The 72,089-nt window shown below is 37.3% G+C and overlaps 1 protein-coding gene and 1 long non-coding RNA gene across 5 annotated transcripts; both read right to left on the bottom strand.

Moving 5' to 3' along the window:
- Positions 1-17,822: 17,822 nt before the first annotated feature.
- LOC110789388 (uncharacterized) lies at positions 17,823-35,453 on the bottom strand. Of its 4 annotated transcripts, none has more exons than XR_008920523.1 (8): positions 35,088-35,453; positions 34,100-34,286; positions 33,816-33,922; positions 32,582-32,691; positions 32,384-32,506; positions 31,363-31,473; positions 20,902-31,177; positions 17,823-18,498 (listed from the first exon to the last, which is right to left on the bottom strand). It is a non-coding gene; the product is annotated as an uncharacterized lncRNA (long non-coding RNA). The 4 variants fall into 4 exon arrangements; XR_008920524.1 differs by having other exon boundaries at positions 31,095-31,177; positions 35,088-35,449; XR_008920525.1 differs by having other exon boundaries at positions 17,823-31,177; positions 34,100-34,283; positions 35,088-35,449.
- A 3,658-nt stretch (positions 35,454-39,111) lies between these two features.
- On the bottom strand, positions 39,112-39,899 carry LOC110789385 (uncharacterized). Its single transcript, XM_021994041.2, has 3 exons — positions 39,655-39,899; positions 39,466-39,573; positions 39,112-39,361 (listed from the first exon to the last, which is right to left on the bottom strand). Exons 1-3 carry the CDS (start codon positions 39,897-39,899, stop codon positions 39,112-39,114), a joined length of 603 nt encoding a protein of 200 aa, XP_021849733.2.
- Positions 39,900-72,089: the final 32,190 nt, after the last annotated feature.

Here is a 72,089-nt window from a genome sequence, read left to right as displayed (position 1 = left end):
AGTGGTGGAAAATAAGGACGTACCTAGCCCCTATATATAGCTGAACGCACCCAATAAACATCCTGATCCCATTCGGAAACGTGTTTAGAAATCCGAAAATAAAATATTACCAGGAAAGAACTTTCAGCGCCCACCTCTGGGCGCCGAAATTTTTAACGCCTGAGCTGGGGCGCTGAAAATGCAGCCCAAGGCCCAGATTTCACAAAAACACAGAATAGGAAAGGACTTAAGACCGTGTTGCTAAAACACGAGGCCCTATTACAAGTAAGATCAAGCCCAAAGCACCTTTAGCTCCCAAATAAGCAAAAAAATAATAATAACATTGAAACTTGGTCGAAACTTAGACTCATCTCAGAAAACGCTCATGTACACTTTCAAAAAAAAGCAAGTTAAATATCATGGTCATTCTTCGAAACACCAAAAATATGTGTCGTCAAGTCATTGGTTTTCCAAATAGAAAATGTCTGTCTGTCAAAGGGATAATCCGGGCCAAGCCAAAACCGGATGTCGCCTGAAAGCTAAAGTCGCACTCCACGGCTTCACTAAAATAGCACACTACTATAGGAGGTGGCTCGCACATACGAGCGTGACCCCAAACATGATTACAAGACGCGAAAAACAACCGACGAGCCCCAACACTTGGGGGCTCGTGAAAAGTGGACTCCAACAAAGAGCGCGCAATCAAAATCACATTCCCAGACTGCGCCACGCACCATATCATGTTTGGATATCTCAAAAAATGTATTGTTAAATATACACAGTGTGGACCCACTTATAGGACACATCTAAACAGGAAATATTACGACCCACCAACAGGTTGTAATCACCAAAAGCTCTTCTACATAGGCAAAATAAGAAATTCAAAATGGGCTCGCCCACCCTCAACGGGCGGGGTCTGCGTCACTAGCCGCGCAGGTCCTCAGTTTTTCGAAGAATAAAGTCTTCAAATTTAAAATAGGCTCGCCATCTTCAGCCGGCGGGGTCTACGGCGCAAACCGCATAGGTCCTTATTTTAAAAAAAAAAAAAAAAACAAAAATTTCAAAACAGATTCGTCCACTTCTATCGGACGGGGGGTCCACCCTCAGCGGACAGGTTCGCCATATTCAGCCGGCGGGGTCTACGTCACAAACCGCGTAGGTCCTTATTTTCAAAAACATCAAACAGATTCGTCCACTTCTATCGGACGGGGGGTCCACCCTCAGCGGACAGGTTCGCCATCTTCAGCCGGCGGGGTCTACGTCACAAACCGCGTAGGTCCTTATTTTCAAAAACATCAAACAGATTCGTCCACTTCTATAGGACGGGGGGTCCACCCTCAGCGGACAGGCTCGCCCACCTTCAGCGGGCGGGGTCTGCGTCACTAACAGCGCAGGTCCTTAGTCGCTGCAGCGATAACTTTTATTGGTTTTCCCTTTTTCCAAAAATTAAAGGATTGGATTTTCCTTCGTTTTACGTCCTATAAAAACAAGGGGGTTTTCTCGTTTAGCAAGCCCTGAAAATGAGAATCTTTAAAAACGTTTTACCTCGTGATTGGGCGTGGCCAGGCCCAATTACACTTTACAGCTTTAATTTCGAAAACATCTGTAGTTACTCCCAATGACAAAGTGAGGGAGTTTCTACGCATCTTTAGATCCTTCCAATGACAAAGTGAGGAAGTTTCTATACTATCAGTTGACAAATCCCAATGACACGTGAGGGATATGTCGACACTTCAAGTGATGACCCTTAAGTCAAATGTTATCACTCGGGGGCTCGTAAGACCCTCGCAAAACAGGTCACATACACCATGGCTTGTGCGACGCACTCTGTCTAATACTTTGACCATCGTCTTACTCCAAGACTCAGTCAAAGTGGGGGCTAACTGTAGACACCTACTTTTGTCCCCATTCCCGCAAGGGAAAGGTTCAATGATGAAAGCATAAAAACTCCACTTGACAACGCATCTCCTATTAAATAAACGAATCTCGATTCCCTATTTCATTTCACCCGAAACCTGCTATTTATGGAAACCTGCTAAAAATAGTAACTGCCGTAAAAGGTAGATTCTAAAAGTGGCAAATCATAAAAGATAGAAACCTGTCAGAATTAGGTGTTGCACTCCAACATAAATCCTAAAATGAGATAGAAAACTGCGAGAATCCTATTCCTATAGGATTCGGAAATAAGAGTTACGTATTAATTAAAATCCTAACGAACCTAGAGTTCGTAACGGGCCCAGACGCATTCCGTTATGAAATTGATACGCGCTAAAAGACTCGAATTAATATCAAACTCTACGGATTTTAGGAATCCGAATCTGACTAAACAAAGTTGCCCATACCCTATTTTCAACGCCTGGCTCTGGGCGCTGAAAATACCTGGGTACGTCTCTTTTCCTAATTCTTTGCGGATTAGAACTCTGCAATTCTATCTTTCCACGAACTCTTCCCTATAAATAGGCCCCTAGTTTTGACGTGAAACCAGACACAACAACACATAATATATTCTGAGTATTGACTCTAAACCCCTTAGCCTAAGCCTCTCGCTGCGAAACTGTTCACGCGTTCTGTCGCAATCGATCCATAAATCGAACAGAACGTATCCTGTCCCATAATCGAGATTCGTTAAATAAAAAGGAGAAATAGCAAAGTCAAAGTGGTTAGTTTTCTGAGAACCGTGACGCACCTCTCAAGGGTGCGTCGTAATGTGTCCCTTTTCGATGATTTAACTGCTTTCCTGGCCCTTTTTATGAACTGTTAAACTAACCTAATCTGATTGTTCTATCACGCCTAAAAAATATAATATTTTTGGGAAATCGGATTATCATGTTGGGTCCCTTAATGCTATTTAAATCAGATAATCACGATCGAATTAGTATTATATGTTGCATATTGCTAAAATCAACTCAGATTAGTTTAATAGTTAACGCATGTCCCTTCAATTATTTATGCTGAGCTAGTAAGGATATCCTGCCTCTGGAGTTATCGACGAGCGAAGTACTCCTCTCGGTAGTTACAGTCCCTCGAACCCTCAATCTCTACCTTGCGGGTGTATATTGAGAGATCCCCACGCCAGGGATCACAAGGGAACCTACGGCCATCGTGGTAAAACATAATTGCACTCCCTTTATGTCACGATAACCGGGTTTTGTCAGTTTTTCTCATTGTCGTTAAAAACAGAATGGCGACTCCGATATTACTAGTCAATTGGGTGTATACTCACAGGAAATCCAATTACACTTGATTGAATAAAAACAATCGTCACACCCACGAGGGACAAGGTCATGCATTAGCCTCGCGCTTTTTTCGACCCCCTCACATAAGGATACCCGTCGCCAACCGGGGGGTGCATATGCTTCGAATGTTGTCCACTCGGCACTTTTCGCTAGTAGTACACCCGTCCCAAACCCAATCGCTCGCCCACTAAGGTCCCTCTCATTGGTGCATGCCCCCTTGGCTTACATCGTGATTGGCCTCTTGGGACGAAATTCGTCTGTTGAATGCACTACCTCGACCGGGGCATGTGTTGGATCTACGATAGAAGCGGTACCAAGCCAGGCGCAAATATTACCTATAGAAGCCTATCATAAACTACGTAACATATTATTTTTGCTTCATGTTGTAATGTTAGTTACGTGTAGCGAATTACGTGATTATGTTGTGATTGTGTGTGACAAATAACGTTAGAAAACCAACGACCCTAAAAATTGCCCAAACATTCATAAACACCGATTGGCCAAAGAGTTATACCGAAATACGTGTTCCGCAACCCCGGGCGATCGCCACAAAAATAAGCGACGCCTAGGATGGCCCGTAACAGATCCCACAATGCTACACGACGCGTAAAGGACGTTATTAGGCAAGCACGCAAAATAAGTCGCATGTACAAAAAAATTAGATGAACAGAATACGAGTACCAGTCAGGGACGCATTTTCAGCGCCCCTGGTTGGGCGCCAATTATTTCAACGCCCTTGCTGCGCGCTGAAGTTGCTGCTTGGCCTTTTGGCCAGGCACCGCAGCCTCGGTGCCCGCGCACAAAATATACGTAGCAATAAAAAAAATTCGTAACAAATTTGCTAGGAAGACGTATGGAAAAGGCACTCAATTCTAAGAATGACTTATAAAACAAATAACTCTTTGCGTCGTCATTAGGCCTCCTATGACGACAATGTTCGACACCAAAACCGAGTATGCTAATTAAAATGACCTTGAATGTCACATGGGCAAAGTATTCAAAAAAATGATGTTCAAATAAAGTTTTCAAGGAAAAATAATGTTCGAATAAAAAATAAATAAATCCGAGTCTAGACTAGGCTATGCCAAATTACAATCTAAATCCTAAGTCTTAGTTGTCTTATCCATAGAATAGGTCCTAATGCTTGGTGTCGTTCTGCAAGTTAAATGGTTAACCCATATTGAGTCTCCCTTCCTAACATTTAAATAAGTAAGCACCCATATGTAATTGTCATCCCTTGCTAAGAATCTACGGCCTCAATACTCTCTCTCATCAATAAAAATAATATATTATGTAATTCAAGTATTTGCAAAATGGAAACAGTCACATTCTGAAAATCATTCCTCCATAATCGCACAACCCCCAAAGTGAACCTAAGGTGTCAATACCATTGGCAAAAAAAAACTTATTGTTAATGGCCTCAAGGCTTATGATCACATTGGGTCACGACTATCATAGTCCTCTCGAGCCACTCGCTCCTTGAAATACTCCTAAGTACGGACTAAAAGATTTTCCATGAATGCAACATGACGAACCATGAAAATACCCAGATCGGCATGCCATAAGGCTACCATTGGGGTACCAGGTATTGGATGAAAATACCCAGAATTGGATGAACCAGGTATTTAAACCTCTCCTTAGAAAGTGTGTTTTAGTCTTTTTTGATGATATTCTAGTGTATAGCAGGACACTTGAGGAACACTGGACTCACCTCGCCTTGGTGTTTGAGCTAATGAAGTCTAACCACATGTTTGCCAAGTTAAGCAAATCTGTGTTTGCAACTGACAAAGTAGAATACTTGGGGCACTATATTTCAGCTGCTGGTGTTCAAACTGATCCAAATAAAATTAATGTTGTTCAGAGTTGGCCTACTCCCACTACTGTCAAAGATTTAAGGGGTTTCTTGGGGTTAGCAGGGTATTACAGAAATTTTGTAAGAGGTTATGCAACCATCAACAAACCCGTAACTGATCTTCTCAAAAAGGGAGGTTTCTCATGGAGTGAACAAGCTCAAGTTGCATTTGAAAAACTCAAAGCTGCATTGGTGACAGCTCCAGTACTGGCTGTTCCAAACTTTGATAAGCAATTCATTGTAGAAACCGATGCCTCTAAAAAGGGGATTGGTGTTGTCTTAATGTAGGAGGGTCACCCTTTGGCCTTCATAAGAAGAACTTTAGGTCCAAAATGGCAACAGTTGTCAGTGTATGAAAAAGAGCTGTTAGCTATTGTGTTTGCTGTGCAAAAGTGGGAGCAATACCTTTTGGGAAGTCACTTTCTCATTAGGACTGATCAAAAAAGTCTGAAATGGCTTCTACAACAGAAGATCTCCACACCTTTTCAGCAGTTTTGGCTCTCTAAATTGATGGGATTTGACTATGAAATCCAATACAAAAGTGGCAAAGAAAATGTGGCTGCAGATGCTCTATCTAGAGTTAGTGGTACTGAGATTTTGTTGATGGCAATATCTGTTTTGGATTCGAATTTATCAGACTTGATTTTGGCCAGTTATCAGTTTGATGCTACACTGAAGGAAGTACTTCTGTCATTGACTGATGGCCAACTGGTGGAAGGGTTTTTGTTGTAGAATGGTCTCATCAAACAGAAGAATAGAATTCTGGTTGGTCCTGATATAGAGCTTCGAAAGAAGATCATTGAGTGGCAGCATGCTGCTCCTGAAAGTGGCCATGGTGGTAGAGAGTTGACTGTTTCTAGAGTCAAGTCCATTTTTACTTGGAAAGGGCTCACTAAGGATGTTAGACGCTTTGTTAGACATTGTGTCACCTGTCAATCCTCCAAGTATGATATTGCAGCAACTCCGGGTCTTCTTCAACCACTCCCTATTCCAGAAAAGGTGTGGGTGGATGTTTCTATGGATTTCATTTCTAGACTTCCTAAATCTGGTGGCAAGGAAGTTATTTTTGTAGTGGTTGACAGACTCAGCAAGTATGCTCACTTTATGGCTCTCTGTCACCCATACACAGCTATAACAGTTGCTCAAGGTTACCTAGATAATGTATTCAAGCGGCATGGATGGCCAAGAACAATAGTGAGTGATAGGGATTATGTTTTCCTGAGTAACTTTTGGAAGGGACTTTTTTCTCTTCATGGTACTGAATTTCTTTTTTCAAGTGCCTATCACCCTCAAACTGATGGTCAGACTTAAGTTGTTAATAGATGTGTGGAAAACTACCTTAGATGCATGACTGGTGAACATCCCAAAGATTGGCACATGGGGTTACCTTTGGCTGAGTGGTGGTACAGCACTCACTTCCACACTTCAAGTCAGATCACTCCCTATGAGGTGGTCTACAATCAACCACCCCCTCTTCATTTGCATGCCTTACTTACCACAGAAATCCAATAATGCAGAGGTGGACAGGAGTTTGCTAAGAAGAGAGGCTATGATAGATACTGTGAAGTTTCACTTAGCAAAAGTACAGGAGAGGATGAAGGTTCAAGCTGACAAGCATAGGTCAGAAAGGGTGTTTAATGTTGGCGATTGGGTCTGGCTGAAATTGCAAGCTTATAAACAGCATACAGTACACAAAAGGTCAAACCAGAAGCTGGCTCATCATTATTATGGTCCCTTTCAGATTTCAGCTACTATTGGCAAGGTTGCTTACAAATTGAAACTTCTAGTTGATGCAAGGATACATGATATTTTCCATATATCCCAACTGAAGAAGTTTAAGGGAACACTTCCTATTGATGCACATATTCCAGATTGGTTTCAAGGCATTGATCTTGCTCATCAATTTGCTACACCTGCACCTATCTTACAGAAACGTGTGGTTCAGTTCCAAAATGCTCCACAAGAACAGTACCTTGTGAGTTTGGTTGGTTTTGAGAATCATGAAGCAACATGGGAAGTAGCTGCTGATTTAGAGCTCAGTTTCCTTCTTTTTTTGTCTAGACTTAAGGACAAGTCTTTTTAAGGGGGAGAGTTATGATATGGGATGATCATTGTAATCATGATAATTGGCGGGAAAGTTAGTTGCAAAAGTTAGTTATTATAGTTAGCTAGCTTTTCGAATAATATCCCTTAAATTTAGGAAGTTTGTTAGAAGTTTGTTAGAAGTTTGTTAGCTGATTCCTTAGGATAGCTTATATAAACAAGCTTGCCTTATATTTGGACATTCATTGAATACAATAACAACTTCTACTCCCTCTCTCTCTCTCTCTCTCTCTCTCTCTCTCTCTCTCTCTCTCTCTCTCTCTCTCTCTCTCTCTCTCTCTCTCTCTCTCTCTTTCGAATTCGTCTCCTTCTTCTAAATTCCTCTCTCTCTCTCTCTATTCTATCTTCTTCTTCATTCTGAGATCATAGCTGATCTCCATTGAAGGGTAGCTTGCCAGCACCCTTATCAGGCAGTCAACCTAATCTTCTTAGAGACTTGCATAAAACTATGTGCGTATTATACTAGTGTTCATTCTATTTGTTAGTTTCATGTAGAAAGTTATGTGTTATGTGAAACTAATCAACCAACCCATAGTTTCGGGTCAACTGTGTCAATAAAAAAATTCTTAAAACGTGAAAAATAAGGAATAGCTACGAATCGAATCGATCAGAAAATTCCGTGCTGCGAAAAAATGAACAGGTGCCAGAAAATTATACTGCTGTCCAGGAATGTGCGACCTATTTCCAACGCTTCCCACCTGGGCGCAAGAAATTAGTTGCGCAAGAATGCTTATTTAAAGTCGTTTTGCCTCGAAATTACAAACGATAAAAGCCCTACATGCACCAGAAAATTCTTGCGCGTGCCTGGCCTGCCGCAGTTATTTCCAACATTAGTCCCTCCAGCGTAACAAATATCTAGCGCTCGTCAGCATATTTTAATAATATTCTGCGTATCCAAAGTCTTAAATAACTTACCTCGCTATTCGTTGATGAATTAAAAAGTGATACCGCAAGTGCACGACATCTGTTGTTAGCAGATACTTAGCAAATATGGGTCGATTCCATAGGAGACAAGTTACATTAGCCCTAGAAAATGACTACTCGCTCATAACTAAATTAACAAACATGAAATATTAAATAATGATGGAATTCATAATGAACAATAATAAGAAACAATAATTCAAAGCAAGAAGAATTCTGAAAAATACCTACATTGATCAATCGAAGGTAATGTAATAAGGCTCAAGAATATGAAGAGAGAAAAATAAAATTAAGCGTGAAAAAGGAATTCTAGGAAAATAAAACATGAGGGAAATAAATTAATTCCCTTCAAGTATTTATAGTTTCTATTTCTAAAATAAAATAAATAAATAAATAAGAAAATAAAAATAAAAGTCGTCAATGATTGGTTGATGGAACGATGACGTGGCAATAAAACCCGAGAACGACCGAACCGCCTAGGCCACCCACAAGGCGCAAGAGTTGGCGAGGCATGGGCAGCAAGGGATCTCGCGTGCCATCCCTCGCTGGCCTGTGAAGCGCTAACAAAGCAATCAAATGGGGCAGTGAGGGATCTAGTGAGCCATCCCTCGCTGGCCTGGTAAGACGCATAGCAATGCAAAAATGGAGCAGCGAGGAAGCGAAGGATCAAGCGAGCCATCCCTCGCTGGCCTGGTGATATGCAACAATGCACGATGAAGAAACAAGGCACAACGAGAGATACATCGAGCTAATCATCTGGATTGATATAATCGTTCCCAGAATGCTCAATTCTCCGATCAACACTTCGTCTATAACTCAAACCATCTGGTGATCACTCGATCCACCTCCAAACACTCCGAAAGCACCCAAATGATTGTAAAATCACCTAAAATATCAAGGAAAACACAAACGGAGCGTAATAAAGTACAATAACGACGACTTATGCAATTATTACTTTGAATGAAACTAATATGAGATAAATGCCTAGAAATGCAACCTAAATGAGCCTAAAATACCCTATACAAATATGATTCATCAAATTCCCCCAAGAAATACTAAGCCGAAGACAATGAAATAAGACACACATGACTTTCATTGAACCTGAACAAAACCTACTCAACTCTCGAGCAAATAATCAAACAAAGTTATTGAGATAGAAATCTAGCTCGGATACAAATAGAACTACAAAGCATTATGATCCACAATTGAAACGACCAAGATTAGCCAGAAACTGTTCTCAATCAAGCTAGTCGTCGCCGCATACCTTATAGAATATAAATATATGATGCAACATGGAGTAAGATGACAATTGCAAGAAACAACTTTCACTCAATCACAAAACAAACATGCAGATCAAGAGGTCTTTATAATACTCTTGTAATGGGGCTAGGTACAAAGGAAGGGTATGATATAATTTTGGGAAAAGTAAGAGTAAGGTCCTACTTGGGGAGCAAAGGTGAACTACATGTGTCGGCGTGATGATGCGGATAATCCAACTCCGTCGAACCATGAAACAGAACAATCAACCAAGTCATAACCATGGGGAAGAACATAATATAATGACAAATGGTCTTTCTTCAATCCCCTTTCCTTGCCTTCAAACTATATAAAAAATGAATAACATATTTTTTTTGAATCTTTTTATTTTTATTATTATTTTTATTTTTTTCTAATATGAAATAAAATGATGAAAAAGGAAGTACAAAAATAAATACTAATGCTAACTGTTACAAGCTTGGGTGCCAACAATAGTATACACCATTTTCGAACTACAAATCCAAACGTAGCCTCGAACCACGAACTATAGGCTTAGTGTGCCAATCAATCAACATCAATGAAACCATTACGAACACCGAAGCTCCTCCAAGCTAGAATCAGGACAAGTAACCAACGGGGCTAATAGGACTCAATTTTGTGGAGTTAAAAAATGAATGGACAAGGCCACAACATGGGTATGAAAGGCAGGAACCGATGTTTCCAAACTGGTCTAAAGGCTTCTTATGAGAATGGCGTCTCTCATATGCGGCATGCGTGAGTTTCAATTGAACTACTAATGACTCTCAACCCAAAATCATACGATAACAAGGTACATCAATCACACAAACACTTAGAAAGGTGACCTACAAGATAATTGACTAGGTATTCTTCACACGAGACCAACATCTTACCGCATACCATTCAATATGTAATACCCCATATTTGTAGGCATTTTATTAATCATTTTATGCATTTTTTTTAATATATATTTGATATTAAATTATTTTGGAGGGAAAAATGTTCAAATATTTTGGAGGGAAAATATTCAAATGTCTTAGAGGGAATATTATTTTCAAAACTGAATTTAAATTATTTTTTTCGTATTTCATTAATTCCTAATTCTATTAGGAATCAATTTTGGAGAAAAAAAGTTTTAATCAACTTAAAATTATTTATTAAACCCGAAAACTATGTTTAGTATTTTATAAAATCAGTTTTATATTATATGATATTTGTGAGAATATATTTTTGATTTATTTTGGGAAAATAAGATAAATTCTATTTAAAATTGGAATTTAAGAGTTTTACCAATTCAAAATCTTGCAGATAAATTCTGAAAATTTAAAGATGTCTTGTAAATAATTATTCAAGCCTCTGTTTAAAATTTCGTGATTTTATCTTTTGTATTTCTATTTTAAACAATTTTACTCTAAACCGAATATCACCAAAATCATGACTAGATTCAAAATCCTATCATAGCTTGCACACCAACTACGGCTATACCTATTAGGGTTTCATTCTAACCCTAAACCTAATCCTACACCTATAAATACCCCCTACTTTATTCATCATTCCCCACACCAAAAGTTGAGAGCTTTCCCAAGCGCGCTCTTAAACTTCTTCTCCCTCTTTGGCTCTAAACCTTCTTACCTAAAACCCTTATACAACCACCACGACACCCCCGTCGTGCACTCCTTGCCGACGACGTCTTCCTCTTGGGGTCGTGACTTCCACACCCCAATTGTTTTCAAAGCCTTCTCTTTTACGGTCAATTTTTACTATTTAAACTCTTCTAAATCAATGCCGTAATTTTTAAAAGTGTATTTTTGAACCATGGGTTCGAAATTTTGATTTATAATACTGTTATTATGCATTCATAACTCATGAATTAAATTGAAGTCCACTAGATTTATTTTTATTAATTTAATTGTTTAATCATGAATTAATTAGGGTTTTAGTAATTAATTGTTAGGAACTCGTGAGTGATCCGTAGCAGGATCAAACTAATCTTTGTGTGAGGTTTTATTTAATCAAGGTACGTGTATGTGGCTCGATAATTATGTGTTAAATCTATGTATGGTTTGAATTGTTATATTCTAATTGATTAATCGATTTCCAATTGAATTGTGAACTTATGATTTTATTCTTGAATTTATGGACAAATGATTTATGGATTTCGAATTTATATATTAATATAATAATTTTCAAGTGTTAATGATTCAATAAAAGGACACTTCGAAATTATTGATGAATTTTAATGATTTAATAATTAATCATTTATTTACACATGTATTTAATCAAAAAAATTTATGTTTGATTAAATAAAAGGAGGTTATTGGTTTATCATGTGGAATGGAATTGGAAAGTCGTTCACGACACTATTATACTTTTTTAAAGTGTCAAAATGTAATGGATCCCATGAAACATTAAAGTTCATACGCATCACTTGTTGTGTAAGTCGAGGGTCACTTGTTGATTATTATTTGGTTAGTACCCCAATGCATAGATTTTTGATGGAATACTAGATTGGGGGTGTGCACATTTAGGAAGGAAGGGGAGATAAGAAGAGGTGTTTTGATTTCCATATTCTAATTGGAATCTATTTTTGGAAAGTTTCTAATTTTGGAATATTGTTATATTTGGAAAGTTTATATATTTGGAATATTTCTTTTCATAGAATGTTTCTACTTTTGGAAAGTTTCTATTTTGAAAATCTTAATTCTTGAAATGTTTATACTTTTGAAAAGTTACTATTTATGGAAAGTTTCTATTTATGGAAAGTTTCTAATTTTAGAAAAACGAATCTTCTATGATTTCAATTAAGCAAGTTTGAATTAAATGGTTAGAAAGTATGTTCAACTATATATAAATGTTTTACATGTCTCCATTTGGAGGTAATACTCCTAAGTTTCTCTCCATGTTGGTTTTATTCAAATAAATGTTGGTTTTAAAAAGAGAGAAATTTGCGGGTGGCACAAAATGGTATCAGTTTAGCCATGAAAGAACCTAGGATTAAAACTTAAACAAATTTGAGAGTAAGGGTAGAATTTAAGGGGCATATGATAGAATTTCGCATTCTAAGGATGAAAATCTATTTTCAAAGAAATTATGTTTTCATTAAAAACTATTTTCCTATCTTTTGAGAAAAGATGTTTGGTGTGAATCCATCACTCGTAATGTCTTCTGTCTAGGTTGAATAAGAGGAGCTCATACCGACGCTGTGTATAATTCTCTAACTACCTAGGAATATGTTGTTTTGGTGTATTCACACTAAAAATCAAGTACTTGAACTTATACAAATTTTAGAAAAAGATCAAAAGAATTCGTTTAAAGTCTATTTAATAAATTAATTTATGCATTTACTAGAATTACATGATAAAATTCGTGCATTAAGTGATAGGTCCGGAATTTTTCCTTCAAAAGAATAAATAAATAAAACATTTCGTGAATTTAGTCACGATTTATGTGAATTTTGTGCATAAATATTTACTTAATTGATTATGCATACCTGGGAATTTTGATGGCAATTTGCTAACTTATGATGAATTTTCTCACATTTGGATTTGGTTAAATTATTTTCCTTTTATGGAATTTGGTGGAATTTATGATTTATTGTGATTTATGGTGAATTGTGTCAATTCTTATATGGTGAAGTACTTTGCAGATGCTTGAAATCGTACGAAAACGTTTCTATAGTCTTGATTATGTTAAGAGGGAAGACCAATTGGCTGAAGACTACACTATGAAAATACATGAACTTCTTGGGAAAATTAGAGCTGATAATCAACCCAGATGTCATCAACTTTATTATACTCACGGTTTCACTGTTCTACTTATGGTTGCTCATCTACCTCAAAATCCAAAATATGAACCAATCATTGCCAAGTATGGGGAAATTATGTTAAATGAATACCATTATAACGAAAACTTTTTTTGTATGAATGCATTCTTGATTGGGACCCCAAATTTTTTTACTTGACCTAATTCTGCTAGATAATATATGGAAGAACAAGGGTGGGGGCAATGATCATTTTAAAGTACTTGTGATGAACGACTCTAACCCAAAAAGTCCTAGTTATAACCCATCTCCCTATGACCTCCCATTTGCTTCTCCTAAGATGTCCACTGCTGATTCTAACTCCAAAATTTTTTCCATGGATACTTCAATTCCATCCCGACCAGATTCCTCAAGAAACTATTTCTCTAATGTTGTTCCTTCTCCAGAAAAATCTAAATCTTCTAAGGGTTCTTCTACTTCAGGAAGCTCAAGATAAACACCATGTTTAAAGCGTAAAAAGTGTGATTCAGATTCTGAGTATGATCCCAATGAAGAGTATTATTCGGATGATAGCATGGGCAAAAGGAAGAAGTCTTAGATTGTCTTTTAAATTTCAGTGTTTGTTTAAGGAGTGTTTGTTTTTTAATAAAGCCATTTTTGTGTGGCAAAGTCATGTAATAGTTAGAACCTTTTGTTGAATTTCTCAATTTATTTAATGAAATTTGGTTTGATTTAATAAAGTGTTGCAATTTTAGTAATTGCATTATTTGTTGAATTTACATCTAGTTGCAATTCCTTTTTTTAGTACATTTTCCTTATTCAGGCAAGATGATGAGAGGACGACTTCATAACCGGGGAAAGAATAGATCAGGGAAAGTTGGAACGGCGATTAGACGCCTAACTGACATAGCTCATAACTTGACTCGGGCTATGACAACTCAGGCAACTCGCCATAGTGATCTTGAAAACTTTGGTGACATTGTTAAGAAGGTGGCGGCTAGTAAGCCACCTACCTATGTTGGAAAGGAAGACCCTACAAGCCTAGAAAATTGGATTAGAGAGTTTGACAAACTGTTTAATGCCATCAACTGCCCGGAAGACCTAAAAATCAATAATGCGGTGTACTATCTAAGGGAAGAAGCTGACTTATGGTGGTCACAACGAAAGAAAGATTTAATGACCAAACCTGATTGTGATTGGGAAATCATGAAAGAAGCCTTAAGAGCCAAGTTTTACCCTCCCTATCTAAAGAAGCAAAAATGCCTAGAGTTTACAAACCTTAGAATGGGGACCATTATTACAACAAGTTTATAGAGCTAATGAGGTTTGCACCTGAAATAGTCCCAACGGAAGCCATGAAAGATCAAAGGTTTGAACAAGGGTTAACTTTGACCTTGCAAGGGAAGCTCGGGGGAGTTAACTTTGAATCCCTAGATGATGTTTATGGGCGTGCATCGCACTTGTATGGGATTAAGGGAAGGGAAGTTGAGGTAAACTTTGCTGAAAAGAGGAAGGTGAATGGGAATGGAAACTTCCAAGGGGGTGAGAAGAAACCTAAGTTATATGGAGACTTGAACCATGGAAAGAATGGAAACTACAACCAAAATAGGGGAGAGAACCGTGACTTCAACCGAAACGGGAAAGGAAACTTCGGGAATGGAACTGCTAGGAATGGAAATTTTGGGAATTCAAATGGGGATAAGCCTAAGAGAAACTATTTCTAAAAAAAGTGCCAGAAGAATCACCCGGGGAAAGACTGTGAGGGGAACCTGGTTACTTGCTATTTCTGTAAGAAGCAAGGACATCGGGAATTTCAGTGCTACAAGAAGGCATCTGGAGGACCATCATCTAATTCCGGCCAGAACGGGAAAGGTCCTTATTCAAGCCAACGACCACCAAGCCAACAGGCAGGAACCAGTGGTACTAAGACAGGAGGTGGGAGCAGTACCACCCAACCCAAAGGAATGTTGTTCGTGATGAATCATCGTGAACATGAAAATGTGTCTGAAGTAGTAACTGGTACTTTTTCTATTTGCGATCTACCTGCTAAAGTATTATTTGATAGTGGAGCATCTCATTCTTTCATTTCTAGCACGTCCAGTACATGTTTGCTTAGATATTTCCATACCTAGCGGGGAAGTTTTGAATTGTTCTAAGTTGCATCGTAATATTCCTTTAGTCATTTCGGGGTCAGAATTTATGTCAGATTTCATAGAATTTGGGATGGAAGACTTAGACGTAATTTTGGGTATGGATTGGTTGGGAAGATACCAAGCCCAAATTGATTGTGAAGCCCAAAAAGTGACCTTGGTAGGCCCAGGAGGAACAAGAATTTCGTATAGGAAGTTGGGGAAGAAGAAAAATGGGTTCAAAATAGTGTAAGATTTGCAACTCCAAGCTTGTGTGAGAAAGGGGCATCCATTGTTCATGTGTAGCGTTCAACATTTGGGTGGGGTAGAAGAAGATGGGATGATGAATATTCCAGTAGTGAATGAGTTTTCGGACGTATTTCCGAAAGAAATTCCAGGAATGCCTCCACTAAGGGATGTGGAATTTACTATTGACCTAGTACCTGGAACTGGCCCAATCTCAAAGGCACCATATAGGATGGCCCCAGCAGAGTTAGAAGAGTTAAAGAAGCAGGTGGAGGATTTGTTGGAAAAAGGCTATATTCGGCCTAGTGCATCTCCATGGGGTGCACATGTTCTCTTTGTCAAGAAGAAGGATGGGAGTATGAGGTTGTGCATAGATTATCGTGAGCTAAATAATGTCACAATCAAGAATAAGTATCCACTTCCGAGAATCGATGACTTGTTTGATCAGCTAAAAGGGGCAGGAATATTTTCAAAGATTGATTTGAGGTCAGGGTATCACCAGTTGAGGATTACAGATAAAGATATTGCTAAAACTGCATTTAGGACGCGTTATGGTCATTATGAATTCACAGTGATGCCATTCGGATTGAGTAACGCACCTGCGGTATTTATGGATTTGATGCATAGCATTTTCAGACCGTTTTTGGATAAGTCAGTAGTTGTCTTTATTGATAATATCTTGATATATTCGAAAAATAAGGAGGACCATGAGGAGCATTTGAGGAAAGTTTTGGTGACCTTAAGGGAAAATCAATTGTATGCAAAACTATCAAAGTGCGAGTTTTGGTTGGAGAAGGTTGCCTTTTTAGGACATGTGATAACTAAGGAAAGGGTATCTGTAGATCCAGCAAAGATTCAAGCAGTCAGTGAATGGCCAACCCCAAAAAGTGTGTCAGATATAAGGAGTTTTCTGGGTTTGGTAGGTTACTATAGAAGATTTGTGAAGGACTTCTCAAGGATTTCAAGGCCTATGACGAGTTTGATGAAAAAGGAAAGTAAGTTTGAATGGACTTGGGAGTGTGGTGAGGCGTTTGCAACATTGAAGGAAAGGTTGACTTCTGCACCATTTTTAGCATTACCGGATGGGAGAGAAGTTTATGAGGTGTTTAGTGATGCTTCGAAGTATGGTTTGGGTTGTGTTTTGCAACATAATAGGATGGTTATAGCTTATGCATCTAGGCAATTGAAACCGTATGAAGTAAATTATCCAACACATGATCTAGAGTTGGTAGCTATCGTGTTTGCATTGAAAATTTGGAGACACTACTTGTATGGGGTGACAGTGAAGATTTTTACGGATCATAAGAGTTTGAAATACATATTCACCCAAAAAGATCTGAATATGAGGCAGTGATAGGGTGTTTTTCCGTCGTTGAAAGATCAACACCTCACCAAACAAAATTTATAAAACACCTAAATAACCGGCTATATGGACTATAGCGGCAAGTATAAAGATCGTCCCATGGGAATGGATATGTTTAACTATTCAATCTATGCGTTCACAAGCTAGTTCGAACAAGAATTGAGTTTTTGAACTAATCTAATGAAATCTAGAAAACCAAACAAATAAAGAGATTCTAGAGATTTCAGGAATCGGCAATGGAAATCGAATCAAAGGAAGCACAAGGTCAAAACATTCGTGAATATGCAACGACATAGCACATAGGGGAATGAAACCAAATGACGTGCTCGCCACCTCGCGGATGGAGCACGCGAAGCAACCTAGCCTATGGAAGAGCTTTCGCCTAATCCTAAACTAGATAAGCTTGCATATAATAGGAACAATCATTCACTTGCACAAATTAGGCTCACAATGTCTTGCCAAACCTAATCATACATTCCAATCTAATCCACTCAAATAGCATTCACGACTACTACTCAATTAGTCATGGATGTACTATCACTAAATCACATTTAATCACAACATCAATCATGAATTTTCCCTAAAATTCCCCAAATTCAATGCCAAAGCTTCATCCCTAACCTGTAGACTAAACTAATCAATTAGCATGATTAACATCAACATTAAACTAACATTAATCCTAATAATGAAACTAAATGAATTAATGAAGCTAATTGAAACAACAAAATTCAGAAAATTCAAACCACAAAATTGGGGAAAAATCAAGAACATTCAAAATGAGAAACTAATTCTAGAATTCAAGCATGAAATCAAAGAATAAATGAAATTAATGAAGAAATTAAAGAATTAAAGAACTAATCAAAAGAAGAATTAGAACTATACCTTGAAATGAAGAAATTGCATCAAACTTTGAAGAACAAAATGAAGAACAAAGCTCAAAAGAAATAGAAAAGAAATCTGAAAATTAAATGATTAAATTGAATTTAGAATCAAGAATTTGAGGCTAAGAATCCTTAATCCTAATCTCTAATCTAATCCCTAAACTAATTCTGGAGAGAGAATTCTAAGCTAAGCCTAAGAAAACTGAACATTACGTAATGAAAGCCTAATTACAAATGCTGCGATTTCTCGTACTTATAGCCTACGCGCAGCTGTGCGATCGCACGAGGGGGTCTGTACGCTCGCACAAAACTCCACTGAGTTCCTGCATTAATTTTGGCAATTCGTGTGCTCGCACTAAACTTCAGTGTGCTCGCACTAAACTGTGTGGTCGCACTGGCACAGCTGTGCGCCCGCACTGACTGGAGTTGTAGCTGCGTGTTGCTGTTCTGCTATGATCTTGCTGCGATTGCTTTGCTTCTGCTGTGCTATATGGTTTCTACACTGCCTGGTCTATGATGTGGTGCTGCTGTAAGGTATGAATCATGGCACTCAAGGGGCTGTACAGCAGCCTAAGGATTGCTACAAAGCGTGTGCAATGTTGTTGTTTCGAGCTGCTGTTGTCATGGCTTGTTGTTGCTCGTGAGGCTGCTACTGTGGTTGTCCCTTGCGTGTGCTGCCAGCTCTGTGTTGGCTCTTGGTCATTGCGAATGCATAGCTGCTGTCCACTCAAATGCTCTTAACTCGCTTCGTCGCTGCACAAATAAATCGTAGAGCACATTATTAAAATCGAAAATCAAAATATTAATTCGTTTAACATTTTTACCAATTGTAAAACATATAACTCGTCGACAAGAATATTGACAAATTATTAACACGTTAAGACTCAAAATGACTCTTACGCAATGAGAATGCGCATAAAAGACACATTTAGAGCAAAAACGACTAAAATATACGCAAGACGAGAAAATGTTACGATTAATGCAAAAATGCGATAAACGAACTAAAAACGATAAAATTAAGCTAGCAAAAATAATAATAAAATGCTAATAAAATGAAATAAAATCCTAAGCTAAAAGCGACATAAATGTCGCTCATCAAACTCCCCCAAGCTAACCCTTTTCTTGTCCTCCAGCAAAGCTAGAATGACAAACGGGGAGGAGAATGAGCTTATTTATTTAAAAATCGAAATTACGAAAATAAGAACTACAAGAATGCACACTAACTCACTTTCGTAGGAATCACGATGGCATTTAAGCGCATGCAACAAGCTCTTTGAACCCCACAATCGGTCATGAGGGCGAGTGGGATCTCGCAAGGGTTTCCAAAGAGAAACACCCATAACTCTTCCAAAAATTTGAATCAAGGCAAGAGATAAAATGAAAAACAAACCAAGAAAAGAAAAGAAAAGAAAAGAAAGAAGAAAAGAAGGGAAAAGAAAAGAAAAGAAAGAAAAAGAAAAAAAAATGAAACTACAAAACTCGAGATAAGGGCCTTTATTATGGAACAAGTATGAGAGAATGCTAATATTACTAACCAAATAAACAAATGCACGCTGACCAATGTCCTAAGTCGAGGGAAAGATTCAAATGCCAAGCAAAGAGAACTAAGGGCAAGCACTTATCAATTCCCCTTCAACCAAGCATACCGCGTCAAATCTCTAGATCCTATCCACCCTTGAGAATAGCGTCTCGAGACACCGCGAAGGCGCCGGAAAACAAGGTTTGGCTACCCGACATCTTAGCATGACAATCCCATTCCATAAACTTGACCAAATCCTCCCTCCACCGACAATGACTCAACTCAAAAGGGTCAAGAGGACTTTTAGGGTGTAAAGTAGGCTAGGGGTAAGGTGCGCAACAAATTTGGTAATTGGTGCTCAAACCTAAAGTGAAGCGCAATGAATGAACTCAACTCAAGCAAATCGAACCATAAACAAACTCATACCACTTATTTGGGGTACCCCCAAGCTTATTTAACAACTACACTAAACTAAAACTCTTTTTTTTGAACTTTTTCTTGATTTTTTTTTTTTTTTTGTGTGTTTCAAATGAAACTTTTCTCATTGCCTTCTTTTCTCTCTATTTTTGGCTTTTTCAAAACTTTCCTTTCTCTTTTTGCTTTTGCTTATTTATTCACTATGTACATCAAGATTCCCAAAACTTGTCATTCATACCAATAACAATCATTCCTCAACTTAGCATAATCATTTAAAACCATCAAGCATCATAAATCAAAGCTTCACTATCACTTTTAAGGGTGAAAACAAAACAAAGGCTATTAGGCTTGTACTCTGCTCATAAGAAATGAAGGGGAAAGGCTCAAATGGATAGCAAGGGGGCAAATGCAAACAAAAACATATGAGAAAAATAGAAAATAAAGTCCTAAACTAAAAAGAACGATAGTCACCGAAATAAATGCCTCTATTGTCCCCTAAAGTAGTTCGCTCGTGGTCTCGGGAAGGAAATAGTCAAATTTGGGAGATAAGAAAGTCAATGCTAAGGATCAATGCCACTCAATATATGTATATTTGTTTGGGCTAATTTGAACATGAACCTCACATGGGAGCAAATACCACTCTCTCCGGTTTCAAGTCACTAGAGATATCGACACCATCTTACCACAAGCCAAGGGTTCAAGACGCATGCTACCCAAAGTTCAACAAACTTTCTTAACACCTAAATCCTAGATTCGACCCTAGACATTGAAAACCGTGCAAACATCTACCAATTAGGAATAAAAGCATTCTAGCCTTCAAGTTCCAATTTTATTTGCCCAAATGGAGAATAATGCCTAAAAATCTAGAAAAGCTTGCCTTAACAAAGATCGAAAAGGAAAAAAGAAATAAAGAGAAAAGAGAAAGAAAATAAGGAAAAGAAAATGAAGTAAAAAAAAGGAAAATAAAGAAAATATTCACAAAATCAATGAAACTAATCAAGAAATATGCACAAAATCCAAAATATTCACAAAATCAAGCAATCCATCACACGGAGATCAAAGTAGCAAAGAATAGAATCCCCCCCCCCCCCAAGCTCAAATTAGGCCATGTCCTCAAGGCCTAAAATGAAACTAGGAGTGGGCATAGCTACCCATCCAACCAATGCACCGCATATATGAGGCCCGACCCAAAGAATGCAAGAAAGTTAGAATGATATTACCAGAACCGTCGTGGGAGCAAGTCCCGCAAAGAACCGTAATAACGAACGAACTCTCCAATAAGAATAGCCGGACATGGCAAAGATGGATGCAAAGATTTCCACATCAATAAAGCTTGAGCCACAAAAAACTTCAAAAATCAAGAAAAATTAGTATACATGGCCCAAGTGGCCAACACCCACGGGTTGCCTCCCGAGAAGCGCTCTTTTTACGTCATTAGCTTGACCCTCTTACCTCTAGTAAGTACCCCGACAACGATCGCAATAGTTTGTCATATGAAATGGCAAGCATATCAAATAGTAACAAGTAGGCAAGAGTAAAATGAGATGCAAGCACAAAGTAGAATGCAACTCTATGCCTACAAGGGGTAGGGAACCAAAAATAAGAAAAATCAAAAAGAAAAACAAAAGAAATACTCCCTTCTTAATGCTTCTTTGGTGAAGGAGAATCATTAGGATCAATAGAGGAAAAAGAATCCTCAAGCGGTGGGAGTCTTGACAAAAAGGCAAAAGAAATGGAAAATGAAGGATAAATGTTGAGTTTCTTCTTTCCAAATTGGGAATGAGGGAAGGGAGTGGGAACAAAAGATTCACAAACAACTTTACTCACATCACATAAAGCACAAGAAATCTCAACATAAGATCCTTAATTAACTTTTAAAAGTTTTTGGTAGGCACACTCACTTTTTTCCTCCATTTGAATCGACTTAAGCACTTCAAAGCAAAATGGAGCAAATAAATTTTCATCACCATCATCGATGAATTCACTCAAAGAGGAATGAGTAGGAAGAAACTCTCCGATACTTAATTTCTCAATGTCATGCATCATAGGTGGCAATGCAGCCTCAAACTCTTCTCTTCTCCATGAAACTTCCTTAATAGACTCTTGCATTAGGTTAGAAATTCCCAAAAACCCTTTTACAACTTGTTGGGACATGAATTCAAATGCATTCAAACAAGAATCTATTCTTTGCTCTTCTTGAATTTCAAGATATTTTATGAAAAGGAACCTCTCCAACAATGATTTTGGAGGTTCAAAATTCAAAGAGCTTAGGAAATTATCATGGAGAAAGAGAAGATCATCAAGTGTAATCGATTCGTCATTTTAAGAAACAAAGGAATTTGCCATTTTTTTGGTTTTTAAAGAAAAAGAAAATGAAAAATGAACTAGATTAGAGAACTAGAAAGAAAAATCAAACAATGATGTCATTCCCCGACAACGGCGCCATTTTGATAGGGTGTTTTTCCGTCGTTGAAAGATCAACACCTCACCAAACAAAATTTATAAAACACCTAACTAACCGGCTATATGGACTATAGCGGCAAGTATAGGGATTGTCCCATAGGAATGGATATGTTTGATTATTCAATCTATGCGTTCACAAGCTAGTTCGAACAAGAATTGAGTTTTTGAACTAATCTAATGAAATCTAGAAAAGCAAACAAATAAAGAGATTCTAGAGATTTCGGGAATCGGCAGTGGAAATCGAATCAAAGGAAGCACAAGGTCAAAACATTCATGAATATGCAATGACATAGCACATAGGGGAATGAAACCAAATGACGTGCTCGCCACCTCTCGGATGGAGCACTCGAAGCAGCCTAGCCTATGGAAGAGCTTTCGCCTAATCCTAAACTAGATAAGCTTGCATATAATAGGAACAATCATTCACTTGCATAAATTAGGCTCACAATGTCTTACCAAACCTAATCATACATTCCAATCTAATCCAATCAAATAGCATTCACGACTACTACTCAATTAGTCATGGATGTCCTATCACTAAATCACATTTAATCCCTAAAATTCCCCAAATTCAATGCCAAAGTTTCATCCCTAACCTCTAGACTAAACTACTCAATTAGCATGATTAACATCAACACCAAACTAACATTAATCCTAATCATGAAACTAATTGAATTAATGAAGCTAATTGAAACAACAAAATTCAGAAAATTCAAACTACAAAAATTGGGGAAAAATCAAGAACATTCAAAATGAGAAACTAATTCTAGAATTCAAGCATGAAACCAAAGCATAAACGAAATTAATGAATCAATTAAAGAATTAAAGAACTGATCAAAAGAAGAATTAGAATTATACCTTGAAATGAAGAAATTGCATCAAACTTTGAAGAACAAAATGAAGAACAAAGCTCAAAAGAAATAGAAAAGAAATCTGAACATTTGATGATTAAATTGAATTTAGAATCAAGAATTTGAGGCTAAGAATCCTTAATCCTAATCTCTAATCTAATCCCTAAACTAATTCTAGAGAGAGAATTCTAAGATAAGCCTAAGAAAAAATGAAAATTACGTAATGAAAGCCTAATTACAAGGATGTGAAATGTCTAATGCTCGCCACCATGAGTGCAGATCTGCAGAAAACGTTCATCAACTCAGATGCTTTCACAATCATCAGTGAGTTGAAGAACATGTTCCAAGATCTGGCTCGAGTCGAAAGATTCGAGACTCATAGGCAAATTCTTGAGACCAAGCTTAAGAAAGGCGAGCCCGTAAGTCCACATGTTCTCAAAATGATTGGACTCATTGAGAATATGAGTCGGCTGGATCAGCAATTTTCTCAGGAAATGGCTATAGACACCATCCTCCATTCTCTTCATAGCGGGTATGATCAGTTCAAACTGAACTACAGTATGAATAGTCTGGACAAAACGCTCACTGAGCTTCACGGTATGCTGAAAACCGCTGAAAAGACGCTCAAAAGTGATAAGCAGGATGTGCTTATGGTGCGTGGGAGCAAGTTCAAGAAATCTGGAAAGAAGAGGAATGCTAAGAAAGGTGGCAACAAGGCCAGCCCAACTAAGCAAACTGGCGCCAAATCTGTAAAGAGGAAGGTCAGTCAACCCACTTTTGAATCCGAATGCTTCTACTGCAAGAAGAAGGGGCATTGGAAGAGAGATTGCTTGAAGCTAAAGGAAGATCAGAAGAACGGAACAGTCGTTCCATCTTCAGGTATTTTCGTTATAGATTGTATACTTGATAATTCAACTTCTTGGGTATTAGATACAGGTTGTGGCTCACACTTATGTTCCAATCCACAGGGACTAAGAAAAAGTAGAAAGTTGAGCAAGGGTGAAGTCGACCTACGAGTGGGAAATGGAGCACGGATTGCTGCATTAGCTGTAGGAACTTATTATTTGTCGTTGCCCTCCGGGCTAGTTTTGGAACTGGAAGAATGTTTCCATGTTCCAAATCTTACTAAAAACATCATTTCAGTTTCTTGCTTAGATGCTAAGGGATTTTTCTTTTTAATAAAAGACAATAGTTGTTCGTTTTATTTTAAAGAGATGTTTTATGGATCTTCTAGATTAGTCAATGGACTTTATTTATTAGATCACGACAAACAAGTATATAACATAAATACCAAAAAGGCCAAAAAGGATGATTCAGATCTCACCTATCTGTGGCATTGTCGATTAGGCCATATAAACTTGAAACGCTTAGAAAGACTTCAAAAGGAAGAAATTCTAGAACCATTTGACTTAGAGGATTATGGTAAATGTGAATCATGTTTACTTGGCAAAATGACAAAGCAACCTTTCTCTAAAGTTGGAGAAAGAGCAAATGAACTATTGGGTTTAATCCATACAGATGTATGTGGACCAATGAGTACAAATGCTAGAGGTGGTTTCAGCTACTTTATCACTTTCACTGATGACTTCAGTAGATATGGTTATGTCTACCTAATGAAGCATAAGTCTGAATCCTTTGACAAATTCATGGAATTTCAGAGTGAAGTAGACAATCAATTAGGCAAGAAGATTAAGGCACTGCGATCTGATAGAGGCGGTGAATATCTGAGCTATGAATTTGATGACCATCTGAAAGAATGTGGAATTCTATCAGAATTGACTCCTCCTGGAACACCACAATGGAACGGTGTGTCGGAACGGAGGAACAGAACCTTGCTAGACATGGTCAGGTCAATGATGGGTCAGGCCAAACTTCCATTAGAATTTTGGGGACATGCACTAAATACAGCTGCACTCACTATAAATAGAGCTCCGTCTAAAGCTGTCGAAAAGACTCCGTATGAATTATGGTTTGGAAAGCCTCCAAATGTGTCTTTTCTTAAGATTTGGGGATGTGAAGTATACGTCAAACGATTAATTTCAGACAAACTTCATCCAAAATCTGACAAATGTATCCTTGTGGGCTATCCAAAGGAAACAAAGGGGTATTACTTCTACAATACATCTGAAAACAAGGTGTTTGTTGCTCGAGATGGTGTCTTTTTGGAGAAAGATCACATTTCCCAAATGACAAGTGGGAGAAAAGTAGACCTCGAAGAAATTCGAGTCGAACAACAAACTCTAGAGAATGCTCAAGATGACATTCAGGATGAAACTCAGAGATCTTTAGAAGAATCTGGTGAGAATCATGGTCAATCTAGAAATGTTACCCCGCGTAGATCGCAAAGATATAGATCTCAACCGGAAAGGTACTTAGGTATTTTGACGAACGAGAGCTATGACGTTCTATTACTTGAAAGTGATGAACCTGCGACTTACAAACAAGCTATGACGAGCCCTAGCTCCAAGCAATGGCAAGAAGCCATGCAATCTGAATTAGACTCCATGTCTGAAAACCAAGTATGGGATTTGGTCGATTTGCCAGATGGCTACCAAGCCATTGGAAGCAAATGGGTTTTCAAATTGAAAAAAGACAAGGATGGGAAACTTGAAGTTTTCAAAGCTAGATTGGTTGCAAAAGGTTACAGGCAAGTCCACGGTGTGGATTACGATGAAACCTTTTCACCAGTTGCAATGCTAAAGTCTATTCGGATAATGTTAGCAATCGCTGCATATTACAATTACGAAATATGGCAGAAGGATGTCAAAACTGCTTTCTTAAACGGCGTTTTAACAGAAACTGTGTTTATGACACAGCCTGAAGGTTTTGAGGATCCAAAGAATGCTAAAAAGGTATGCAAGCTAAAGAAGTCAATCTACGGATTGAAGCAGGCATCCAGGAGCTGGAATATACGTTTTGATGAAGCAGTAAGTGACTTTAGTTTCATCAAGAACGCAGACGAATCTTGTGTATACAAGAAGGTCAGTGGGAGCAAAATTGCTTTCCTAGTATTATATAACGACGACATATTACTTATCGGAAATGACATTCCTATGTTGAACTCTGTCAAGATTTGGCTTGGGAAATGTTTTTCGATGAAAGATCTAGGAGAAGCACAGTACATATTGGGCATCAAGATTTACAGAGATAGATCTAAAAGGATGATTGGACTTAGTCAAAGCACTTATATCAATAAGGTGCTTGATAGGTTCAAGATGGCGGACTCCAAGCGAGGCTACCTACCCATGTCTCATGGAATAACTCTAAGCAAGACTCAGTGCCCAAAAACACTTGATGAGCGTAGACGAATGAATGGGATTCCATATGCATCATTGATTGGTTCAATAATGTATGCTATGATATGTACACGCCCGGATGTTGCGTATGCACTCAGTGCTACGAGCAGATACCAGTCAGACCCAGGAGAGGCGCATTGGACTGCTGCCAAGAATATTCTGAAGTACTTGAAAAGGCACAAAGATGACTTCCTGGTCTATGGTGGAGATGATGAATTAATTGTTAAAGGCTATACGGACGCAAGTTTCCAAACCGACAAAGATGATTTCAGATCACAGTCTGGGTTTGTCTTCTGCCTCAACGGGGGTGCAGTAAGCTGGAAAAGTGCTAAGCAAAGCACCATTGCGGATTTTACAACTGAAGCGGAGTACATTGCTGCACATGAAGCAGCAAAGGAAGCTATATGGCTAAGGAAGTTCATAGGTGAACTTGGTGTAGTCCCCTCCATTAAAGGACCAATAGCCCTGTATTGTGATAATAACGGAGCTATTGCACAGGCAAAGGAGCCTAGACACCACCAGAGAGTCAAGCATGTACTTCGTAGATTTCACCTTCTACGAGAGTTCGTTGAAAGAAAAAAAGTCGAGATAAACAAGATTGGAACTGATGACAACATATCAGATCCATTGACTAAACCTCTGCCGCAGGCGAAGCACAACTCGCACACTGCAGCTATGGGAATCAAGCATATTGGAGAATGGCTTTGATATCCCTGTTTAATGTTTTAAAGTTTTAGAGTTTAAATCTTTGTAAAACATTATTGGTTAATCATTCACAATAAATGAAGAGAATTCATTTTTCCATTTAATTTGTGGTTTATTAAATGATGAGTCCCTTCAATTTGGCGATATATTCAAGATAGACTGTCAGGACCAGTCCTGTGACTAAGAAATGTCTATCAAGTGAACTTGAATGTCAAAGGTTGAAAATGGTCCCTAGTCGGAGTTTTCTATAAAATTGGACGCATAGAAAACGTTAGACGACTAGAATGCAAGATGACTAGTAGTTCTGTTTCTTGAACTATGTGGACATGGCAATGTCATAATCATTTGCATAGATACTTACTTTGGGAAGACTAGTATCGGACAAGACCTATGAAACTTTACTGTAAGAGATGAAAATCTGTCATAAGTAATTTCATTAAAATTATTAGACACTAAATCCTCAATACCTGAGTGATTTGAGATTACTTGTTTGAGAACTGGTTGCTTTGACGTTGACCAACCGTCGCACCGTAAAAGGAGGCTATAAGGGCAACGCTCAGGTAATCACCTATCAAACGAAGTCTAATCTCAAGATCGCAAGATTGGGATTGTCCTCCCATAAATCGGGATGAGATGCTTAAAAGTTGTACAAGGCCACTCGGAGAGCTAGAAACTGTGAAATGCATGGCCGTGCTCGGATGAATCATAGGCTATGATTATCTGTTTATTTGATCAGTTGAACTCTGAAACCGAGGAACACCTCTGGACATAATAAGGATGACAACTCTTACCTTATGTTCAAGAGCAAGCATCGAGCGACAAAGGAATTAGGAAATGCACACTTGTCCCTAAGGACAAGTGGGAGACTGAAGGAAATGATGCCCTTGGTCCAAGTATGCATTCAATGTTAAGTCTAATAAATGCGCTTCAGTATTAATTAACAAGTTAATAATTCAGTGAGATCAAGTGAGCTGAATGCCTAGCTAGAGGCCGCTTCAGTTCAAGTGGAATTAATGATATTAATCCACATCTTACTCTTGACTGAACCCGTAGGGTCACACAAATAGTACGTAAACGGATCAAGTATTTAATGGCATTAAATACTCCATCTATGGATATTCGAAATCAACGGATCTTGGTTTCAGTGGGAGCTGAGATCGTCACAAGCAAGAAATGAATACTCCGGAAACGATGATATTGCCGGAAACGGAAATATGGATCGTATCGGAAATATAAATATTATCCAAGTCGTAGATGTTGCCGGAAACGGAAACATGGTACGTATCGGAAAATATTATCGGAAATGGAAATATTGCCGGAATCGGAAATATTGCCGAAAACGGAAATATTGTCAGAATCGGAAATATTATCGGAATCGGAAAATAATTCCGGAAAAGGAAATATTAAATATTTGTTCGAAACGGAAATTTATTCCGGAATCGGAAATATTAAATATTGTTCGGAAATGAATTCCGGAACCGGGAATTTAATCGGAAGCGTATCGTACGAATAAACATCGGACGAGCTTGCTAGACGCAAGGCCTAGCACGAAGCTAGGCCCAACGCCTAGCAAAGCCCGCGCGCGACCAAAGCAAGCAAAGCCCAAACGCGAGAGCAAGGCCAGTAGGCGCACGCCCCTTGTGGGCTGCGAGCACCTGCTGGGCCTGGGCTCAGCGCCCGCGCACGCAAGGCGCCCCTCGTGGGCTGCTGCGCCTGCGTGTGTGTTTGTGCTTGCGTACGAAACCTTGATCGGTTAGGATTCGTATAAGATTGATTCCTAAGTCTACTAGATAAATTAAGTGATTGAATTTTAGATTAATTCAGATTCAATAAATCGTTTCCTAGTAGGATTCTAATATCCGATACCCATGCCTTATAAATAGGTGATCAATGCTCACAATTTATATCGAGTATTCAAGTATTCAAAGTGATTTTTGAGAGCAAAAATTCAGTCACACAATTGCCTATAAGTGCCGAAAATTCTAAGTACCTTAAGGGCGATCCTAGTTGGTCAAGCTTAAGGCGGATCCGGACGTGCTGTGGACTATCTACGGAGGGAAGACACTTGGATTCCTAAAGACTTGTTCTTGTTCGGTTCGGGCGCAGCTAGGGAAGGCACGCAACAAAGAGTATGCATCTAAACTATGCTAAATGATTATGTGTAAATAATATGCTTTCCTGGCTTTATGGTTTTTCCGCATGATTTATGAATTGTCATATGTATCATAACCTAACAAACACCTCTCCCTAACGTTGGCATACTCAACAACAACAAGAGCCCACTCGGCTCTTGTCACATCTCTCTCGACCAACCAGAGAATTTCGACCCCACGGTGTATATTACACCTCAAGGTGCACCACTCGCTGTGGTACCTATGGATCGAATCGAGGGGGAACTGTGCGGTGTGTGGAACGATGATGCTGAAGATATTTACCTATCTCAAGTCTCGGGCCAGGACCTCTTCACTGAAACTTGGCCCGAGTATGCTCTCATTGACACCACCCCTCAGGAGCCCGAGGTCGACAACCTCACCCGATCCGGAAGGATATACCAACCGGATATTCACCCACCTCCTATGGACGACATCCCGGTTAGGCAAACTCCTGAGAACGGGCGGCACGCCACCGTCGCGGAAGTCATTGAAAATTCTCTCCTGAAACAACTGAAAAGAACCAAGGCTGAGATTACCATCTGGGATCTTATGTGTACTTCAAAGGAACATCGCGAAAAGCTTATTCTCTCACTTGACCTCATCTCAGTACCCACAGATATCACACCTGACTCATTGGTTAGCCATGTCACGAGAGATGCCGGAGAAAAGGCCATAGTTTTCACTGATAAAGACTTACCCAAAGAGGGGGGTGCTCACAATAAAGCCCTTTACTTAGTGGTTGGATGCAAAGGACAAAACATCCCCCTAGCGCTCGTAGAACATTTGGACTAAAATAGCTTATTTCGGTCCCAACTTTCAACTAATGAGCCTAAATGAATATTTTAAAACTTTTACATGTTTAATATACTTATTTTGATGTTTCAAAGACTCATTCTCACCTACTTTGGTCAAGTTATGCACATATAAGGCTTGTTTGAACATTATACGTCCCATTTCGACTAAAATGTCTTATTTCGCTCGTAACTTTCAACTAATGAACTTAAATAAGTATTTTAAACTCTTTACATGTTTAATACACTTAACATATTGTTTCAAAGACTCATTATCACCCACTTTTGTCAACTTATGCGTATTTAAGACTCGTTTGATCATTATAGGGCACATTTTGACTAAAATTGCTTATTTTGGTCCCAACTTTTAATAATGAACTTAAATAAGTATTTTAAAGACTTTCCATGTATACACTTAGTTTTATGTTTCAAATACTCATTATCACCCATTTTGGCCAAGTTATGCACATTTAAGACTCGTTTGATCATTACAGGTCACATTTTGACTAAAATGGCTTATTTCGGTCCCGAATTTCAACTAATGAACCTAAATGAGTATTTTAAATCTTTTACATGTTTAATATACTTAGTTTTATTTTTCTAAGACTCATTCTCACCTACGTTGGTCAAGTTATGCACATTTAAGGATAGTTTTATCATTATAGGTCATATTTTGATTAAAATGGATCATTTCACTCCCAACTTTTAACTCAATGTCACCTAGTTAGGTCTAGTTAAGAACATTTAAGGTTTATTGGATCAATACAGGTGATTTTTTTCTTTCACCAAAGTATGTTTTGAGCTAACCCATTTGTTCATTATTAAGTTGTAACAAAGTTGACTTAGGTTCACTAGAAAGTCAACCTAAGTCAACTTATGTCAAATGCAGCAATGCAGCAGAAAGAAGGTCTTTACAGATGTACAGATCAGACATAAAAGACCAAGCAGATCATTAAGCATTAGTGCAGATCAGCAAGCTAGCATCAATGAAGATTAGAAAGGCAAAATATGACCATATCAAGATGCAGCACAGAAACACAGAACATGTTCATATCAGTATGCAGCACAAAAAAAATGGAACATGTGAAGAAATTAAATTAAGTAAACCATATTCTTGCAAATAGTCTCAACTTTTATTGATAAAAAACATTAACCTATTTGTGAGGCAGCAGATTGTGTAAGATGGATAACGCTTTCGCACAAAAGAAATATGAACCATGTCAACCAGCTTGTTACCCTAAACAGAAAAATGCAGACAGATTTTAGCATAGCTGAACTAGATAAGATTAATGGCTAATTGAAATTTATATATATATATATATATATATAAATATATAAATATATATCCAATAGCTCATGTAAAATGTGTACAGGTAGGGGATACTACATCAGCAAGGAAAACATTTAGTATTGTACACATACTTGAGCCGTATCTCCTTCAAAGCCAAAAGATATGTGCGAGCATCTGGAATACCCCGGGTTCGGGTTTGGATTGTTTATTGAATCCTCTGAGACTCCGAAAAGAGATCTGACCTGTTTGTCAAATGGTTCAAAAAGTGAATAATAAAAACTTAATGCATCATGTCACCAAAAGACAACAATATTACCATGAAATCCAATCATTAAAAAAGGACAGAGATTAGGCATCCAGCCTCAATAAGTGACAATCAATGCTACGACTTTCGTTCACCATCCCAGAATATAGTTAACAGAAGTTAAAGAAAACAGTTCACTGGAGAAGGAAAATGAACAAGAAAGATATGCATCAATGCTTTTTTTCAAGTAGTGTAAGAGATGCTATTGATGAAAAAAGAGAAGACAAAGGGTGAACAATGCCCCACCTCCACAGACTATAAGAAAATGCCAGGAAGTAAGCTACAATAAGTTGCAAACAGCCTCGCACGCGAATACATAAGCCTCTTCCTCCTATTAAACTATAATAAACTACAACAAAGGATTCTATTAATTCTCATCCCACATACCTATTATGTCTAAGTTTAACTATTCCTTCTCACATGCTATTACATGTTTAGAAAATACTAGTAGGAAGTTTGATGTGATACCGTGCTTAGTAGATACCTCATAACAAAGACCTTAAGCAACAAAATGCATTGAACCTAAAATACTTAAATCTATGCTTGAAGAGGTAATAGGCCGAGGTCTTAAATTACTAATAAAGACTGATCTACCAAAGGCAAGACTTGCAATAGTCTGATAGACAACGAACTTCTGGTTTGATGACATAACCAATCAAGCATCAGAAAACAAAACTAGTCATCACCAAGGAATAAACTTGAGCAATGCACAACAAATTAAATATATTCTAAACAATCTAAACTAAACTTTAACAAACAAATCCCATAGTCACATACTCCTTTCACATGAAACCCTTGCATAATCTGATGTTCGAAACTTGAATATAATAGGGGGAAAGAAATACTACCTAAAAATGGAACCATCTGAAGCAGCGGAGACAACAACAGGCTCACTCTGGAAACAACAATCAAGAACTGCAGCTTCCGTTTGAACTTTTAATCTAAGCTTACCGCTTTCCACATCCACCAATCTGATACTCTAATTGTTTTTAAAACGAAAAAAAGAATAATAGAAAAGACAGAGAACAAGTATAAGAAGTACTCACTTAAACCCAACACTAGTGTGTTTGGAAGAGGACGTGTGCTTTGGAATTGCAAGTGAAAGTGTTAATATAAAAAATAAAGCTTCTACTTGGAGACCAAACTTGCTTCGGATCTGTGATAAATAAAAATAAAAAGGTATGGCACACTGTAGGTTATAGGCAGAATGATGATGTTGAACAAAAACTGAAATTCATTGAGTTTAGCTAATAATCAAAGCGTAAAGCATAAGTGGGCTAACACAATGAATATCTCCTCATACAGTAAGTGTTTCAGAAATAAACATTGCACCTTATTTAGCATTCAAAATTTTCTCCTTATGTTAAGCTCTAATCAAGTTTACAAGTACCTGACTTACATATATTTCTCCACCTTCTCCAGACAATTGAAATGATAAAATTGCCAAACTAACTAGCAAATTAAATAACTAAATTAATTAACGAGAAAGAGATTTAGTAGAGTGAGTCAGTGAGCAACAACTTTTGGCTCGAACAACAGATTGGAAGTAGAAGATCAGATTCACAACTTCTGATCTGATCTGCTCGCAACAGATCTGCAGGATCAGATCAGAAGCAGCAGCAGACTAGTTTCACAACTGCTGTTCTGATCTGCTGTTGCTTCTGATCTGCACGCAACAAATCTGCAGCATCAGTTCACAACAAATCTGCAGCATCAGTTCACAGCAGATCAGTTCACAACTGCTGTTCTGATCTGGTGAACTGATCAGTACAGCAGATCAGTACAAGAAATGATCAGTATGTAATAGTCTATAGTTCAGTACAAGAAGCATCATTTCAGTTGTGAGTGTTCTTATCTTCTAGCAACAGAAATGAAAGAACAGATTAGAAGCAGCAACAGAGTTTGTGAAATGAAAGATCAGATCCGAAGCAGATCAGTTCACAAGCATGCTTCTGATCTGATGCTTCGAATCTGATCTTTCATTTCACAAACTCAGTTCACTAGATCAGAAAAACAATTGTGAACTGAGCTTTTTTGTACTAGCTACCAAACATTGTAGTTACGGGGAAAAAAACTTGAAAGTTACAAAGCTCCATCCATCTAATAGGATACTCTAAGAAATAAAGACCAACTTTTAAACCAAGAAGCTCAAAGTTTTCCCAGCATGGGTTTTTAAAAGTAAATGTCAACTTATGGAACAATCTTAAACTATAAGAAAGAGAACAAGTGACTGAAATCTTGGATAAAAAATGACAAGAAACAAATGCACAAATAACTAACCTCGTGAATCTTCTTAAAATCCACGTAAAGCAAGCTAATCTTTATGAATGTCAGCGCAATAATCATTTGGACAGCAGAGTTTGCAACAATCTGCTTCTGAATCGGCACTGCAACATATAAGATTTCAAGGATTTTAAAGGGTAGAAACAGAAACCCTAGAAGTAGAACAATAAATTGACTAGATGCACGCAGTAGAAAAGAAGATATGTATAACAAAACAGTGTAGATCAGACACAACAGACCAAACAACATATTAGAAAAAGTCAACTAAGGTCAATTCTTACCAAACCTCAACAATCAGCAGCTATGCGTTTGCGACATCTAACTTTAAAGACCCTTTTTCTGGTACTGCTGACCAGAACAAAGCACACTTCGGCCCTAAACACCCACATCATCTGCTGCAACACTGCATGGCTCTGTAGACTACCACGAGACAAGTACCATGGAACTAGTTGACCTAAACAGAACCTGCTGATATGAGACGTGCATCATTAAAGAAAGAAGCACCAATGTTAGTAACGCATAAAATGATGCACAAGAGCAGCAGCAGCTGTTCAGAATAGATGCAGACAGTATGCAGCAGCAGTAAACAACAACATCAGTAACCAGAGCAGTAAACAATAGCAGCAGTCCGGACATAAACTAGCGTAAAATAGTCAGAAGCGTCCCAAAATACAATTTGAAGACGCATATGGGTTTTGAATTGAAATATTCATCTTAAGTATCAAATCATGACAACTGAAAAGCATAATATGACACCAGAAAAAATGGACAAGTTCAGCTGGCAAGATGAAATTCCAAACTGATTTTGATTGGTGTCCCTTAACAATCACAATTAAGTTGTTGTCCTTAACAAATGAACTTTTTGCTTCCTAAGAATGAACCAATTCAATTAGGGAAGCCTGCTAGGAGTATGACACGGTCAATTAAGTTCAACGAGCATTTTAATTGCTACTCCATAAAGAATTATGCAAAATTTAATGTGAAGTCATCAGCTAATTTTCAAGAAAGAAAAGATAATTAAATTGAAACTCAACATAATTCTGCACAAATAATTATAAGAAAGTTTAAAAACAAAAACCCAATTCTTTCTATTTGGGACCGAATTAGTTCTTTAGCACAATAGAAATTCGTTTGATAATTTATTGAATAATTAAGCAGAAATTGGTGAATTTGATAACTGGGAAATCTACAGATGAATTGGAATTGAATTCTACAGAGGAATTGAAACTAAAACGTAGATTAAATCACAAAGAGGGAAAGAGGAATTACTTGGGCAACTTGAATTCAGCAGGATAGTTGAACGATTTCTTCAAATTAGGGCGACTCGAAGATTCTGATTCATTCTTCATCTCTTCCTAGTTGATATTGGATTCAGGACCACCGTTGGCGGCGGCGGTACAAACTGGAGACGAGGGAGAGCGCAGAGACAAGTGAGATGGAGGGTGGAGCTACTGCAACAATCAACCCTACAACATCAATGAACAACTACGCAGCGACGAAAAGGTTTGGCAGTGAGGAAGCGACGACGACGAGAAAACGAAGGTGAAGAGGGAGAAGAATCAGGGATAAAAAAATGAGGCTTCTTTAAATTTAGAATCGTCGTTTTTTTCGCAATTGTAATTTTAGAAAATTTTGTGCGGCACTTGTGAAATGAGCCCGCACTTGAGTTTCAAAGCCCGCACTTAAACTCAAGTACTGCCAATTTTCTATAATGATCGGCACTTGAGAAAATGTTTTTTTTTTTTTTAGAGATCTCAAGTGCTGCCAATTTACTAAATGACCCGCACTTGAAGGGAAGCACGTGTCGATTTTTCTACTAGTGATCCAAAAATAGAGTCATTTGCGGTCTTTCCAAACAAGACCTTAAATAAAGTTTGGTGGCGACTCCTTCGAGGTGCAAAAATTCAAACGGCTCTCTAAATGAGCCGGCCGACCTCCTAAAACCCCCCTTGTAGGAAACGGGAGAAACACACAAAAAACCCCCTACAATTAATAAGTTAAGGTTATTCACCTAATAGTGAAGAACATTGTATTCAAAGTTGCAAGCATGTTGAATCCTTGAATCTGTATCGTTTAGGTTTTGAATCTTCATATCCACTTGAGAAATACTTGATGTTGGTTTAGTAGAAGCCAAGACTCAGTTAGAGAGTCTAACTTAACTTCATTTCATTTAACTTAACTTTAACTGTGAATAACTTAACTTTAATTGGTAGAAGTCTAACTTTCACGTTTTTACCTTTCTTCAACTAAATTGAGTCTTTCAGTCTGTTTTATTTCACCGTTGTACTTTGATGGGTTAAAGTTTTAGTTTTGTATAATACAGTTATGGAAATTTCCCTAAAAGTTAAGACAGTTTTCAATCATTTAAGACCTAACTTTTTCTATTAATAATGTAACTTTAACAGCTAAAAGTATTACTTTTATATTTCCAAAATTTTCATCTAATGTGAGTTTAACTTTTGTAGTGATTTTTGACATCATTGAATCATGCCGAGAACTAAAACTACTAATAAGAGAGAGATTTTACAAGAAGAAGAGGAGATACAATATCCAGATTCAGATAATTATGAATATGATGATGATGATGACGATGATGCATATGTAGATGATGAGGATGAGGATGTAAATGATGATGAGGACGAGGATGTTAATGGTGATAAGGATGATGAGGCTGATGAGGCTATTGTTAAACCGGAAGGCAAAGGGAAGAAGAAGCCGGGAGTCATGGAGAAGAAAGTAAAGGTCAAGACTAAGATGCATGAAATAAAAGCCAAAGGGAAGAAGGCAAGGATTAAGGCTGAGATGGATGCTGATGTTCCTGTTGAATCTGATAATGATGTCCAGATGTGAGTTTTACAATTTGTTTTATTTCCCAAATTGACCTTTTCCGTGTTAAAGTTGTATTTGTGTACCTTAAAGTTATGGGAAATGATATAAAGTTAAGATAGAATTCATAATCTTAAACCTGACTTTAATAGTTAATAACTTAAATTTAACTGCCTAAAGTCTAACATTAAAGTTAAGGACTCTGAAGTTAAAGTTGAGAATTTTGAAGTTAAAGTTAAGGACTCTAAAGTTAAAGTTAAGGATTTTGAAGTTAAAGTTAAGGATCCTAAAGTTAAAGTTAAAGATTCAAAATTTAAAGTTTAGGATTCTAAAGTTAAAGTTAAGGATTCTAAATTTAAAGTTAAGGATTCTGAACTTAAAGTTAAGGATTTTGAAGTTAAAGTTAAGGACTCTGAACTTAAAGTTGAGGATTTTGAAGTTAAATTTAAAGATTTTGAAGTTAAAGTTAAGGATCCTAAAGTTAAAGTTAAGGATTTTGACTTTTTTCACCTAACTTTAACGGCTAAAAGTCAACTTTTCCCTTTTTAATATTAAAGTTGTAGTTATGTAGGTTAAAGTTATGGTATTTGTTGTAAATATTAAGAAAGTCTTCCATCATCTGAAACCTAACTTTTACTGTTAATAACCAAACTTTAACTACTAAAAGTCTAACTTTTACCTGTTTACCTTTTTTTCAGCTTGGATGGGGGTTGTAGTACTTCAAACATGACTACCTAGTTTAGACCAAATGTTCTGTCAACTGCCACGCAAAAATTCACTACAAATCAAATTAAGGCTGTTTCGGAAATTGGATTCGGATGGTTGTTATCTTTACCTAAACAAACTTCTAAGTTAGATATAACATAATTTCCCTGGTTGATTGATCATTTTCATCCGATTAGTTGGTTATTTAAAATAGAAGCTGGAAAGGAATTCATATTTACTTCATTTGATGTGCATGATGTGTTTCTTCTCCCATTACATTCTCACAAGACTATTTTAGACAGCAGCACTAGGACTAAGGATGTAGGTTTAAAAAATCAGTGGAGAGAATACTTTCAAGTTAAAAAAAAATGCAACCATTCCACTGCATCAGTTGGAGATTAAGATGGGTGAATTAGTGGATGGTGGAGAAATGTTCAAGCGAATATTTGTGATGTATGCATTCTATGTTTTCTTAGCTCCTATAGCTAATAGGACTGCTGATTTGGATTTAGTTAAAGTTCTTGAGGATGTAGATGAAATAAAGAATCTTGATTGGTGTGGATATGTCCATGAGAAACTTTGTCGAGCTATTAGGAAGTATAAAACTTCAGGCTGCCAGGGTAATATTGGTGGTTGTTTATGGGTTTTACAAGTTGTCTATTTTCATCGCCTTCAATTTAGGGGCATTGCAGAGAGTTGTAGTCTTCCGTTGATGAAGCATTGTTCTGGAACAAAAATCTACGAAAGGCTTGTTTTGGAAAAGGATTCAGCTTGCTTTGGTAGTGGTATATTAAATACTGTTACCTACCCTGTTTGTCAAAAGTTGGGTTTTGAAGATGGTTTTGCCAAGATTTGTGCTAGGGATATAGCTGGAACATGCGATAATGATGCTTCCAATGATGATGAGAACCATATACGGTTCATCATTCCTGATGGTCAATTGTCAAATTCAGTAATTCAATCAATTGCATATGATGTAAGTTTCTTCTCAACATTTTTATGGTTATTTTATGTTTTATTAAATTTTTTATTGTAGAATGGAAATTTGTTGTTAAAGTTAAGGATTCTAAAGTTTTTCTTTTTTTGGCAAATAATAAGGAATATTATTACCAAGAGAGGTGAAAACACCAAACAACAATACACCAAGCAGTTCCAGCCAACAGGAAGGGGAACCACACCAACAAAGGCAAAAAGAACAAACTACCTACTCACACCTACAAGCCACTATGAATAAGATTCTCCTAACAATACAATCAATGGTATCAAGTTTGTTCTTGAAAATCTTAGCATTTCTCTGCAGCCACAAAGCATAGACAGTTTCAGAAAATGCAATGCTCCTCCTGATATCAGCTTCTTTTGTGCTTCTACTTTTGACTGAACACCACCGCACCTCCAATTCCCACTGCATCACTGATCTACTGACTCCTAGATGTTGAAAAACACCACTCTAAACCTCCTTAGAAAATGAACAAACAAAAAATAAATGGTCAAGGCTCTCATCAGCAGCCTGACATAACTCACAGGTACAAGAAATGTTCATCCCCCAACCTCTCAACCTATCTTTAGTAGGAAGGCTTTTATGCAGTGCCAACCAGACAATGAAGGCAGCTTTAGGGGTAGCTTTTTTATTGCAAATGATTCTCTTCTAGGCAACATGCCCTCCAATATCATGCAAATACTTATACATTTTGTTGATCTTGAATTTTCCAGCATAAGTGAACTGGTCAAAATTACCAGCTTGCATCACCATGTCTCTACTGTGCTAAATCTTCCTAAGAGACCAAGTGAGCCCATTGGGAACAGGCATACTCCAGAAATTCTGATTTTTCACATAGTAAATATGAATCCATTTAACCCACAGTCTATCTTGTTTCATAGAAAGAGCCCACAGATGCTTCACAACAGTTGCTTTGTTCCAAATAACAAGATTGGTCAAGTTCCACCCTCCACAACTCTTGGGGAAACACATCTGCTCCCAGGCAACAGGAGCTTTCTTTGAACCCAGCTCAAACCTGTCCAAAGAAAACACCTACAGATCCTTTGAATTTCTTTCATTACTTTCTTTGGCATCACAAAAATCTGGCTCCAGTACATTTGAATACCAAATAAGACTGACTTGATCAATTGTAACCTCCCTGCATAAGACAAAAATTTTGCAGTCCAACTTCTCACTCTATCAACTATCTTTTCAATAAGAGGTTTGCAATCAGCAAACTTAAGTTTCCTGGTTGTCAAAGGAACACCAAGATACTTGAAGGGAAAAGAACCCTTTGGAATGCCAATTTGCTCTACAATCTAATCAGACATACTATCAGGGATACCAGCAGTGTAGACCTCACTTTTATGAAGGTTAGCCAACAGTCCAGAAGCAAGTGAGAATTTAATGAAAGCCCCAAACAAAGCAGTCACAGAAGGGATATCAGCTCTAGCAAACATCAGTAGATCATCATCAAACATCATATGGGTTATATTCAGTTTCTTGCATCTTGGATGATACTTAAATTTCTTATCACCTGCAACACTACCCAAACACCTTGACAAGTACTCCATTCCTATTGCAAACAAATAGGGGGACATAGGGTCCCCTTGCCTCAACCCTTTTTTAGCAGGAATAGGGGAAGTAGGAGCTCCATTTAACAGGATAGAGTAAGAAACTTAATACAGGCATTGCATAACCCAGTGGACAAATTTACTAGGAAAACCCAACTCTTGTAGCATCTGCTTGAGAAAAGGCCACTCAATAGAGTCATAAGCCTTTTTTAAATACACTTTGATCATACATCTAAGAGAGATGTACTTTCTCGAATAGCATTTGACTAATTCTGAGGCCAACAAAATATTATCTGAAATGTTCCTACCAGGGATGAACCCTGATTGAGCATTGCTTATCACATCACCAATCACAATCTGCATTCTTGCTGTTAGGATTTTAGAAATAAGCTTGTAAACTATAGAGCAACAAGCAATAGGTCTAAAATCCTTAATACTTGTAGCATTCTGAATCTTAGGAATCAAGGTCACTGAAGTGTTGTTGATTTGTCTCAGCATTTTACCAGTGTCAAAGAATTCCTTCACAGCTGCATAAATATCATCTTTAACTATCCCCCATGCCTTCTTAAAGAAAAAGCTATTGAAACCATCAAGGCCAGGTGCTTTGTGAATATTGATACCAGCTAAAGCAGCATCAATCTCATCATTAGTAACTGGAACCACTAGACCTTGAGCAACATCAGCAGTCAGTTGGATCCCTTTCCTAACGACATCCAGATCAATCCCTACAAGATTATCTGCAGCAGACCCAACAAGTTCCTTATAGAATACACAAATTTCTTTCTGAATTTCCTCTATAGTGACCGGTTTCCTGCCAGCAGTGTCATACAACAAGTTAATGCTATTCCTTGTGTATCTCTCTTTCATAGCACTGAAGAAGAATTTAGAGTTTGAGTCACCTGTTTTCAACCACTGAATTCTTGATTTTTGTCTATATGCACTTTCCTGAATCCCCAAAAACTTTTTAAGCAACTCTGTTTGCCTTTTTTCATTCACCTGTAACTCAGTGTCAGTAGGAGTAGCAGCCAGCTGGACTTGGATGCCATCAAGCTCAGTCCTGATAGTATCAATTCTTTCCTCAAGTCTTGCAAACTCCTTCTTATGTAAAGTTTCCAAACCCTGCTTAACACATTTCAATTTTTGCCACACCTGGTGCATTGCAGTACCCTGAATATTAACCTTCCAACCATCTTGAACCACTTGATTAAAGCTAGGGTGATCAGCCATATAGTTAAAGAACCGAAAAGGCCTCCCTTTAGAATGATCCTCCATTTTACAGGTGAGAACTAGAGAAGAATGGTCAGAAAGTCCAGGGTTAAGATAATCCACAACAGCATCATCAAAAATTGTATGCCAAGCAGCACACCCTAAAGCCCTGTCAATTCTAGAACTGATTCTCAGATCACCTTGCCCTTTATTGCTCCAGGAGAAGTAGTGCCCAAAACTCTTCAGTTCAGCCAAACCAGTAGCATCAATACACCTCTCAAAGTCCCTTGTTTCATTGTCTTGAATTTGATTACCACTAATCCTGTCCCCAGAGTACAAAACAGAATTGAAATCCCCTATAAGGAGCCAAGGTTTGCTCACAGTACCTGCAGTGTTGGCCTAAACAACCCCATAAGGGCTTTCTATGATCTATAGTGTGTATACCATAGACAACAGTAAAAGCACTAGTTAAGCCAGTCTTAATGCAGATGACTCCATGAATAAACTGATCTGTTTTATTCACAACCTGATACGTAATCAAACTATGTCTCCAACCAACCCAAATTCTCCCTTTAGGAGAGCAGGAGTAGTTCATTTCCCACTTACACTCACCTCCAAGTTTATTCTGATCTTTCTTGGCATTAATTTCTCTTACCCTAGTCTCCACCAAAGCTACAACATCTACATTATTCTTCTGCAAAAACCTCCTCACCTCCACCACCTTTGAAGGAGCATTAAGCCCCCTCACATTCCATGAACATATTCTCATGGGGGGAACTCCACAATACCTTCTCCCCCACCTTCTCCCCTGTTAGGTTATGATTCATATGGCAAAACATAAATCATGCGGAAAAACCATAAAGCCAGGAAAGCATATTATTTACACATACACTACAAAATTATGCATCAATTAGAGATGGATTTTGAGACGGATACAACAAAAGTCTCAAAATAGAGACGGATTACTAAATTTCGTCTCTAAATTAAAATTGAGATGAAATTGTATAGGGAGTTTCAAAAATTCCGTCTCAAATTTGTAATGAATTTGCAAGAATTCCGTCTCAAATTGTTTTGAGACGCTCTCTATAGAGACGCCTTATTTTCGTCTCAAATCCGTCTCTAAGCATCATTTTGAGACGGATCTGGACTATATAGAGACGAAATTCCTCGACTCTATAAAATGATTATTTTGTAGTGATAATCATTTAGCATAGTTTAGATGCATACACTTTGTTGCGTGCCCGAACCGAACAAGAACAAGTCTTTAGGACTCCAAGTATCGTCCCTCCGTAGATAGTCCACAGCACGTCCGGATCCGCCTTAAGCTTGACCAACTAGGATCGCCCTTAAGGTTGCTTAGGAATTTCGGCTATTTAGGTGCAAGTGTATGGCTGATTTTTCTTCAAAATCTTACCTTTAGAATACTTCAATTGTATCTATAAATTATGACCCTAGGCACCTATTTATAGAGGTATGGAAAAGGAACTGGAGTCCTACTAGGATACGAATTAATTAAACTAGAATCCTAGTAGAACTCTGATTAATTAATTTATCCTTTTAGGATTAGGAATTTAATCATATATCTAATCCTGATAGCTTTAGGATTCGTATATGAACACAAACACACACACGCACGCACAGCAGCCCACGAGGGGCGCCATGCGCGCGCGCGCAGCCCGCGAGCACTCGCAGCCCATTGCCACGAGGCCCACACGCTACCGCAGCCTTGGCGCGCGCTGGACCTACCTTGCGGTGGGCCTGGCGCAGCCTTGGCTGGTGCGTTGTGGCGCGCTGGCTTGCTGGGCGATGGCCCGGCTTCGTGCTGGGCCTTCGTCTGGCAGGCCTCGTCCGATGCTAATTCGTACGATACACTTCCGATTAAATTCCGGAATTTATTTCTGATACGAACAATATTTAATATTCCGGAATTAATTTCCGTTTCGAACAAATATTTAATATTTCCGTTTCCGGAATTATTTTCCGATTCCGATAATATTTCCGATTCTGACAATATTTCCGTTTCCGGCAATATTTCCGATTCCGACAATATTTCCATTTCCATTAATATTTTCCGATACGTACCATGTTTCCGTTTCCGGCAACATTTACGACTTGGATAATATTTATATTTCCGATACGATCCATATTTCCGTTTCCGGCAATATCATCGTTTCCGGAGTATTCATTTCTTGCTTGTGACGATCTCAACTCCCACTGAAACCAAGATCCGTCGATTCCGAATATCCAAAGATGGAGTATTTAATTCCATTAAATACTTGATCCGTTTACGTACTATTTGTGTGACCCTACGGGTTCAGTCAAGAGTAAGCTGTGGATTAATATAATTAATTCCACTTGAACTGAAGCGGCCTCTAGCTAGACATTCAGCTCACTTGATCTCACTGAATTATTAACTTGTTAATTAATACTGAACCGCATTTATTAGACTTAATATTATATGCATACTTGGACCAAGGGCACTATTTCCTTCTGTCTCCCACTTGTCCTTAGGGACAAGTGTGCATTGCCTAATTCTTTTGTCGCTCGATGCTTGCTCTTGAACATAAGGTAAGACTGGCCATCCTTATTATGTCCAGAGGTGTTTCTCGGTTTCAGAGTTTAACTGATCAAATAAACAGATAATCATAGCCTATGATTCATCCGAGCACGGCCATGCATTTTACAGTTTCTAGCTCTCCGAGTGGCCTTGTTCAACTTTTAAGCATCTCATCCCGATTTATGGGAGGACAATCCCAATCTTGCGATATTGAGATTAGACTTCGTTTGATAGGTGATTACCTGAGCGTTGCCTTTATAGCCTCCTTTTACGGTGTGACGATTTGTCAACGTCAAAGTAACCAGTTCTCAAACAAGTAATCTCAAATCACTCAGGTATTGAGGATTTAGTGTCTAATAATTTTAATGAAATTTACTTATGACGGATTTTCATCTCTTACAGTAAAGTTTCATAGGTCTGTCCGATACTAGTCTTCCCAAAGTAAGTATCTATGCAAATGATTATGACATTGCCATGTCCACATAGTTCAAGAAACAGAACTACTAGTCATCTTGCATTCTAGTCGTCTAACGTTTTCTATGCGTCCAATTTTATAGAAAACTCCGACCAGTGACCATTTTCAACTTCTGACTTTCAAGTTCACTTGATAGACATTTCTTAGTCACAGGACTGGTCCTGACAGTCTATCTTGAATATTTCGTCAAATTGAAGGGACTCATCATTTAATACTAAACCAAGATTAAATGGAATATGAAAATACATTTCACATATGATAAATGTTCAACCCCATTGTTTTAGAACCATGGGCCTCAAACCCATCTTTAAAACAGTTCATGGAATTCAAAGCTATGCTTGATTTCCAGTGCTACAACGTGAGTATTGCTTCTCACTTGTTGCATAGGTTTATTTATCATGATTTGCCAATCTTAATATCCTTTTCATCGAATGTTGTTCGAGATATGATGATAAGATCTTTTGAGTATGTTTATTTTGTGATCTAGTCTTTCTTGCTACATTAGTGGTTCTACGCATTTTGCAATGAAGAACCATTAAGTCAACAGACATGTGATCTTCCCAAGTTCAATGAAGAACTCATTAATATAAACAAATCTGTTTTATTGCTTCTTAGGCAATAAGTACTTTTACTTCAACTGTTTAGGTTGCTAGTGATGCTTTGTTTGGATTTACTTATCCAGGCAGTTCACAGATATGTGGAAGACTTTCCAGCTGTATCTTTGGAACATAGAAATTAATATTTTAATTTCCCACGCAACAACTCATGGTCTCCAACCCATGTTGCCATTTTCAAAACACGATGCTCTATAGCTCGTCCTTGCCAATGGATAACTCCAAAGGAATCTTGCTTGATCCTTTGCCAATGTTTACGCATGTAGCATCAATATTTAGCATATCTTTATTTCCTTGAATCAAGAGCTATTCCTATGTACCTTTTCAAGTACCATAAATTTTTCTCAATCTCAATCTAGTTGATCTTCACTTAGATCAATAGAGATTGGTATATGTTCGTTATGCCTAAAGCCATACGATACATTTTTGGCGATCCTCATATTATATCATACATGATAAATTCTTTTGCAGAATAATTCTCAATTGAATTCTATTCATGTAACTTTAGCTCATTCAATTTCAGTAGATACTGAATCCAGCTAAATTCTTTGACATATAATATAGGTGAAGAATCTAATCTAGATCCTTTGATGTTTTAACTTAGTAAATGCTTATACATAGTTCAAACATTCTTTACTTAGATTTATTCATATGGGTCAAATGTCTCCAATGGAGACTTTCGTGTTTGATTTAGTAAATGCCATTACTTAATCCAAAACAATATTATAAGATCTTTGTAAATAGATCTTAATACCCAGTATGTACTAAGTTTCGCCATGGTCCATCATTGATGAATAATTTCAAATCTAAGTCATTAGCATTTGAATTTTATTTCACAATAGAGAAATATGTGTGTGATACACATAGGACCAATTAAGTTTTACGTACTCCCAGTAAACTTCTTATTTATAAGAATCATGTACATTTTATGAAACTAAAATACTTATTAGCTTCACTAAAATACAATTCCAATTCCCAATTGCTTGCTTGAATTAAATCTGTACTTAGATTTTATAAGCCAGCTTTACTTTTTCAAGCATTTATTTGGATCCACAAATCCTATGACATACCATGTACATAGTTTATTCCAACATTTGATTGAGGAATACGTTTTGTCATCCAATTGCTACATGTACCAATATGCAATCATTGCTTGAATTATAGACTTGAGCATTACGATTATGCATGAGGTTTTAACACAATCCACACCGTGAATTTGCTTGTAACCTTTAGCAACTAATCTAGCTTTGTGTGTGAACACAATTCCATGTTTGATGGTTTTTATTCCTTAAAACAAACTTGCAACCAATAGGTGTGAAACTATTCTTGCAAACCAATAAAATTTCAATTTTGTCATCAAAACATTGAGTATGTTTTATGGCCTCTAACCATTTAAAAAATTTGAGTCTATATATGGCCTCTAACCATTTTAGGGAATCTAAGTTTCGTCATAGCTTTCTTACAAGTCACAAACTTATTAATCTATATGATAATAGTTTGACTGCAAGTTGTAGGTTTCTTCACTATCTAATAGAAGAATCTCATAGTTTCAATGACTTGAACTCTATGCCTACTTGGGTATAGAACATCAAACAACAGAATATCAATAGCCACTTAAAAGTCCTTTGAATATTCTATTCTCCTTGAAGCACTTGTAAAGTCTTCTAAGAGATGTCTATTCTTTAAAAGCCACTTCTAAAGTCCTTAAAGAATACGTGTTCGGATTTTCTAAAGAACTTCGAAAAGCCTCCGGATTGTCCGTTTATGTTTGTTGTTCGCCTCGAAGACTTTCGAGGTCTATTTTCTCCCACTTGTCATTTTGGAAACGAATCTCCAAAAGGACATTATTTCGATCAAACAAACATTATGTTCTCAAAAATTCGTGGTAGAAACAATACCCTTGTGTCTCATTTGAATAAATCACAATGAAACATATATCTATACTTGGGCCTTAGTTTGTCGAATGACAAACACTAAGCTCCCACTGAGTTTTGCAACTCTCTAGATATATTTGATGAAAAGTTATTCTGAAATTACTTTTCAATAGCTTGACGAATTTGGTTTAGTTTGGTGGTAGTTGAGCATTTTGTTTTAGAAATTATAGGAAAAGTCTTTATGATTCATCATTAATCGAATCAAGTACTAATTGACTTCGATTATTCCAACTAAGATATGCCATATCTTATGGACCTAGATTGTGAAATTACAACACACAATCATTGATGATCATATTTGGTCTCAAGTAATCATCAACATGATCTAACCTAGATCTTTATGATTTCTTGCCAAGTGGATTTTATACTTCTGAATCTTTGAACTAGCCAAACAGATTCAACTTATATCACATTTGAGTAAATAAACCTATATTCACTATAATGCATGTGAAATAATAAAGTCATAAAATCTTTCTTTAACTTTGAACTCTATTGTCTAGGCGTTCTAACAATAGTTCATATCTTTTGTTACTTTCAACAAGTAAGACTAGTTGTCTTAAATTGATCTAGAAATCAATCAACTTTCAAAAGTCCATTAAAATAGAGCTTTTGAATGTTAACTTGTTGATATGGTCTAAGCAACAATGCTAAAGGTTAGTGGAACTCAAATCAAGAGATTGATTTGAACCTAGTAAAGTTTTATTGTTAAAGAGTTGTTTGTTTTTAATCAAGCATATTGACTCAACCCGTAAATGACCATTTCATTCAAATAAACAAACAAACAAGCATTGTTTTCGTTCTTCTGAATGTGAGTCTTTATGTGTTTGAAGCAGAAATTTAGGTATGTTGATTATGGAACAAAATAGCCATTAAGTTCCAGCCTTTGAAAGGACTTAAAACAAACTAGATGACCCTACAACTAATGTAGCATTACCATGCTTCATTTCCCACTTGTAGGCCATTAGTGTATCCTAGCTTCCATTGTTTGAGTTATTACCGAAGTAAGAACCTCAAGCGGTATATGATACCAAGGAAGTTTGATTGCTAGGTCACTTCTCTTTAAACATTAACTTTTAGGTAGAAATGGAATTATAAATTCCTTTCATTTGTTCCTTTGTTTTCCTATTTCTTGTACCCTTTCTTATAGTTTTAAGAATTGAATTCTTTAGTGTTGACTTTTATACTTTGTTAGACATGTCCAATGTCATTTTATCAAAGTTCTTACCATTTATGTTGAATATTCTATTTCAACTAGATGATCTTACCAAAAGCTTCTAAAGTTCTCTAAGCATCGATCTTATTCGAATGTCTATGGACTAGACTCATTCGAGAATTAAATGGAAAAAGGATTTTAGGTTGTTAACCATTGGTAAAGCTGAGCGTTTGAACTCAATGCTTTATGATCTCAAAACTACATTGTATTTTGAATCCACAAGCACCAATCGGTTCGCCATTCGATTTTGATACTCGAAAACAACCATAAAAGTCACTAAAAGAAACGTACATTTAATTTGCTCATTTTCTCTCATTTCCGTGAATCGTTCTTGGATTCATTACCAATCGAGGAAATTTACTGTTACCTTTCTAAAAGGATTTACCGCAGTGCAAGATATTTAATTATAAACAATAATTAAAACATACATTGAAGCATGCAAAGTCTAAACATTTATCATGAATAATAACTTGAAAATTAAAGCAATCATGCAATTCAAACAAGTTATTAGCATTTTATTCGAATTTATTGTTCCGGCAGGTGTGAATAAAATGATTCCAAGACCATAAAATCATTGAAGAATTAAGCACATTATGTTTGACTCAATTCTAAAATATTTTAGGTAAGCAAAAGCCTTTTGCTAATAGTCTAGAAACTACTCTTGGTTGATAGGTACGTCTAAGAACTTATTAGGAAAACCTATCGAATTTGCCACGACATGAAAGGACTCCTTACTTATATCGTTGAGTTTCACCAAAACTAACATGTACTCACAATTATTTGTGTACCTTACCCCTTTAGTATCGATAAGTAACACCTCGCTATGGCGGAAAACTATTACTAAGATCGATGAAAAAAGGATATCCAAGTAAGTGTTATTTTGGCATGGCACCTTTTAACTCAATTTTTAAGTTTGGAACTTAAGGCTCTTACTATGTTGGTTAGATTTTAAGTGAACTAAAATCCTTAATCATGCAACATAATCAAGCCTCAATCTCATGCATATTTAAGACATATTTAAAAGCAATAAATAACTTAAAGAATGCATAAGATAATTGTGATCTAGTATGGCCCGACTTCATCTTGAAGCTTCAACTTCAAAGTCCGTCTTGAAAATGGATTGGAAACTCCGTCTTGAATTTCACCGTGGGAGGCGCCATTTTCTTCAAATAGGATAAGCTATAATTAAACTAATTACAACTATTTGATGGTACGCAGACCATATTTGAATTGAAAAACAATTTTGGTACTTTAGACCAATTACATTCAAATTAATGGTACGCAGACCATATTTTCTATCCTATTTGGGCCATACTAGTCACTTCATAACCTGCAAAACAGTACATATACAATATATACCATTCACCCATTCATTATCATGAATGGCCCATATAGCTGGTTAGTAAAACACGTTATGCATCACATAAATATTTGCAGCAATTAATTAAGGGCACCAATAATCTACCAATTATTCAGTCCTTATTAATTCTAATCAATTTGTTTAACCTTAAAGGATTTGTAGACCTAATCAAGAGTTTATGACTAAAAATGCTCCCACTTAAACCAATAAATTCATATGCTTTACTAATTTTAAACATAAAAATGTATTTCTAGTATAACCGGAAACATACAAATTTAATTAAAATTTAAAGCTCATATAAATTTATAATTGAAACCACTTATTTAATTTATTTTTAGTCGAATTTAAATTAATTCAAGGTTTTTAATTTTAGTAAAATAATTAGAATAAATTAAAATTTATAATAATTATAATATTCAAAATTAAAATCCAAGAAAACAATTTAAATTATTAATTTTAAAATTAATTAAAATTATTTCCGAACTGAAAATTTAAAATTAAAACGAAACGCATCAATACTTTGCAAGACGAGGCACTTGGGCTTGCGCCCAAGCCCCATCGAGCTACGAGGCCCATGCCCCGTGAGAATTGATCGTCGCACATCCCTAGCACAGCCACACACTCCCACGCACAAGGCCACGCACACACGCACCCCTTGCGGGCTACGCTACGCGCAGCATTGCTGCGTCGTGGCTGCTGCTTGTCTTGGCGCGCATGGTGCGTTGTGGCGCAGCGTGCTGCTGCCCACACGCATCGTGCAGTGCCTTGTGTGCCTCGCCCCCGCCCATTGTGCTACGTGCATGCCTAGGCGTTGAGCCTAGCGTGCCGCACACATCGTTGCTCGTTGCAATCGTACCGAACGGGCGACGAGCTCCCTTGCTCGTCGTCACGTGCCCGCATTATACAACACCCCTTAAGGGTAACACGTAGCTTCCATTGCTTTGTGCGTGCAGTATTACTGAGCATTTTTCAAAAAAAATTAAAATTTTTAATTCAAAATTAATGACAAATTAATAAAACATATTAATTTCATAATTTTAGGGAGAAAAATCGAAAATTTATTAATCAATTAATTTTCGATTAACATGGATTCAAATCTAGGTCATAAAAATTAAAAATTTAACATAAATTAACAATTTTTATGGTGGATTTTAATCATGGATACCTAATTAAATTATTAATTAATTATGAAAATCAAATTAATTCTAAATTATTCGAATTTCAATAAATTAATCATAATTACTAATTAGGTTGTATAATTAACAAGGCTAGGCATTCAAACTTGTTAAACATATACTGTAGGTCAATAAAAAATTCAAGATTTATCAACAAGAATCGCAAATATTTAATTTAACATCTTAAATTTACAAACTTTTGCGTTCGAAAAACTAAAACCTCCGAAAAGTCATAAGTAGGCTTCGAATTTGGGAATTCTGGGTTCGGCCGAAAATAATTATTTTTGTCAAAATTTTAGATTGCATTTTACATGTGGAATTGACACAAAAATCCCTCGATTTGGATGAGTAACGAAGAAACTGCCGAAAAACTGCGTACATATAATTAAATAAACGCAATTTGCAATTAATTAACAATTACGAAAATTAATCACCCCTTTTAATTCTTTGCAAATTTGTAAAATTTAACCATGTTTATGCAATTTAGATTATGAAAATAATAAGAGGCTCGTGATACCACTGTTAGGTTATGATTCATATGGCAAAACATAAATCATGCGGAAAAACCATAAAGCCAGGAAAGCATATTATTTACACATAATCATTTAGCATAGTTTAGATGCATACACTTTGTTGCGTGCCCTCCCTAGCTGCGCCCTAACCGAAAAAGAACAAGTCTTTAGGACTCCAAGTGTCGTCCCTCCGTAGATAGTCCACAGCACGTCCGGATCCGCCTTAAGCTTGACCAACTAGAATCGCCCTTAAGGTTGCTTAGGAATTTCGGCTATTTAGGTGCAAGTGTATGGCTGATTTTTCTTCAAAATCTTACCTTTAGAATACTTCAATTGTATCTATAAATTATGACCCTAGGCACCTATTTATAGAGGTATGGAAAAGGAACTGGAATCCTACTAGGATACGAATTAATTAAATTAACTAGAATCCTAGTAGAACTCTGATTAATTAATTTATCCTTTTAGGATTGGGAATTTAATCATATATCTAATCCTGATAGCTTTAGGATTCGTATATGAACACAAACACACACACGCACGCACAGCAGCCCACGAGGGGCGCCATGCGCGCGCGCGCAGCCCGCGAGCACTCGCAGGCCATTGCCACGAGGCCCACACGCTGCCGCAGCCTTGGCGCGCGCTAGGCCTGCCTTGTGGCGCGCTGGCTTGCTGGGCGATGGCCCGGCTTCGTGCTGGGCGATGGCCCGGCTTCGTGCTGGGCCTTCGTCTGGCAGGCCTTGTCCGATGCTAATTCGTACGATACGCTTCCGATTAAATTCCCGATTCCGGAATTTATTTCCGATACGAACAATATTTAATATTTCCGATTCCGGAATTAATTTCCGTTTCGAACAAATATTTAATATTTCCGTTTCCGGAATTATTTTCCGATTCGGATAATATTTCCGATTCTTACAATATTTCCGTTTCCGGCAATATTTCCGATTCCGGCAATATTTCCGATTCCGGCAATATTTCCATTTCCATTAATATTTTCGATACGTACCATGTTTCCGTTTTCGGCAACATTTACGACTTGGATAATATTTATATTTCCGATACGATCCATATTTCCGTTTCCGGCAATATCATCGTTTCCGGAGTATTCATTTCTTGCTTGTGACGATCTCAGCTCCCACTGAAACCAAGATCTGTCGATTCCGAATATCCATAGATGGAGTATTTAATTCCATTAAATACTTGATCCGTTTACGTACTATTTGTGTGACCCTACGGGTTCAGTCAAGAGTAAGCTGTGGATTAATATAATTAATTCCACTTGAACTGAAGCGGCCTCTAGCTAGACATTCAGCTCACTTGATCTCACTGAATTATTAACTTGTTAATTAATACTGAACCGCATTTATTAGACTTAATATTATATGCATACTTGGACCAAGGGCACTATTTCCTTCATCCCCCACCTCCATCATCATCCTCAGAAGAGTTCACCACAGAAGCATGAACTTGGGCCGAACCAAGAGCAGAAATATGAGATCTAGTCTCCCTTCTTCTCCTAGATACTACCTTCCACCCATCATCACTAGGCTTAGCAACAGCAGCTGGAGTGTTTTCAACTACAGTAGAAGCCACATCCTTCTTAGTTTCAGCACATTTCTCAACCTCCGCAGTTACAGGAGCAACATTAACTCTAGGTTCTTTAGGTATCCAAACTTTCTGGATCTTTTGAGTGGGTTTTACAAACACTGCAGGCTGAAACCTAGTGGTATTGCTCTTTTTAATGCTACAGTCATGTCCCATCACCTTACAGATTTTGCAAAAGGGGGGAAGCCAATCATACTCTACCTTTTGCCTAATAGCCACACCTTCACTATTATGAATCTGAACATATTTTGGCAACTCTTTTGTGATGTCCACTTCAATCAACATCCTAGCAAATGAAATCCTTAACTGCTTAGAAGTACACTCATCAGCAAAGAGTGGTACTCCTATCAAACTTCCAATCCTACTGAGGGAGTCAATACCCCAGCAGCTCAAAGGGAGATTTGGAAGTCTCACCCACACAGGAATAACCCTCAGGATCTCCTCCTGGAAATCAAAGTTAACAGTCTAAGGTTTGGTGATCATAGGCCTACCATAGAAGGAATGGGGTCCAGATAGCAACACTGAATCCCTATCTTTCTTAGCAGCAAATTTAATCACAAAGTACCCTTCATCATGCAGAAAAACAGAAGGCTTACTTAGATTTTTCCACTCATTTGCAATATATCTAATGACAACCCCAATGGATGGTTTCTCTCCTACAACATACAAAATAAGAGCTGCATCCCATTGAGCAGCCATACTCTTAATGTCTAATCTATCAAGCACAGCAACAGGACAACCATTTAATTTTTGGGAGGGATGAAGGAGAGTGCATTACCTTTACGAGTCAGTTGAGCACCTCTAAAGAGACTCACCCAAGGTGTTGTTGGAGCTGCACCATTCTCACACTGCTCCATTGAAGGACTGGTCCTTTGTTGAGTAGAATCCATGTGCTCTGTTTCTGAGTATTGCAAACTCCCTTTATCAACAAGGGTTTCCGTACCATTTTTCAATTCAAGCACAACATTCACATTCCTCATCATCTCTTTTACCCTTTCCAACGCAGTGCCTGTAAGAACTCCACTGTCTTGCACACCTTCCACAATATCCGAGATCTTTGGAGAAACCACCCGGGTTGGCACTGGGAGAGAGGGGGTGTAATTAATGGCAGCATGGTAGGCATCAATGGCTTCCTTCATCTCAGGAGAAGGTTGTTCAGTGTTTGGATGCGACGGAAACGGAGAAATTACCGGCAGCGATTTCCGAGTTTCCCCACCATAGCTGGGTGTCACATTTCTCAGTTGATGCTGATTCTTTGGCCTCAAACTTACAGTATTGAGAAGGGAAGAGGCCTCCTCATTGATTTCTCGAACTTCATGTTTCTGATTCTTCTTCTTCCTCGTCATTTTCGAAAGGGTGTGCACGATAGCAAGAACCTTATCCTACGCTCTTTCCATGGCAGAGAGAGAAGTTTTGATAATCAAAAAATCTACAATTTACAATTTAAGGATTCTAAAGTTAAAGTTAAGGATTTTGAAATTAACGTTAAGGACTCTGAAGTTAAAGTTGAGGATTTTGAATTTAAAGTTTAGGATTTTGAAGTTAAAGTTAAGGATCCCAAAGTTAAAGTTAAGGATTCTAAATTTAAAGTTTAGGATTCTAAAGTTAAAGTTAAGGATTCTAAATTTAAAGTTAAGGATTCTGAACTTAAAGTTAAGGATTTTGATGTTAAAGTTAAGGATTATGAACTTAAAGTTGAGGATTTTGAAGTTAAAGTTAAGGATTTTGAAGTTAAAGTTAAGGATCCTAAAGTTAAAGTTAAGGATTTTAAATTTAAAGTTAAGGATTCTAAATTTAAAGTTTAGGATTCTAAAGTTAAAGTTAAGGTTTCTAAATTTAAAGTTAAGGATTTTGAACTTAAAGTTAAGGATTTTGAAGTTAAAGTTAAGGACTCTGAACTTAAAGTTGAGGATTTTGAAGTTAAAGTTAAGGATTTTGAAGTTAAAGTTACGGATTCCAAATTTAAAGCTAAGGATTCTGGAGGTAAAGTTAAGGTTTCTGAAGTTAAAGTTAAGGTTTCTGAAGTAGAGATCATGAACCTTTTCAAACAAAATTTTTACTTTCAGTAGTCTAACTTCAAATTCGAAAAGTCTAACTTTTCATGAATGTTGAAGGAAATCCATGCGGAGTTTTTGACAATGAAGAGTAATTTGGAAATTGTTTCAAATTTCCATTTGAAACAACTTGAAGCTAAATCAGTAGTGAAATGCCGCTCATCTCCATCGCTGTCTTATTATGATTTGGATCCAAGGTATTATGCCATGATGCAAGAATTGGCTGAGATTGTACTTTCAGTTCAGTCTATGCCAGGAGGTTTGGCAAATGTAGCTTGTGATGCAATACCTTCTGCTATACCTCAAAATGATAGTCCAAATGAAAAGATTCAAGATGTTCTTCATCAAATTAATGTCAACGAAATCGGTAACGAGACTGTTGTACAGTGTGATGAACCTCGTATTGTTGATGCTATCACTGATGCAACTCACCAGACCAATGCAGGTGCAACTTTAACTTTAATATTTCAGTTTACTATATATTGAAAAGTTAGAAATATCAAAAAAACTTTAAACCTTTTTACATTAAATGATAAGAAATCATTTATTCTACTACAAGCCCAACTCTGGAGGTTAATGTACAACCAAACTTATTTGAGCAGCCGGTTGCACCTCTTCCAAGTGTTGCCCCTCTTCCAAGTCATGAAACTGCTTCAAAAGAATTAAAAGCTTACGATCCAACCGTCGGTTATCATTCCATTATTCACTCTTCTTTCTGTAATGACAAGGCTAAAGTTGGAATTCTATGTGGTAAGGTTAATGTTGAACCATTCCATGTCGGATATTTCATGCGTTTTTACAAGAGGAACATAAAACGTATGCCTGAGTTGTATCAAGAAGTTGCTTATTATTGCCTTCTGGATGATCCTGTCGTAGTGGATGCAGAGTAAGTCTTTTAATTGTTTTATATAATGTAACTCAATTTTGACTAAGTGAAGGCTAACGTTTAATACATAATCCTAACTTTAAGTACAAAAGGCATAACTTTAACTTAATAAAGCTTAACTTTGATTTTTGAATTTTTTTTTTAGGGAAACTTTGGTCTGGTTTGATATAGTACATATGATACAAAAAGAGGATATGTTGTCACTTGATGAAGATCAAGATATCTATCTGTCTATTATTGAGTGTTGGGCGTTAATGATAAATGTGAATGAAATGCGGAATGCCTCACCGCCTTCCAAATTCTATTTTGGTGTCCGCCAAAGTGTGAGTTTCTTAAAATTGTGTAGTAGTTTAGTAAAAGTTAAGGTATTTTTAGGAAATTTTTATATTGTACTAATTTGTTTGTTTTCTCTTTTAGGAAATTCTGGAACTTCTTTGGCAAGATTCAACTAACGAGGCTGCTACGGATCAGCTTCTGGTTTGTTGGAAAGAGTGGACTGATATTCACAACAGTGGCTTTGACATCACCTGTGTTGAACTGGTCAGTTATTACTTGTGCATCACCTCAAAATTTAATTAAGGATTCTAAAGTTAAAGTTAAGGATTATAAAGTTAAAGTTTAGGATTCTGAAGTTAAAGTTTAGGATTCTGGAGTTAAAGTTTAGACATATGTAGTTAAAGTTTAGGATTCTGAAGTTAAAGTTAAGGTTTCTGAAGTTAAAGTTTAGGATTCTAAAGTTAAAGTTAAGGTTTCTGAAAACGTTTAGGATTCTGAAGTTAAAGTTTAGGCATCTGGAGTTAAAGTTTAGGATTCTGAAGTTAAAGTTAAGGTTTTTGAAGTTAAACTTTAGGATTCTGAAGTTAAACTTTAAGATTCTGAAGTTAAAGTTAAGAATTCTAGAGTTAAAGTTGAAGATTCTAAAGTTAAAGTTAAGGTTTCGGAAGTTAAAGTTTAGGATTCTGTAGTTAAAGTTTAGGCATCTGAAGTTAAAGTTTAGGCATCTGAAGTTAAAGTTTAGGATTCTGAAGTTAAAGTTAAGGTTTCTGAAGTTAAAGTTTAGGATTTTGAAGTTAAAGTTTAGGTATCTGAAGTTAAAGTTTAGAATTCTGAAGTTAAAGTTAAGGTTTCCGAAGTTAAAGTTTACTTTCAGTAGTCTAAGTTTTGTTTTTGTGTATCTATTAACTTCACAATATGTTTTTATTTTTGTAGGTTTTTGTTCCTGTTTTTCGAGAACGCCACTTTTTCCTATTTGTGTTGAATTTGAAAACCAAAACAATGCAACACGTGGACAATCTTGTGTATAATGAAGCTCAAATCATTGACTTCAAAAAAAATTCAACAACTCTGGTAATTACTTTCAGTCAATTTAAGATTGTTGAGTTACCGGTTCAACTTCCTTTTTTCTGTTATAAACCAATAAATGTGTTTAGTTTTGTTTTTAGTGTGATCTCCTAGGTAGTTTCCTTGATGAGAAAGGCCATAATCATGAAGGTGATATTGGAACGTTCACCATGGAGGAGGTTGAGTTTGATTGGAAGACTCCCAAAGGTTCTGACCTTGATTGTGGAATTTTTACGATGATAAGTATGTTGGCATTTGAAGGAATCAAATGTAGCTGTCCTGATTTGAAAGAGGTTAGATTTTTTCGAATCATAACTTTTATGTCAAAATTCCTAACTTTTACTACAATTAGCTTAACTTTTATAAGCCTTTTTTTTTTTAACTTTAAAGTGATGCTGATAATGTTATTCCTTTTTTTTCAAACAATACAGCCCCGTAAAAGGATTGTTATGCGTGCCGAAATATGTGCCACACTTGTGCTATCAAACATGAATGACAAACGGGCAGAAGTTCTCAAGCATGTTGCTGATTTCGATTCCAAACGAGCAGATGTCCTTCCGGATTGGCAGAGGATAAGAACGCTGAAAAGTTGAAGTTAGAAGCTTCTAAAAAGGAGAAGGAACTTGAAAAGAATGCCAATGAGAAAGAGCAACCAGAAAAGAATGCCAATGAGAAAGAGCAACCAGAGAAGAATGACAAAGAGAAAAAGCAACTGGGGGAGAATGACAATGCGGCGGAGGGCGACAAAGTACCATTGAAGACTTTTGTTTCAAGAAAACATCTGAAAAGGAATATACATGATGCATCTGACCCACAAAATGCCGAACCACCAGTGAGGAAGCTTGCTCTTGTCAAACGGATAGCAAAGAAACCTACAGCGTGAAATTTTAATATTAGTTTACCTAACTTTTATTACATGAAGGTTAACTTTAAGTACAATAATCTTAACTTTTACATTTTCACAAAAATATTTCACTAGATTTTAATGCTTTTTTTTGTTTATGTATGGCATATAATATTGGTTTTTGGTGATGTTGAGTAGAAGTTAGAAAACATGTATTGATTCTATGCTTAAAGTTAGGAATATCATAATTAAAGTTAGCCCTGTTGTTGTTATAGTTAAGAAAATTTAATATTAGTTTACCTAAATTTTATTACAAAAAGGCTAACTTTAAGTACAAAAACTCTCAACTTTAAGTATAAAATTGGTTTTTGGTATATTACTTCAACTCTTCGTTGTACATCAAGTATCCGTGTCGGACCCTCGACACTCCGACATGGGTTCAGACACTTTGAAACTTCATTTTCAACTTAAACCCTGGAAAATTTTCACAATTTAGCCAATTCGAACTGTTGGATACATACCTGTGTCCGACACTAGTACCCGAGTCAGTCCAAGTAACATAGGTTGTTGGTGATTTTTAGTAGAAGTTAAGAAACATATATTAAAATTGTCAATTTCATGCTAAAAAGTTAAGCAAATGTAATTCAACTTTTACTGCATAAAGCCTGACTTTTAGTATTAAATCGATAACTTTAACTTATTGTGCTCAAAACAGCTACCTTTCTTTTGAGGTTTCCCATATGTGAAAAGTTAGGAAAATCACAATTAAAGTTAGCTCCTTTGTTGTTATAGTTAAGAAAATTTAATATTAGTTTACCTAACTTTTATTACAAAAAGTTTAACTTTAAGTACAAAACTGATATTCCAGTAGGAACACACACAAGAGGGGGGGGGGGTAAATTGTAATTCGAACTTTAGGAGAGTTTCTTGCGGGACTTAGAAATGTTAAAGGAACTGAGTATTAAGAAAGCAAAAAGCAATGATTTAGAAAACTTCTTGACACTAATCAAGAAGAGAATTCCTTTATATTATGGTAATACCTCGATTACAATAACTCTCTGACTCGAGTTCCTCTTAAACTCGAGTTCCTCACAGTAACCTACTCAGATTACAACTCACTTTTCTTCTCTTTCTCTCAGACTTAAACTCTAAGTCTTTACAAGATAACTCTATCCTTTCTAATCTGAAATATAATTTTGTTTTGAGAACCCTAGATATTAATAAGGTTAAGTATATATATCAAGATCTTTAGGAACTTGGATTAAACTAGGACACAAACTCGTTTGTAGAAAACTCTTTAAAACGTTTTAGGAAATGCAAAGCTCTACGAATGTTTGTGTAATTTTTCCAGAAAACTTCGTGGCCTTATATAGATTTTTGCCCTTAGGGTTTGTTTCCTTCAAAAACTCAACTGCCAACAACTGACACTTTTTTTTGTCACGTCCCTAGACTTGAGGAACAAGGGAAGACCATTTCCCACTCAACTTCCTCAACTGCTGGACGTGTTTAAGACCAAGTCAATCACCTTTGTTTTCTTAAAAATGTTTATTTATTTTATCAAAATATTTAGGAGAAGGTTTAGGAAGGTAAAAACTGAACAAGATATTTAAATGAACAAGATATAGTAAAAATCTGATTTTTAAACGCAAAGAGTAATTTTATTTAAATACAATTTCCTTAAAACGGTGTTGCCTGATATTTCGATAAAAACAAACAAGTAATCCAAGTTCCTCCAGTTCCTTATATATCACTTAACATATTAATATATTACATACAATCTAAGTGAAGTAAACTACTTAGACACATATGTCTTCCCTTTGGTGAGGCATTCAACTCTGAAGCTTCACTTGTTCCAGCTCTTGAACATTCATGAGCTCCTCTTATGTTCACAGAGGAACTCGTAGCCATGAGTCTGTAGCTTTTCTTGTGAGTATGAAGAACACTCGATTTGTAATATGTGTTGCTCCTTTGGTGACTTTGAAACTCTAGCTTGTACTGCTTCCAACTCAGGAACTCCAGTAGATGTTCCAAGTGCATATCAGGAACTTCAACATCTGATTTAAGTTCCTATTCTAATAGGAACTCAGGCACTTACCTGTCTAAAGTCATTAGCAACCACAATCAGGAAGTTTGCAATATGTGTGTCATCAACCAAAACCTAGGAACAACAATATTCCCCATTTTTGGTGATGACAACACTTGAAAACTTTTTACAATGAGAGTAAACATAAACAGGAACTGATGCAGACTTCAATTGAATAAAAAAAAAATTAAAGAAGAAAATAAACTTACAGAAAGTACACAAGAAGGTGAATCAAGAACTGGATTGATTTTACCTTGGAAGTTTGCACCTTGACTTCCCCCTGTTGACATTAACAAAAAGCATTGCACGAAATATAGCCATTCCAAACACAGTGCCCCACGATCAACGTTTGGCAAGTTAAGCTAGCCTCAAAGTATTAGACTAACTCACACAATAAATTAGAGAGCAAGCAGTAATGATCAAAACCAGAAAACAAAAAGATACTAATCAAGCAAGTCAAGATAAGATGGAACAAATACCCAAGTTTAAAAATTATACAGACCAAAAGAAGAAAAAAAATTGTTCCATGGCAAAAGAAATTTAAACATGGGAGAGGTTGATTAGGCTTGGGATGGGGAACCAGAACCAGCTGTTTCCTCGACCACTGTCTCCTCAAAGGATTCCAGATTGTTGATCTTGGTGAGAATGGTAGCACGAGTGGCATTGGCTTGATCTGAGTAGTGTTGGAGATTGGATTGAAGGGTCTTGACACTGTTAACCAAGGCACCAATGTGAGCTTGCACTACATTGATCCTTTGGTCTGTTCCTTCCTGCAGCTCCACCAGACGAGAAACTATGGCCTTGAGCTCCAATATCTGGTCATCTTTTGTGTTCCAGGCACCACCATGATCTTGAACATGTTCCTGTGCAGATGGAACACGACGAGATTTGGATTTCCTGGAGGATTTAGGTGTCCTGGTCCTTGGCACAACAGCTTCAGGCAGTTCCTCCTGCTTGATAGGAACAACATCCTCTTCTATGGGCATCTCCTTGACCTCCCCTTCCTCATTAATTTCCATAAACGTTGGGCCTCTCTTCTTGTTTTCTTGCATAGCCACCCTCATGCTTTTCCTTTTCCCTTGGGATCCTACACTCTTTATTTTCCCTTTAGGAACTCGAGAAAAAGTCACCTCCAAGTGATCGTGTTCCTCCTCCTCTTCTTCTTTATCTACGATGCCCTCTTGATCTTCTTCATCCTGTTTCTCTTCTTTGCCAGCCCTAATGACTTTGCCCTGAACCACCTTAAGGTTTAATAGATTGAGCATTTCAAGTTGTAGGATTTGGGTCGATTTTAGAGGGATGAAACAGTAGGGACTAAGATCAACTGAGAAGCTTTTGAAGATTTCAGTGAGAAGGGAAGAGTATGGGATTTCGTATTTGGGGATACAGGTGGAGAGATGTTTGATCATGATTGCTGGAAAGTTTATGGGAATTTTTCTTTCGAGGCAATACATGAGGCATGCATCAAACAGACTGGCTATGTTTCTTTTCTGAGTTCGAGGAACTACACCTCTCCACACAATATTGAATAATAATTTTTGAAGGGGAGAGAAACAATTGTGTTTTGTGGAGGTGGAAACTTTGGAATCTTCTCCGATGGAACCAACAATATCATTCTCATCTACTTCATCAATTGTCACTGTAATTTGACCTTTCAACCACATATCAAAACCCCTATTGGGTGTACCAAACAGCTGTTCCAGATAAGAAGCATCAAATTCGATGCCAGTGCCATTCAAGTAAAGTTTTTGCAAAATTCTTTCATAGCTTCGGGAATTAAAGGCGGTTTGGCATAGTTACTCAACAGGCTTACCCATTTTTGGTGTTCGAGGATCTCCATCAACTCATTGAACCTCGTAGCTTCACACCATGTTGAATTGATTGCAAACCCTTCGACCAGATTGTTCTCCTTTGCAGAGAGTTTTTTGGAGCTCTTTCCTTCCCCCTGAGTTTGAGCACTCTCCTGTAGTTCCTCTGTTTCCTCAAGTTGTTCACCAGAAGTTTCTACCCGACGCTTTTTGGATTTTCTTGTGGAGGATCTAGGGTTTGAAATTGGGGATTTCATTTCAATGTTAGTGTCGATTGGTTCCCCTGAGTAATTGCGAGTATGGGGTTATGAGATCGGAGGGGAATTGGTGATTGCATGGGTGAGGTATCCATGGCAACTGGAGAAGATGAATTTCTTTTTCGTTTGAGAGAAGTGAGATCGGTGTTGTTGCTGGTGAGAACCATGGTGAAGAGTTTTTATAGGTGGGAGTGAAGGAAATAATGCCCTTGGTCCAAGTATGCATTTAATGGTAAGTCTAATAAATGCGGTTCAGTATTAATTATGCAAGTTAATAAGTCAGTGAGATCAAGTGAACTGTATGCCTAGCTAGAGGCCGCTTCAGTTCAAGTGGATTAATGATATTAATCCACAGTTTACTCTTGACTGAACCCGTAGGGTCATACCAATAGTACGTAAACGGATCAAGTATTTAATGCCATTAAATACTCCATCTATGGATATTTGGAATCGACAGATCTTTGTTTCAGTGGGAGCTGAGATCGTCAAAGGCAAATAAATGAATACTCCGGAAATGATGATATTGCCGGAAACGGAAATATGGATCGTATCGGAAATATAAATATCATCCAAGTCGTAGATGTTGCCGGAAACGGAAACATGGTACGTACCGGAAAATATTATCGGAAATGGAAATATTGCCGGAATCTGAAATATTGTCGGAAACGGAAATATTGACGGAATCGGAAATATTATCGAAATCGGAAAATAATTCCGGAAATGGAAATATTAAATATTTGTTCGAAAACGGAAATGTTAAATATTGTTCGTATCTGAAATGAATTCCGAAATCGGGAAATTAATCGGAAGCGCGTCGTACGAATTAGCATCGGACGAGCTTGCTAGACAAAGGCCCAGCACGAAGCCAGGCCCGCATCCAGCAAGCCCGCGCACCACACAAACAGCCAAGGCCATGCCTAGAGGCCGTGGCTGCGAGCATGGCTGCGAGCAGGCTGCGAAGCTCGCGTGGGCTTCGTAGCTCGCGTGGGCTGAGCGGCTAATGCGTGGGCTTGCGCGGGCATGGCCTGCGCACATGCGGGTCATGCTCGTTTGAGTGTTTGTGTTTCCGTACGAAACCAAAATCATGTAGGATTCGTTTAATGATTAAATTCCTATTCCTAATGGATAAATTAATTAATAGAGTTTTAATTAGATTCTAGTTAATTAATTTGTTTCCTAGTAGGATTCGATTACTTTTTCCATAGCCTATAAATAAGAGGTTAATGCTCATAATTTATAAAGAGTTTTAAGTATTCAAAAAGAGAGAATTTTTGAGCAGAAATTCAGTCATCTATTTTGCCCCATATTGCCGAAAATTTTTAGTACCTTAAGGGCGATTCTAGTTAGTCAATCTTAAGGCGGATCCGGAAGTGCTGTGGAATTTCTACGGAGGGACGACACTTGGAGTCCTAAAGACTTGTTCTTGTTCGGTTCGGGCGCAGCAAGGGAGGGCACGCTACAAAGAGTATGCATCCTAATTATGCTAATTGTTATGTGGCAATTAATTTGGAATCTCGGCTTTATGGTTTTTCCGCATGATTTATATTAAGTTATATGTATCATAACCTAACAGTGGTATCACGAGACTCTAATTAATTCCATAATAATTTCTTAACATGGTTAAATTTTATAAATTTGCAAGGAATTAAAAGGGGTGATTAATTTTCGTAATTGTAATTAATTGCAAATTTGCGTTTATTTAATTATATGTACGCAGTTTTTCGGCAGTTTCTTCTTTACTCAACGAAATCGAGTGATTTTTGTGTCAATTCCGCATGTAAAAGGAATTCTAAAATTTTGACTATGGCCGAACCCAGATGTCTAGCCTAACTATGACTTTTTGGAGGTTTTAGTTTTTCGAATGCAAAGTTTGTAATTTTAAGATGTTAATTTTAAATATTTGCGATTCTTGTTGTTAAATCTTGAATTTTTGATTGACCTACTGTATATGTTTAACAAATTTGAATGCCTAAGCTTTTTAAATATACAACCTAATTTGTAATTGTAATTAATTTGTTGAAATTCGAATAATTTAGAATTGATTTGATTTTCATAATTAATTAACGATTTAATTAGGTATCCATGATTAAAAACCACCATAAAAATTGTTAATTTATGATAAATTTTAAATTTTTATGACCTAGATTTGAATCCATGATAATCGGAAATTAATTGATTAATAAATTTTTGATTTTTCGCCCTAAAATTATGAAATTAATATGTTTTATTAATTTGTCATTAACTTTGAATTAAAAGTTTTAATTTTTATGAAATTCGCTCATAAAAGTTGCACGCACAAAGCAATGGACGCTACGTGTTACCCTTAAGGGGTGTTGTATAGTGCGGGCATGCGACGACGATCAAGGGAGCTCGACGCCCATGCGGTACGAATACAGCGAGCAACGAGCGTGGCATGCACAAGGCAACGAGCTGTGTGCTACGCGTGTGGGGCGATGGGCGATGGGCAAGCAAGTGCAGCGAACAAGGCAAGCACGCGTGGGCAGCGATGGATGCTGCGCCACAATGTGCGTTGCCTCGCCCAGCAAGCACACCAAGGCAGCGACAAGCGCAGCACAACGTGCACGCGGGCAGCGTTGGCTGGCCTGTCAAGCAGCGTTGCCCAGCAGCGTGCCAGTGCGATGGGCGAGTGGGCTGCGCGCAAGCGTGGCTCGCTAGGCCTGCTGCATTGGTGCTTTGTTGCTTGGGCTTTGCGGTACGATCAATCGAGTGACAAGGGGTTTGTTGCTTGTTGGACTTGACGAGACATGGGCGCAAGCCCATGGCCTTGTCTTGACCCGATTGGTTCGTTTTAATTTTAATTTTGAATTTTCAGTTCGGAAACGATTTTAATTAATTTTAAAATTCATAATTTAAATTGTTTTCTCGGAATTTAATTTTGAATAATCTAATTATTATAAATTCTAATTTATACTAATTATTTTACTAAAATTAAATCCTTGAATTAATTTAAATTCATTCATTTAATTCAACTGGAAATAAATTAAAGGATTCAATTATAAATTTATATGAGCTTTAAATTTTAATTAAATTTGTATGTTTCCGATTAGACTAGGAAATACATTTTTATGTTTAAAATTAGTAAAGCATGTAAATTTATTGGTTTAAGTGGGAGCGTTTTAGTGATAAACTCTTGATTAGGTCTACATTCCTTTAAGGTTAAAACAACTTGATTAGAATTAATAAGGATTGAATAATTGGTAGATTATTGGAACCCTTGATTAATTGCTGCAAATGTTTATGTGATGCATAATATGTTCTACTAACCAGCTATGTGGGCCATTCATGATAATGAATGGGTGAAATGGTATATATTGTATATGTACTGTTTTGCAGGTTATTGAAAAGTGACTAGTATGGCCCAAATAGGATAGAAAATATGGTCTACGTACCATCAAATAGTTGTAATTAGTTTAATTATAGCTTATCCTATTTGAAGAAAATGGCGCCTCCCATGGTGAAATTCAAGACGGAGTTTCCAATCCATTTTCAAGACGGACTTTGAAGTTGAAGCTTCAAGATGAAGTCGGGCCATACTAGATCACATTTATATCTTATGCATGTTTTAAGTTAATTATTGCTTTAAATATGTCTTAATTATGCATGAGATTATGGCTTGATTATGTTGCATGATTAAGGATTTTAGTTCACTTAAAATCTAACCTACATAGTAAGAGCCTTAAGTTCCAAACTCTAAAATTGAGTTAAAACGTGCCATGCCAAAATAACACTTACTTGGATAACCTTTACATCAATCTTAGTAATAGTTTTCCGCCATAGCGAGGTGTTACTTATTGATTCTAAAGGGGTAAGGTGAACAAATAATTGTGAGTACATGTTACTTTTGGTGAAACTCAACGATTTAAGTAATTAAGGAGTCCTTTTATGTCGTGGCAAATGCGATAGGTTTACCTAATAAGTTTTTAGACGTACCTATCAACCAAGAGTAGTTTCTAGACTATTAGCAAAGGCTTTGCTTACCTAAAATATTTTAGAATTGAGTCTAAATACATAATGTGCTTAATTCTTCAATGATTTAAGGATCTTGGAATCATTTTATTCAAACCTACCGGAACACATAACTTGAATAAAATGCTTAGTAAATGATAAATTATGCATGTATGCTAGAATTTAAAAGTTTATTAAGAGAAATTGTGAATGGTTATTTATTTGTTTATTCTTTTTCAATTGTAGTTTAAATTATGGAAAACAACAATCAAAACATCATCATGGGTTCTGAGCTTATGGTCAAGCTGAACCTAACAAATTTTCTTGAATAGGAAGCTAAGCTGATTGAAATAGTGAGACTCAATGGATTTGAGTATTTACTGTTCCATCCCATGCCAACCTACTATGCCAGAGACATGACCCCTGAAAGACATGCCGCCTGGGATGCGAATCTCAAAAAGGTTATGAGTCTCATGCTGAACAATATCCCTGATGAATGGGCTAGAAGAATTGTAGCTTTCATATTTTGATCGCCTAAGTCTGCTAGGAACACCAATAAGCGAAAGGATGGCAGTCTTTATCTTGCTCAATTCACTGCACAGTGGGTTTGGTCGCTTCAAGCAACTATACCTAAGTGAACCAAGAGAAGAAACAGTTGCAAAGTTTGTTCACCTTGTCAGAAAGGCTGAGATAATACTCGACTGTGAAGCCAAAGATTTACTCAAGGCTAAAGGGATACCTTTCAAGAAAGGTGGAAAGTCCAAGGGCAATGCTGAGTCAAGAAAGAAGAAAAAGCAGGACAAGTCCACATCAAGTTGTCTTTATTGTGATGGAATTGGCCATTACAAGAGAGAATGTCCAAAGCTTAAGGAAGATCAGAAGAACGGAACATTCGTTCCATCTTCAGGTATTTTTGTTATAGACTGTATACTTGCTAATTCAACTTCTTGGGTATTAGATACAGGTTGTGGCTCACACTTATGTTCCAATTCACAGGGACTAAGAAGAAGTAGAAGGTTAAGCAAGGGTGAAGTCGACCTACGAGTGGGAAATGGAGCACGGATTGTTGCATTAGCTGTAGGAACTTATTATTTGTCGTTGCTCTCTGGGCTAGTTTTGGAACTGGAAGATTGTTTCCATGTTCCAAGTCTTACTAAAAAAATCATTTATGTTTCTTGCTTAGATGATAAGGGATTTTTCTTTTTAATAAAAGACAATAGTTGTTCGTTTTATTTCAAAGAGATGTTTTATGGATCTGCTACAGTAGTCAATGGACTTTATTTATTAGATCACGACAAACAAGTTTATAACATAAATACCAAAAAGGCCAAAAAGAATGATTCAGATCTCACCTATCTGCGGCATTGTCGATTAGGCCATATTAACTTGAAACGCATAGAAAGACTTCAAAAGGAAGGAATTCTAGAACCATTTGACTTAGAGGATTATGGTAAGTGCGAATCATGTTTACTTGGAAAAATGAAAAAGAAATCTTTCTCTAAAGTTGGAGAAAGAGCAACTGAACTATTGGGTTTAATCCATACAGATGTATGTGGACCAATGAGTACAAAGGCTAGAGGTGGTTTCAGCTACTTTATCACTTTCAGTGATGACTTCAGTAGATATGGTTATGTCTACCTAATGAAGCATAAGTCTGAATCCTTTGACAAATTCAAGGAATTTCAGAGTGAAGTAGAGAATCAATTAGGCAAGAAGATTAAGACACTGCGGTCTGGTAGAGGCGGTGAATATCTGAGCTATGAATTTGATGACCATCTGAAAGAATGTGGAATTCTATCAGAATTGACTCCTCCTGGAACACCACAATGGAACGGTGTGTCGGAACGGAAGAATAGAACCTTGCTAGACATGGTTAGATCAATGATGGGTCGGGCCGAACTTCCAATAGAATATTGGGGACATGCACTAAATACAGCTGCACTCACTATAAATAGTGCTCCATCTAAAGTTGTTGAAAAGATTCCATATGAGTTATGGTTTAGAAAGCCTTCAAAAATGTCTTTTCTTAAGAGTTGGGGATTGGAAGTATACGTAAAACGATTAATTTCATACAAACTTCATCCAAAAGCTGACAAATGTATCCTTGTGGGCTATCCAAAGGAAACAAAGGGGTATTACTTCTACAATACATATGAGAACAAGGTGTTTGTTGCTCGAGATGGTATCTTTTTGGAAAGAGATCACATTTCCAAAATGACAAGTGGGAGAAAAGTAGACCTCGAAGAAATTCGAGTCGAACAACAAACTCTAGAGAATGCTCAAGATGACATTCAGGATGAGACTCAGAGATCTTTAGAAGTATCTGGTGAGAATCAAGGACCATCTAGAAATGTAACCCCGAGTAGATCGCAAAGATGTAGATCTCAACCGGAAAGGTACTTAGGTATTTTAACGAACGAGAGCTATAAAGTTCTATTACTTGAAAGTGATGAACCTGCGACTTACAAACAAGCTATGACGAGCCCTAGCTCCAAGCAATGGCAAGAAGCCATGCAATCTGAATTAGACTCCATGTCTGAAAACCAAGTTTGGGATTTGGTCGATTTGCCAGATGGCTACCAAGCCAAAGGAAGCAAATGGGTTTTCAAACTGAAAAAGGACAAGGATGGGAAACTTGAAGTTTTCAAAGCTAGATTGGTTGCAAAAGGTTACAGGCAAGTCCACGGTGTGGATTACAATGAAACCTTTTCACCGGTTGCAATGCTGAAGTCTATTCGGATAATGTTAGCAATCGTTGCACATTACAATTACGAAATATGGCAGATGGATGTCAAAACCGCTTTCTTAAACGGCGTTTTAATAGAAACTGTGTTTATGACATAGCCTGAGGGTTTTGAGGATCCAAAGAATGCTAATAGGGTATGCAAGCTTAAGAAATCAATCTACGGATTGAAGTAAGCATCAAGGAGCTGGAATATACGTTTTGAGATGGATGTCAGTGACTTTGGTTTCATCAAGAACGCAGACGAATCTTGTGTATACAAGAAGGTCAGTGGGAGCAAAATTGCTTTTTTAGTATTATATGTCAACGACATATTACTTATCGGAAATGACATTCCTATGTTGAACGCAGTCAAGATTTAGCTTGGGAAATGTTTTTCGATGAAGGATCTAGGAGAAGCACAGTACATACTGGGAATCAAGATTTACCGAGATAGATCTGAGAAGATGATTGGACTCAGTCAAAGCACTTATATCAATAAGGTGCTTGAAAGGTTCAATATGGCAGACTCCAAGCGAGGCTACCTACCCATGTCTCATGGAATGACTCTAAGCAAGACGCAGTGCCCAAAAACACTGGATGAGCGCAGACGAATGAGTGGGATTCCATATGCATCATTTATTGGTTCAATAATGTATGCTATGATATGTACACGCCCGGATGTTGCGTACGCACTCAGTGCTACGAGCAGATACCAGTCAGACCCAGGAGAGGCAGATTGGACTGCTGCCAAGAACATTCTGAAGTACCTAAAAAGGCACAAAGATGATTTCCTGGTCTATGGTGGAGACCAGGAAGTCATCTTTGTGCCTTTTCAGGTACTTCAGAATGTTCTTGGCAACAGTCCAATGCGCCTCTCCTGGGTCTGACTGGTATCTGCTCGTAGCACTGAGTGCGTACGCAACATCCGGGCGTGTACATATCATAGCATACATTATTGAACCAATCAATGATGCATATGGAATCCCATTCATTCGTCTACGCTCATCAAGTGTTTTTGGGCACTGAGTCTTGCTTAGAGTCATTCCATGAGACATGGGTAGGTAGCCTCGCTTGGAGTCCGCCATCTTGAACCTATCAAGCACCTTATTGATATAAGTGCTTTGACTAAGTCCAATCATCTTTTTAGATCTATCTCTGTAAATCTTGATGCCCAATATGTACTGTGCTTCTCCTAGATCCTTCATCGAAAAACATTTCCCAAGCCAAATCTTGACAGAATTCAACATAGGAATGTCATTTCCGATAAGCAATATGTCGTCGACATATAATACTAGGAAAGCAATTTTGCTCCCACTGACCTTCTTGTATACACAATATTCGTCCGCGTTCTTGATGAAACCAAAGTCACTGACTGCTTCATCAAAACGTATATTCCAGCTCCTGGATGCCTGCTTCAATCCGTAGATTGATTTCTTTAGCTTGCATACCTTTTTAGCATTCTTTGGATCCTCAAAACCTTCAGGCTGTGTCATAAACACAGTTTCTGTTAAAACGCCGTTTAAGAAAGCAGTTTTGACATCCATCTTCCATATTTGGTAATCGTAATATGCAGCGATTGCTAACATTATCCGAATAGACTTTAGCATTGCAACTGGTGAAAAGGTTTCATCGTAGTCCACACCGTGGACTTGCCTGTAACCTTTTGCAACCAATCTAGCTTTGAAAACTTCAAGTTTCCCATCCTTGTCCTTTTTCAGTTTGAAAACCCATTTGCTTCCAATGGCTTGGTAGCCATCTGGCAAATCGACCAAATCCCATACTTGGTTTTCAGACATGGAGTCTAATTCAGATTGCATGGCTTCTTGCCATTGCTTGGAGCTAGGGCTCGTCATAGCTTGTTTGTAAGTCGCAGGTTCATCACTTTCAAGTAATAGAACGTCAAAGCTCTCGTTCGTCAAAATACCTAAGTACCTTTCCGGTTGAGATCTATATCTTTGCGATCTACGCGGGGTAACATTTCTAGATTGACCATGATTCTCACCAGATTCTTCTAAAGATCTCTGAGTTTCATCCTGAATTTCATCTTGAGCATTCTCTAGAGTTTGTTGTTCGACTCGAATTTCTTCGAGGTCTACTTTTCTCCCACTTGTCATTTTGGAAATGTGATCTTTCTCCAAAAAGACACCATCTCGAGCAACAAACACCTTGTTCTCAGATGTATTATAGAAGTAATACCCCTTTGTTTCCTTTGGATAGCCCACAAGGATACATTTGTCAGATTTTGGATGAAGTTTGTCTGAAATTAATCGTTTGACGTATACTTCACATCCCCAAATCTTAAGAAAAGACACATTTGGAGCCTTTCCAAACCATAATTCGTATGGAGTCTTTTCGACAGCTTTAGACGGAGCTCTATTTATAGTGAGTGCAGCTGTATTTAGTGCATGTCCCCAAAATTCTAATGGAAGTTCGGCCTGACCCATCATTGACCTGACCATGTCTAGCAAGGTTCTGTTCCTCCGTTCCGACACACCGTTCCATTGTGGTGTTCCAGAAGGAGTCAATTCTGATAGAATTCCACATTCTTTCAGATGGTCATCAAATTCATAGCTCAGATATTCACCGCCTCTATCAGACCGCAGTGCCTTAATCTTCTTGCCTAATTGATTCTCTACTTCACTCTGAAATTCCTTGAATTTGTCAAAGGATTTAGACTTATGCTTCATTAGGTAGACATAACCATACCTACTGAAGTCATCAGTGAAAGTGATAAAGTAGCTGAAACCACCTCTAGCATTTGTACTCATTGGTCCACATACATCTGTATGGATTAAACCCAATAGTTCATTTGCTCTTTCTCCAACTTTAGAGAAAGGTTGCTTTGTCATTTTGCCAAGTAAACATGATTCGCATTTACCATAATCCACTAAGTCAAATGGTTCTAGAATTCCTTCCTTTTGAAGTCTTTCTAAGCGTTTCAAGTTTATATGGCCTAATCGACAATGCCACAGATAGGTGAGATCTGAATCATCCTTTTTGGCCTTTTTGGTATTTATGTTATATACTTGTTTGTCGTGATCTAATAAATAAAGTCCATTGACTAATCTAGCAGATCCATAAAACATCTCTTTAAAATAAAACGAACAACTATTGTCTTTTATTAAAAAGGAAAATCCCTTAGCATCTAAGCAAGAAACTGAAATGATGTTTTTAGTAAGACTTGGAACATGGAAACAATCTTCCAGTTCCAAAACTAGCCCGGAGGGCAACGACAAATAGTAAGTTCCTACAGCTAATGCAGCAATCCGTGCTCCATTTCCTACTCGTAGGTCGACTTCACTCTTGCTTAACTTTCTACTTCTTCTTAGTCCCTGTGGGTTGGAACATAAGTGTGAGCCACAACCTGTATCTAATACCCAAGAAGTTGAATTAGCAAGTATACAGTCTATAACGAAAATACCTGAAGATGGAACGACTGTTCCGTTCTTCTGATCTTCCTTTAGCTTCAAGCAATCTCTCTTCCGATGCCCCTTCTTCTTGCAGTAGAAGCATTCGGATTCAGAAGTGGGTTGACTGACCTTCCTCTTTACAGATATGGCGCCAGTTTGCTT

The sequence above is a fragment of the Spinacia oleracea genome, chromosome 5 (assembly GCF_020520425.1).
Source record: "Spinacia oleracea cultivar Varoflay chromosome 5, BTI_SOV_V1, whole genome shotgun sequence".
Taxonomy (NCBI): domain Eukaryota; kingdom Viridiplantae; phylum Streptophyta; class Magnoliopsida; order Caryophyllales; family Amaranthaceae; genus Spinacia; species Spinacia oleracea.
Note: the sequence above shows the minus strand (reverse complement) of the source record. Positions and strands in the feature narration are given on the sequence as shown.

Bases quoted from the DNA above. Each gene is read 5' to 3' on its own strand.
- LOC110789385 (XM_021994041.2), bottom strand. From the start codon at position 39,899: ATGGAGTACTTGTCAAGGTGTTTGGGTAGTGTTGCAGGTGATAAGAAA. The intron at 39,574-39,654 runs GTCTGATTAGAT...TTTGACAACCAG, and splicing joins GCTGGTATCCCTGATAGTAT to GAAACTTAAGTTTGCTGATT. The intron at 39,362-39,465 runs GTCAGTCTTATT...TTCTTTGGACAG, and splicing joins GGGAGGTTACAATTGATCAA to GTTTGAGCTGGGTTCAAAGA.